This window comes from Saccostrea cucullata, unplaced genomic scaffold, assembly GCF_032062105.1.
Source record: "Saccostrea cucullata isolate Sc308-1 unplaced genomic scaffold, CSIRO_AGI_Scuc_v1 ctg3581, whole genome shotgun sequence".
Lineage (NCBI taxonomy): Eukaryota > Metazoa > Mollusca > Bivalvia > Ostreida > Ostreidae > Saccostrea > Saccostrea cuccullata.
The window spans coordinates 1-53,461 of NW_026932531.1; the positions used below are offsets into that span (position 1 = coordinate 1).

Here is a 53,461-nt window from a genome sequence, read left to right on the forward strand (position 1 = left end):
AAAAAGTTTATGTATACCTTATAGTAAGGGCATGCAGTGCTGTCGGATAAACGAAATAGAGCAGTCTGCCTGTCTATTAATGAATCATTGGGAGGAATGGGCGATCGCCACTCCGAGTTGATTCCGTCTCAAATGGAAATCAATTTCCTAATTGTACGGAAAGCATACACCACTCTGTAATCTTCCAGGTAAAGCATTTCAATCCAAGAGTACCGGAATTTACTCACGCGAACTCGGTGTAAAATATGCATACATTTGTGGACTCTTTACATAGTTTCTAGTCGCCGGTCAAATAAGCAGGAATCCACGACCATCGAGGAAATTACATTATGCAAGTTCAGGTTTGGTCATGGAAACAAATACTCAAGCAGTCAAATTATCCAGAAACGCCGACCTTTTTTCCTTCAAAAAAATAAGTCAATTTCTCACGCTTAATATTCGATTAGGATAGACTATTTCTTTTCTAATACGTTAAGCTATCAAATTGTTCTTGTAAATGGGAAAAACGCACCTGCTCCTTTTGGGAGGGTGGCGGAGAAGAGTCGTAAAGTCCCGAAATATATGACTTTGTTCATAGAAAGTTGTCGGTCTATCAAAAATATCTCATCAAACATCAATTGAAAGCAGTCCAACTTATCTTTTATGTCAATGGAGTTCTTTTTTGGATTGTATTTCCTATTTCAGAAACGATATCGACATAGGGGCTTTCCAGTAGTTTGGTTTGTTTATGTCTTGCTGTTAATTGACAAGCTATATTAAGTGTCTAGCACAATGATCAATATATGTCAATTTTGATAAGAATGTGATTCCTTGAAAAAATACCAAAATATTAATGTCGTGTCTGGAAAGCATTATATCCCAAGATATGTAACTTACATGTATTTTTTTTCTTTTTGGATATACTATAAGAGAAAATTGCATTTTTAAACCTTTAATCATAATCAGTAGTACTAACAAACAAATGCATATATATGAATATTAATGCAGAAAAGAAACAAAATCAGAAAACACTATTCACGTTTTTCCCACTTATATTTTAGCTATTGGATCATTATGAAAAATTCTTTGTTATCAACTTAACAATCACCTGAAATGCATTTTGATGTAAAGAAAAAAACTGTAACATTTCTTTCATCTTTATGTTATGCTTTTTTTTTATCAATGAATAATATTGCCTACAACCTTTGAAATGCAAGCAACATTTTGATTCAGGTTACCTTTTTGTATTAAATGTAATTTTTTTCTTCATGGGCCAAAAATAATTATTTATTTAAAGGATTTCTATTACCATCGACTTGCCTTAATTCCAAGAGGTCTACATATTTAATGGTTTATGACGCCTCTCACAGAACAGAAAACACATCGTAAATATCGACAGACCTTTCCCTAAAAAAGGATTTATTTTTAAATATATTGTAAGAATGAATTAGGCCAATTTTTTGTGAAGAACAAAAGTCCCCCACTCTCAGAAGACAATTTCAAATTTTAAAAAATTGTGATTTCATAACTAAAAATTCATGTCATTGTTATGAAAATTTTCTTGACTATAGACCATACATGTATGTGTAACTATATTATCTTTCAGGGAAGTAAATTTATTGTGTTTTTACAATATAAAGATAGGGGTTTTTAAGTTTGTTGAAAGCATTTCTGTAAAAGTTGAAGTAAAGAGATGAAATGCTACTAGGTGAAGAAAACAAACATTGATTAATCTCAATGACACTTGCAAAAAATACTTATCCGATAATAAGGTAAACAACAAAAACTTATAGAATTGCAAGATCAGATCAGGTGCCTAGGATGTACTTAACAGGTATAAGAACACGGAATTATCCTGACTCAAATGACTATGAAACAAAGGCTTAAAAAATTTGGTATTGAATGCCAGTCAAAAATCAGTGATGTAACGTATATTTGCTTAGAAGGTCATTATAAAGACCATAGGATATACAAAATGCTGACTTTAAATGAGCTTGTTGGAATTTTTTTTTATCATTTGTCAGAATCCTTCTTCGCTTTAAAAATTGATCTTACATAGAGCATGCTCTTGAGTATTGAATAAGTTCTGAGATAAAAGCACCTAATTCAGATGATTGTGGAATGGAATCACAGAGCAGTTGACAATATAAAAACTAAAGACATTTCGTTTATTGAACAGATGTTATTTTGTCCTAAAGTTAACATCTAAATATGAAAGAGATGTTGTACACTCTGTTAGTATTAGCGAGTTCGTTTAGATATATGGAATCGACATGTATGATTATAAAATTAATGCTTTTGAAATTTTTACGGATTGTTTTAGAGTGGTTGATGCTCACTGTAATTGTTTAGGTCGTCTAAGGAAGACGTTTTTGAATAAATTCTTCATATAAATGCTAGAAGAGATAAATAATTTTTTTTCGTTGTTTACTTGCTAAAAATACTCATAGATCACGTGACTAGGTAACTATAAATACATTCGGTCATACCCATTCTTTATCGACTCTCGCTATAACCTCGATACACGTTAAATCGAGAATCACGAGCATGGAAACGGACCGACTTGAAGAAGAAAAATTGTTACAGGAAAATATGGACGAAACAGATATGTCTACAGCAGATGCCGTTTCACTATTTAACTCGTCATTAAATAAAGCTCTTGAACGCCAAAAAGCTGAAACACTAGGAGAATTACGAAAAGGCACGGAATCTTCAGCAAGTACTAATGTGAGTATTCAGTTCCAAAAAATGGTTCAAATGTTGATACACGAGCTTGCCAACCTTCAAAATTTGAATTTAAACAAGAAGGAACTAGAATTCAATTTAACTTTAATTCTGACCGCATTGTTGCTTTACAAAAAATTGAACTTTTGTTGAAGTCTGAGAATAAAGAAGATATTGAATCTGTTATTAAATCTGAGATTGCTACCATTAATCAGCGCAATAAGATATTCAAAATAGCAGACCGCCATGGCTGGGATACAGTCCAGGAGTATTTGGACGACCCCTTAGCTGACAACGGTGAGGATGCTACAAAATTGCGTTCAGCGGTCATAAGGGCATCCAGAAAGAGGACTCATTTTAACAAGCCTTACAGCAGAGGAGCTACGAGAGGAGGATTCAATCCCAGGGCCTTTTTTCGTGGCTTCAGCCAGAACTTTGGACAGAGAACCGACATGTACACTCAAAACACAGCGCAGAACGCCACGCAGTACAACGACGGGTTGTGTTTCTATTGCAAGAGACCAGGGCACATCGCAAAATTCTGTCCATTTAAACCCATTCTCTCAAAAGGAAAACCGAACACTCCGGCAACAGCCACCAGTACCAGTGCAGAATAGCAACATAGAGACAGAACAAGTTGAGTATTTGGGAAAAAATTATGAATTCATGAATAAAGATAAAGTTGTAAAGAATAGATTGAAAAATAATGCTCAATTTTGGGAAAATACATTAAATCCATCAGAGTTAGTTTTAAGTACAGTAAAGTATGGTTATGTTATTCCTTTTATACAAGATCCTACCTCCGTATGTCTTAAGAATAACAAATCAGCCTTTGACAACTCAGAATTTGTAGAAAAAGCTATAAGAGAACTACTTGACAGCAAGTGTATTTCAGAGGTTTCAGAAAAGCCATATGTTATCAACCCACTGACAGTATCGGTAAGTGATTCTAGAAAACAAAGACTTGTTTTAGATCTAAGGCATGTGAATGAATATGTCTTAAAACAGAGAATAAAATTTGAGGGCGTTAAGGAAGCGAAACAATATGCTAAGAAGGGTTATCATATGTTCAAATTTGATTTACGTTCAGGATATCATCATGTTAACATACATTCAGAACATCAAAAATTTCTTGGTTTTTCATGGTATATGGACGGTGCCCACAGATATTTTTTTTTTTTTTACAGTTTTACCCTTCGGTTTATCTTCGGCCGGGCATATTTTCACAAAAATTGTACGAACATTAGTGAATTATTGGAGAGCTCAGAGTTTTCCGATTATTATGTATCTAGACGATGGGTGGGCGTGTGATACAAAAGAAAAATGCATACTTATGGCAGAATCTGTACATTCTACACTATTGCAAGCAGGTTTTCTTCCAAATTATGAAAAATCTGTTTTTTCTCCATCTCAGATATTGGACTGGTTAGGTTTTACATGGAATTTAGAATCTGGTGTTATCCAGGTGCCAACAAGTAAGATAGAAAAAATAGTAAGATAAATGCAGTTTTAGTTCTGAAGCGTACGACAGCACGAAATCTTGCATCCATTCTAGGTAAGATCATATCACTTATGCCAGCATTAGGGAATATCTGTCAATTGATGTCGAGAAAAATGTGTATGATGATTTGTCATAGGAGAACTTGGGATGCATTTTTTGAAATTTCTAACGATGTAAATTCAGAATTAGAATTTTGGTATGAAAATTGTAAGACGTTGCCAAATTTAGTTTTGAATTCTGTACAGAAGACACCAGAGCGCATATTTTCTGACGCAAGTACATATGCAAGCGCAGGTTTTATAGAGGGAAATATTTTAGATATAGTGCATGATATGTTCACAGAGTTAGAAAGATGTAAGAGTTCCACATGGAGAGAATTAAAATCAGTAGAATTTATACTGGACAGTTTGAAAAAGCAACTAAGCGGTAAGTTGGTGAAAATTTATACTGACAATCAGAATGTGGTACATATATGTCAAGTAGGTAGCATGAACGAAGAGTTGCAAAATCTTGCCATGAATATTTATCAAATATGTATAAATAATTGCATCGTAATTGAGCCGGAATGGATACCGAGAGCTTTAAATATACAAGCAGACTATCTGAGTAGAATTTTTGATTTTGACGACTGGTCAGTTTCAGACTGTATCTTTGAGTTGTGTGACAAGAAATGGGGACCGATAACATTCGACAGATTTGCAAATAATAAAAACAAAAAGTTGGATAAGTTTAATTCCAGATTTTGGGTTCCAGGAACGCACGGAGTAGATGCTTTTGCATTTGATTGGTCAAATGAAAATAACTGGGTTGTGCCTCCTGTATATTTGATTCCCAGAGTATTAAATCATATGTACATTTGTAGAGCAAAGGGTATTTTGATTGCACCAAAATGGAAATCGGCATTATTTTGGCCAATGGTTTGGGATTTTTGTGAACAGAAATATAACGAATTTGTGAAAGATGTAATAGAATTTAAACATCCAAGCAAGTTTTTCGTGAGCGGTTCTGATAAAGAAAGTGTTTTTGCTCAGTCACCATTCATAAGTAATGTGTTAATATTAAGCATTGATTATTCGGATTATAGTTGAAAGAAGCAGATAAGTTGTTAGCAGAGTTTTGTTCCAGCAGTTCCAGTTAATGGTTCCAGTGGTTCCAGAATGTTTAAGAGAATAAGTGATGATGTGTATGATAATGTGTAAAAAATACAAGAAAATGAATACGTATTTGTCAGAGAGCAGTGCAGCACGAGCAGAAAAATTAATTTATACGGTGTTGAGGTGATACATGTATATTAAGACACATATAATTATGTAATCTAAGATATTTGTAGAAAAAGTGGAAATGTAGTTTAATTAAGGACATTAAAAAAAAAAGTTAATTAAAAGATTTGCTTTTCTCATTTTAGAAAGGTACTTCTTGGACTGATGTTCATCAATTTGCAGAACTGAATAAAACGTTCAAAGGCAGCAGTCAGCATATCCTGAATATCGTTAAAAGTAGCAAATCTACATCTACAAATAAGAAGTATGAAGTGTATTTTAAAAAGTTCAGAGAATGGTGTATTAAAAATAAGTGTTCTTATCTTCCAGCATCAGTGCCTTCCGTAGCAGTTTATTTAAGTGGTTTTGTTCAACAAAGTGGGTCTTTTTCTGTATTTTGTGCACATCTCTAAAGCATCAAGTGGTTCCATGAGTTTAATTTAAAGAAAAATCCGTGTGATGATAAATTAATTCATATGATGACAGAAGGAGCAAAGAGAATACTTGGAAAACCAACTACGAAAAAAGAGCCTATAACAGTAGAGCATTTACAGCAGATTGTGAAAAAATTTGGTGCAGATCTTTCAAATCTATTCAATGTCAGGATTTGTGCAATGGTGCTATTGTGTTTTGCGGGTTTTCTGCGGTACAGTGAGCTTGCTAATTTAAGAATGTCAAATCTAAAATTTAACGATACATATATCAGTTTGAATATTGAATGTGGAAAGACAGACGTTTACAGAAGAGGCAACAACGTTATTGTTTCAAAGACAGGTTCGTCAACTTGTCCAGTGAAATGGCTTTTAAACTATATTGACTTGGCAAGTTTGAGTTTTGATTCTGATGAATACGTTTTTAGATCTGTCAGATATTTTAAATCACAAGGAAAGTACAAGTTAGTTTCACAAAATCGTCCATTGTCGTATACCAGAGCCAGGGAAATTTTTCTAGAAGCATTATCACAGATTGGCGTGGACAGTAAAACATTTTGTCTACACAGTTTGAGGAGTGGGGGCGCCACTGCGGCATCTAACAATTGTGTGTCCGACAGGTTGATTAAAGAGCACGGCCGATGGCGTACAGATTTTGCGAAAGACGGATATATCAAGGATAATGTTAAAGCACAAACTTCTGTTTCTCTAAATTTGGGAATATAAGAAAACAGACTTAATAATGTATTTAGTGTAAATGTATATTACAAAATAAATAAATAATCATAAACTTCATAAAACATGATCTGCCCTTTGTCTCGAGGTTATAGCGAGTAGCACTCCTAAAATGGTCTTTCTTGTTATTATACTTAGAATAGAATTAATTTATATTCGGACGAACAAAGTGAGGGAGAATATAAATAAATTTTTTTTCGTTGTTTACTTGCTAAAAATACTCATATCGTATATTTCTGGGTATATTCATATTATGCAATGCCTGGTTTGTCTTATAATGAGAATTTTAAATTTATGATGTTCATTTATCATTTTGTGATGCGCTTTAATCGATATATGTATGGAAGGATATGGAAATAACGAACAGTATTCAATCTCAAAGTCAATAAAACAATAAAAAATAGGAGCAAACACAGACCTCCGAAACATCAGAGGTGGGATCAGGTGCCATGGAGGAGTGAGCATCCCCTGTTGACCGGTCACATCCGCCGTGTGCTCCTTGTCATGATCGGGAAATAACGGGTATATGATGCGCATTTGTTATTACCGGTATGTGATGTCCTTTTGTGATGTGATGTACATTTGTTATTATGTGATGTGCTTTTGTCTTTATGTGGTGTGCTTTAACCATTATATAATGTGCTTTTTTCATTTTGTCGTGTGCATTTGTCAATATGTGGTGTGACTGGTGTCCATATTTCAATAGATCACGTAAAGATGTTTAGACCACACATAAACACTTTTAAAAACGACGTAGTGGCTTTTGAAAGTACATGTATGGTTTAACGAAATATGCACATCACATAATGACAAATGCACTCCACATAATAAAAATTCTTTTCATGAAATGAGAAATACACACCACATAATGACAAATGCTCATTACAAAATAACAAATGCACTTCACAAAATGAGAGATGCACAACACATATAATGGCAAATGTCTATCACATTATGACAGAAGCACATTACATAATGGAAAAAAGTACAACACATAATGATAATACCACATTACCTAACGATAAAAGTACATCACATAATGACCTATGTACATCACAATATGATAAAAGCATATCACATACTAGTGATGACAAAAGGACATCATAGAAAGATAAATGCAGATTATGAATTTAATTTATTCAGGATAAGACAATCCATGAGTTCCACAAATACTTTCTGCCCTGTCCTTCTGTCTGTTGAATGTTTGTTCGTTTGTCTGTTTGTCCGCAAAACCTCTAAATTTAGCTACAAGAAAGTAGTCATCAATTGTCGCCCGAGAAAGACATAAAGTAGGCCTAAACAATGGAAATGAGTCTTGATCATCAAACTGCCTCGATATTTGTCGTGATAAAGACATGCGTCTGAATGAAAAATTTGAAAAGCTTCCTTGTCAGATCAAAATCGAAGAAAAACGATACCCTTTTAAATTTTATAAATTCCTCAAGTAATTGCAGTCTGCAAAAATATGAATTTTAATCAGACTCATGCATTATCTATTTATAAAGTTTATACGGTCTCAACCGAAGGATCGGTCTCCACGTCACACAGTGGGATTCGAACCCGCAACGTAATTTAGATCATCTCCTTACTTTGTGACTCTAGAGCAGACGCTCTAACCACTGCGCCACGTGAGTTACACCCTTGAGTTAGGCCCGTTTTAAAAAATCTTAACCTTGACCATGACTTTTGAACCGTGAATTCTATGGTTTTCATATTTTACAAACGCGTGACAAGACCTCCATTTTGATACCAATAGTTTTGCCCTATTCATGACTATTGCCATATCTAATTTGACGAAGGGCAAAAGGTAAGTTATCTAAGGGCAAATTGACCTACACACTGTTTGTCTATTAATTTTAGACACTCAAAATCTTACTTTTCCCAAAAGCAGTCTTGCTTAAATATTTTCTGGGTCCATGCAATAATGTATCAGTAATATATAATTATTTCCTGTCGCTATAAGCTGTCATACGGGGCTTCAGTGTTTCACAAACACATTTTGTTCTTTTTAATATCGAGTTTGATGCCTTTCATACATTTGGAAATTTCCACTATCTACCATTTTTTTTAAAATTCAAAATATGTTTATGAAAACGAAAGTAGACTTTAAAGATTTACAACTTTTACTATGCGAAAACATTCTAAATATATCTTCAGACACATGCTTTTGATCTTTGTCTGTAACCTTCTTTTCAGAACAGGTCAATGCACCGATAAATTGCATATCTGTAACATTTCAGAGGCAAGTCTATGTTATCAACATGTGTACTGTAATTTCGGAATACTGAAGTTAAATTTAAATGCTGTTAAAAATACATCGGGATCAGTTTAACAAATGTATCAAGTGTAATGATACTTGAAGTAACAAAAGAAAGAAATCTTTTTTTAAATGATACATGTAGTTGTTTTAAAAATTACATAATTATTTAAAATACTAGTAATTGTATCCGATTTCATCAATCTTTTGCATTGAAGTATAGGGAATCATATTTACATTTAATTGTCAATTTTTTATCAATCATAAAATATCAAACATAAACTTTATGAATTCATTTTCATTTTGAGATTTTCTTTAACTACAGACAGCGGTTAGCAGGTAAACAAAATAAGTTTGTGAAACACTGATGCCACCGTATGGCAGCTTATGCTGTGTGTGTCTCAAGTGCAAGTCAAACTCCGATGGTCAAGATCAAAAGATTGAAATAGTTTGTATACAAAGGAAGGTTTTGTCACAAGGAATAAACATGTGAAAAAAGCCCTATTGCTAAATGTTCAAAGATTATGACAAAGATTAAAGTTTTTAAAACTGGTTCAAACTTTAAGGTCAATGTCATAAGGTCAAAAATATTTATATTCATTGAAAGATCTTGTCACATTTAATACAAGTGTGAAGTGAGAAAGCCCTAACTGCATGTTCAAAAGTTAAATTGTGGAATTTATTTTGATAAAAGTGGGTCAATCTCCAAGGTCAAGAGGTCAAATTTGGTGGTGCATTTAGAAAACTCCTGTCACAAGGGATACACCTGTGAAATATGAAAACTATTACCCCACCTACTCAAAAGTCACGTGTAAGGTTAACATATTTTTGGAGAAACAGACAGCTAGACAGACGGAGGGACAGGACGAAAAGTATATACCAAGAAAACTTTGATTAAGGCTGTTTAAAATTAAAACTATGTTTAACGTCACCCGCGCGCGTAGGTTTATGAGAAATTCGTCTTTGAAAAAAACAAACAATTCGGAATTCCGTATGTCCGTTCCGGTTTGGTTCTACAATTAGCGACTGAATTCTGCTTCCCGTAGTGACAGAAAATGTGCTTTGATAGGTGCAGCAAAGGCAGTTGGTGTCTTACTAAAGAAAACTAGTGAATTAAAGAGCTTGGGACCATAAATGTAAGTAAAAAATAGACGATTTTATGATTGAAGTTAATGACAAAGTCTAGTTTGTTGATTTTTTGTCAGTCTTCGAATAACATGTACAGACTGACAGACTCTCAGTTCGTGATTCTATTGGCTGAACTTTTCATTGTATTTTGGAGAGAATCGAAAAACTTTTTGACTGAGTGGAAAGTGTGTCAAAAACCAAGATTTATATACAGTGAAAAGCATCATTTAAATCTTATTTAATATGTTTCATATTAAAAAATATTTCTGTAAAAATCGAAAGGAACAGTAATGATTAAGATAATTTATTTCTTCATAATTCATGTACCAGTACAAATAGCTACAATTTTTGGAAAAGATAATACTTGTCTTAACCATTTGAGCAGGGAGAAGCTTTACCGAAGATATGGCCTTTCAAGTGAGGGAGAGTAAGGAAAGTGGTTGGGGTATTCCAAGACGTGAAAAATCCTGTCTTTTGTGTGGAATTCAAGGTATTAAAGATAATCTAACAGCTATCAGTATGGTCCAAATATTAGTATTCACACTTTCAAAACCTAATGCTAGTAGATCCAGTACTAAGAAAAGATACAACATAATTCAATTTGAGGATATTTCAACATGAACAGTTTTAAATATTGTCATCAATAATTTTAATTGTAGATATTGAGCAAATATTCCCACAAGAAGAAGCATTTGCCTCCAGGGTACCATGGACGTGTGGCAATATAAATCCAAAGGACAACTGAGGCCTAGTTAAAAGCCACTTTCCTGCACATTCAGTCTTAGACTACATTTTTTGCTAACAATAGGACTCAAATTGATTTACATACCAATGAAAAACTCTGCTAGGAAAATTAATCTTAGGTGTCATATCAATTAAATGCTCATATTACTTAATTGTAATGTTTTTAATGTACTGAATAGGTTAATTTTAATAAATTCACAATTGTTTGAAAATTTTGTTTGTTTATTTTTTTTCTCCCTCCCTCGTAGGTTTTGAATTTTAGATGTGACGTTAAACGTAGAATTAACTTTGAACAGCCTAAGGAGGATAAATATCCTAATAATATATCCTATATAAGCCGTTGCATGTTTAGGATTTAAAAGAAAACGTTGATGGTTTTAGTTATTTTAAATCATCATATTGAGAAATTCCAATGTCAGATAACGTGTTGCAGCATGTACAGTAATTTTGTTTATATACGAGATATCACTGTCTTTGGTGACGCACTTAATGTCTACTTAGGTAGCTTCCTTTCTCAGAATGCTGTTTATTTAAAGCATGTGTGTAAAATACGTGCAATTGATTTTCTTTTTGCATTGACATTTCATCGAGTCTTTTAAACTATTAAATTATTGTCCATATAGTTATTACAACCACGCGTGCCAAATTTACGGAATTTAAACCAGTTAGACAACGGTAATCTGTTATACAATATACATGGGATTAAAATCCGACAAATTTACAAAATTACAAATTTATTGGATTAAAATTTCTTATAGAAAGGTATGATTTCAGTATTTGAAATTAAATAATACTAGGCTAATATTTAAAAAAAAAACCCCAAAAAAATAAGTGTTAACAATATTTTACAATTATATATCCCCCCAACAACAGAAGCCCGTTGAGGCCAGTTCAGAGAAATAATATTTTTCTCTGCGTTTAAATGCAATAATAATTGCGTTTAATCGCAAAACTTTGCGTTTAATCGCAATAATTATTGCGTTTAAACGCAAAACTTTCTGTTTAATCGCAATAATCATTGCGTTTAAACGCAAGAAACTTTGTGTTTAATTACAAAAGATTGCGATTAAACGCAATTTTTTTAATTGCAATCTTATATGTTTAAACGCAATAATTATTGCGTTTAAACGTAATAATATTTTTGCTTTTAATTGCCATAATTTCTGCGTTTAATCGCAATAATTTTTGCGTTTAAACGCAATAATATTCGATTAAACGCAATAATTTTTGCGTTTAAACGCAATAATATTGCCATTAAACGCAATAATTATTGTGTTTAATCGCAATAATTTTTTGCGATTTATCGCAATAATTATTTGCATTTAAACGCGGTAATTTGTTGCATTTTTAAAAATGCAGTACTCTTTGCATTGTATCGCAATAATCCTTCCTTTTAAGGATTTATTTTGCATTTAAACACAATAATTCAGTGCTGTAGTTTAAAATCAAACGTCGGCTAGCCAAAAATTATTACGAATACCATGGTCTGATTATAATGTTGTAGGTGAGATTTGAAGTTTAACAATGGCATCCTAAAGTAAACAACCAGAGTCTCTTAAACCTATTAGAATCCAACACTTTTAACGCAGCTATTAATCAATTCCTTAGGTATCACAGCAAATTAAGAATGTTTCAGTGGTATTAATAGCCATATCAATTTGGTAGTACACATCGATCAATCTGTTTTCATTTGATTTATTTTTGATTTCATATGATTCCATCTCCTAAATTCTCGTATTCTCGTGTTTACTGTATGTGATCAAAGGAAAGGTTGTGAATATACATATACATAATATGTACATGTACATATACATAAGTCTAAACATTTCATCAGTCGTTTCCCTACGTCCTGTATAAAGGTATATGCTGTAAACTTTGTGACTGCAACCTCGAGTGATAGTTTTTCCATCATTATTTCTTTTCAAGTCTTTTATTTCGAAATTCCTTTAAAATTGTTTGCATAGTTCTAAAGTTAAAGAGTAGAGAAAACAATATGGGAAATATTTTTGTTTGTAAAACCCCTGTCACACCGGGGCTGCGTCCTCACGGTGACTGCACGGCGTCCTAAAAAAATGTAAAACGCCAAGGTGATCGCAGTACAGCGCCGTGACAACGCGGTGAGATCTCCACTGAACGCCGTAGGGTCGCATAGGGTCTCCTAGAACGCCAGGGGACGGCGATCACTTTGGGCATGCACAAAGCACGCGCCGTGTGATCGCGGTCTGATAAGAACGCAGTAGAAACGTAGTATGATCGCCATAGCAGCGCGATGAGATCTCCAACAACGTAGTGGGAGCTCCGTATGAACGCCGTGAAGACGCACATGATCGCGGCACGAACGCAGTGATATAGTAGACTGAGCCTCCACGGAGACATCACGGAAATGTCGCGGAGTCCTTGGAGATGTCACTGCGTTTCTATCGCGTTTTACGGCGCTTCTAATAAGATTTATCTTCTTGTGATTTTTTCGACTGCGATTACATGGCGACAACACGGAGTTGTCACTGCGATCATTGCGCTCCCATGCATGGCGTTTCTACAGCGTCCATGGCGATCACAATGCGCTTTCACGGCGTTATTAGAGCGTTGTCAGCCAGCACAAAAAAAGAGCAATGGGATCATATTTGATCAGCAATAAGTCCAACGTATTTGTTGCACTAGGAGCATTTAAGTGGGAAAAAATGGAAGAGAAAATTACACCAGAACTTGTTCTGTTGTTTCACTTGAATTTAGTAGAAAACTTTTCAATGTGTTTATTTTTTTACAGTCATAATAAAATCAAAGAAAATCTAACAACACATCTGAACCGATAAAATTGAAAAAAGGAGTTTATTCATAATACTATTAATGATTTAGGACGAAAGTATTTAAATAGAACATTTTTAATTATTACGAATATTTCTTGGCATGATTAGAAGTTTTTTCATCGTGTAACTTGATTCTTTAAACAAAAATGTTTTACATTCCTTCTGAATATATATCAATGAGTATAGAACGCATTGTGAACGTAATGTGAACGCAGCCAGCGCAGTGAGAACGCCGTGAACACGAGGTGAAAACTCCTAACGCGCCGTGAAAACTTCGTGGAAGCGCAGTCAATCGCCGAGAGATCTCGTGGGAACGCAGTAGAACGCCGTGAGATCGCCGTAGAATCGCGTCCGTCGCCGTAGGGACGCCGTGATATCTTCATATTGTAAAAATTATACAGAAATTTGTGCAATTTTTCTGCGCTTCCACGGCGATTTGAAAAATTTAACAACGCCGTAATGACTCCGTGTGAACGCAGCTTGGTGTGACGGGGCCTTAAGCAACTGACCAAAACTTTAACAGGAATATAGGCATCTATACATGCTAAAGCTTTGTTTCTTTCTAAGGTTTTCCATCAAGCCTAAACTACTTCCATTCACTATTTAAAAAGAGTTGTTAAGAAGAACCTAATCTACATTGTAGCTATTGTAGATCTATATAAATTTGGACATGACTTCATTTAATCTTTGGAATTTCACGAATCTAATACACAGGAAAACTGATTACGGCCGATCAGATCTAAAAATAAATTAGAAATTATGTATTATAATTACTTACTTTTAATTTTTTATTCATTCATACATTTATGCAAAGATGAGGTTTATTTGATAATATATTGAATTATTTATCGAATGTGATGCTTCACTAACAATTTACAATGAATGCGTTATGAAACTCGTTTTGAATCGTATTGACATTATTCTAAACAGGTTTTTAAAATGATTTTTGCATCGGCTTTTCAATTATTGAAAAACTTTGCACATCTGTGTTAAAGTTTCAACAGAGTATATTATCTTTAAATGTTTAAGATTTATTGATGGCCACTTTGCAGGTGGAATAAAAAGATATTTTTCGAAAATGTTCAATAATTAACGTGTAATTTTGATATCTGATGTTTCTTCTTATGAGGGCATGTTGGAAAAACTGGATTAGACTTATGTAGCTCTGACAACGGTCAGCTCCAATACTACATGTATTGTATGATTCAGTCTGCCAAAAATATGCATCAATGATTAAAGTATGCACTCTGATTATTCATTCAATATATGCATGCTTCTTGAACTAATTCTGTTCATGTTTATTCAAGGTTTTTTTTTCAATTTTTTTTTTCTTTTTTGTTGTATTTCCAACTTTTTGTTTTGCAGGTAGAATGACTTTTAAAGTTGGGGCGTTAGAAGTTGAATTGCTAATTGGAAAAATACAGGAAGTTCGGGTAAACATAGTGACTTTCTTTACAAAAAAAAATTCAAGTTTATTCACCTGCATATTATCTGCAGATAATCTCTGACAAAAATATAGCAAAAGATTAGACAGAAATTCAATATTTTTTTATTCAAATAAAAAATAAAAATGAAAGAATAATATTGATATTTTGGTGGCGTATGTCTCCCTATCCCCTATATGCATTATAAATTATTTTATGTCGACATGTGTTGACATGCAAGAAAAGTATACGTCAATATATACAAGGTAATGTATGTGACGAATCTTCTTAGAGAATCTGATTTTTATACACACAATACATACAAGATACTACACATACAGAAGCGTAAAGAGCTCTATACTTGTTATGTTATAACTTTGTATATAGTTTTACATTTTTTCTACGTATCGACATGTGAAGTGTAATAAACCCTTATTTATACATATATTTTGCATTGTATAAAGATGTTTTTATATGATTAAAGGCAACTTCTTTTGTACAATAGATTTTATTGGTTAAAATTAATTGACTTAAATATTATGTTGATTTTCAGATATCAATCGTAAAAAGATATTTTTTTAATCATATCAATAAATATAAAAATTTGTTGTACCCTCTAATCGTACTCGATAGCAAATACACGGTAACTACGCTTTCTCTAAATCTCGAGTGAAGTGAAGTTTTTTTAGAATGTTGATAGGACGATAAAATATAAGACCATATACAAAGATATAACACAAGTATAGCATCCTTTACTCCGCCGTAAGCTGCAACATAATTCTGTTGGCGTGCGGCTTATTTAAGTCAACAAGTGAGTAAGGTATGCTCACATGCAAAATATTAATATCAATATGCGAGATAATTGTACGTGTGTTAACAAGGAACTTGAAAAAAACTAAAATCAGTAATTGTAATCGGTTATCTTGAGAAAAATAAGTTGTCTACATGATTTTCCTACATGACAACAAAATCATCACGCATGTTGACATGATAAATATCTTACTGTCATTAAATGTCACAAGTTGACATAAGCAAATGACGTAAATATAATTAATTATTAGATGCGATGTTGGCATAAATATTCATTTATTGGTACATATTGACATATATCTTGCATTTAAACATATTTAATTCGCCTGTCTACAATTTTATATCGCATGTCTACATAATTGTATTGCATGTCAACGTAATTATATTGTTATGTATCTTTCATGTCAGTACATGGCATAAATAAGTGAACTCTCCTTTATCTAAATTAAATTCTCTAGATTTCTAAATTACTAGCATTTCACGATAATTAATTTGCATTTAGACAATCTTGTATGTTGTCATACTTTTCCTGCATGTTTACATAACTCATCTTGCATGTAGGGGTAGAAATATACTTTATTATAATTATGTCTTCTTAAGAACATGATACGGAACTTGGATTTCATTCTACAAGTGGTAATTCAAATTATACTCATAGTTTTTTCTAAGGATAAAATTCTTCAAAATCAAATCACATTTCAGTTTTGAATAGTTTTAATATTCCAAACAACCAAAATGAATCAGAATTTTCAAAATAATGTATATTGGATTCCGAAACTTTGGGTTTGGAGATCAGGTCTTCTTACAATCTACTGGAATTCCCATGGATACCAATTGTGCCCCGTTATTAACAGACCTGTTTTTGTATTCATATGAAGCAGAATATGTTAAATTGTTTTATGTGAAAAGAAGAATTCGAAGCAATTGCTGTAGATTTCAACTCGACATTTAGATATATTGTCAATTTACAATAGTTATTTCCATTCTTATGTCGATGCGATATTTCCAGGTGAGTCTAAAATTAAAGATACTACAAATTCTCTATCTGTTTCATATTTGGATATTTTAGTAGGAAAAGACATCAATGATTATCTAACAATAAAGCTTTATGATAAAAAGTGATGACTGAACTTTTCAATCGTCATCTTCCCTTACTTAATAAGCAGCAATGTACTTTCATCATCTGCATACGGAGTTTATATATCTCAGAGAATATGTTCTATGTATAAGAAATTTCTAAAACGTGGTAAATTATTAACAAACAAGTTGATGAAGCAAATATATCAGCAGTCTCGTCTAAATTTATCATTTTGAAAGTTCTATGTTAGATACAATTGCCGTGTCAGCAAATACAATTTATCATTAAGTCAAATACTGACTTGCTTTTTCATACTGATTGTTAGGCCACTATTAACACACCGAGTTGACCATGGATTTTTTCCTGTTATTTCCCGATCATGACAAGAAGCACACGGGGAGTGTGAGCGGTCGGAGGGGGTGCTCAATCCTCCGTGGCACCTGATCCCACCTCTGATGTTTTGGAGGTCGGTGTATGCTCCGCTCCTACTCTGTAATGTTTAATGAACTTTTGAGTTCGAATACTTCGTTATCTCCACAGATTTCATACACAGTATGTTAAACATAATAAACGATATTCTGAAAATGTCAGTCAAATACATGGGATTGCTTGATCAAATAATGGAAAACAATAACGGATTATGTCCATATGTCAATATTAAACAAATGCTAGATTAAATAACCAAAGTTTAGCAATACAATCCCTTAATGGAGAATGTATGCTAGCATCAGAATTTGAAAGTAAACGCCATCCCCCCAACCCCCATCCCACCCTCGGAATAAATGAAACCACAGTGACTGTAGAATTGAGAAAAGTGCATTGTATGCTGATATTTATATACTTTGTTAAATATAAAAAATATTAATATTAAAACATATAAATGATTTACGTAGTAAATAGCCGAAAGACGGTGAATGAAAAATATTGATAACGAAAACTTTTATAGCTCAGAGGTCATATAGACAGTACAAATCAGGAGCAGAGCAAACATACATGTAGACCTCTAAAACATAAGAAGTGGTATCAGAATGAGCATCCCTTGACGACCAGTGCTATCTGCCGAGTGCTTCATGTCATGATCGAGAAAAACGGAAAATGTCTCCAGATATTCATTGTATAAATACTCGTCTAACAATTAGAATGATACTTGTGATAATGATGATAATCAGAATATTTGACCTAAATGTAGATTGTATTTGCTGACAAGGTCATTGGTTCGAGCATAAAATGTGAAAATCGATGCCTGTAAATGAGTCTGTTGATATTCTTGTTTCATCGACTTGTTTTCAATAGTTTGCCTCATTTTAGAAACTATTCTAGGTAGAACATACACCCGCTCATATAGAGAGACCCACAAATTCTCCAAGAATTCTCATTGAATTTGAAATTTCTAAAACATAAAATCTCATGCTGTCTTAAACACAATTTGAAATCTAGAGTTTTCCCCAACTTACCACAAACGTAATGGTTGATCAATCAAGAACATCTTTTTTACATCAAAGGCAGACATCATCGTATCGAATGGACCAGCTGATTTGCTTCTCAGAAACGGCGTCATTTCAAAGCATATAGTCAACGCAGCAGGGGAAGAGTTGCAAGAAGAACTAAACCGAAAGTATGGCAAGGGAATTAAAACTGGAGAAATAGCGGTGTCTGAGGGATACAATCTTTGTTGTGAATTTGTTTTTCACATAACTCTTCCTAAATGGAGAACCTCATCACATAATCCGAAAAAGGTAACCTAAAGAATATTCAAACTTGTTTAAAACTTTAAACGATTTTTTAAAACATTTTAACAGAAACATTCAATTAAAAATTCTAATATAATAATAAGACAGGTTACTTTATGCCATTTAAACTGTATTAAATTGAAGAAATATAGGATATGAAAAAAATTATACAGCATATTTTTTTGAAATATCAGAACATGATTCAGCGCATAGTTAATCTTAAATGTATATTTTAAAATATGTAATATGTGTTCAAGACTGGCATCTTCTTCGACAGAATTGATTTTGTGTAACAAAATATGCATGGACTAGGAACGTCGGACAGATGTTAGCACGGTTATTGATTAAACTTTCCAATGCCATATTTTTAAAATAATAATTACATGTATCAATTATTTAGATTTTAAAATAAAAGTACTCGACACTCAATCCTGAAAAGGTCAAAGAAAGTCAAAGTATATTTTGAACATCAAAGGTTGCATATAAATCTGAAGCGAGTTTCAAAAGTATACGTACATGTAGTTTACTAAGTGTTAATAATTACTTTTTGTTATTCGACATATATATTTTGCCTTTGTTTTTTTTTTAAATAATTACCTTAAACAATATGTTTTAAAAATTTTCAGATATTGGAAAATTATGTGATGAAGTGCTTGGAAAAGGCTTCAGAGATGCAGGCCAGCACAATTGCATTTCCTGTGCTCGGCACTGGTTCTCTTGGATATCCAAGTTCTGATTCTACAGCAGCTATTGTCCAGAACATCATTGACTTTGCAGCCAAGAATCCTAGGTCCACTTTGGAAAAAGTCATCATTGTCATTTTTGACGGAAACTCAAGTTCTTCAAAATTAGAATCAGTAAGTTATACTCAAATTGTTCAGAAGAAGTATCCAAGATTCCAAGTGCCATGTTTAATTTATTGAAGAAAAAAAAAATGATTATAACCATTCATTTTTATTTCGAATTTGAAATGAAACATATGGAGATAACGAACAGTATTCAAGATAAAAAAAATCCATAAAACAATACAAATTAGGAGAAGAGCAAACACGGACCTTCAAAACATCAGAGGTGGGATCAGGTGGCATGAACAAGTGAACATCTGGTGGCATGAAGGAGTGAGCATTTCCTGCCGACCTGTCACATCCGCCGTGTGCTTCTTGTCATGATCGGGAAATAACGGAAAAATCCGTTGTCAATTCAAATAATTTAAATAATGGACTAACAATTAGCATGAAAAATGTCATTCAGCATTTTACTCGATGATAAATTGAAAAATTTAAGATAACGAATAGTGGTTGATCATAGATTAAACATTAATTGGTTACACGGATCTTGTCCCGAGTATTTGGCTACCTAACTTCGTAATTCATAACAATAGAAATGCAATATAAAATAATCATTACATATTTAATATATTCTCTTTCACTTAGTGATTAAAATCTCAATTTCATATAATCCCAAACCCTACGGAAAGGAAAAAAATGTATATGTCGTTATCCTCATTTAGCATGAAAAGGTCAAATCTAATATAACCTTAGTTAGTGCAGCTATCTAGAAGGCTGGAGAAGGTGCTTATCACTTGTAGAGCAAAGCAAATTAAAATGTGGGATCAGATGCAATATCTTATTCATCATCTTAATAAAGTAAGTAATTCCTTCAATTTTTGTTTTCTATGAAATTTGGCAATTTTGGTTCTGCTTTTCTTTAGATAGCATTGACTCTCATAATCAAATATGAAATATTGTAAAAAAGACTTTCACATTCACAGATATCATTCATCATCATATTAAGGTCAGTCAATCGATTGTGGTGTTTATTTGATCAGAAGTATTAAAAATAAAGAATGCAAAAATTATGTATTGCTTTTCTAATAAAAATATGTCCTTACAAAATCTAAAAGGGTGTACAAACTCCAAGTTTTTCCCATCCGTATGATTACCCCAAAAAAAAAAAAAAAAAAAAAAAAAAGAAAGAAAAAAAAAACTGTGCTTGGCTACGATCCCACTCTGAAGATAAATATTGCCTGGTCTCTAGGCAATTATGCACATGTAAAAATATTTAATTACATTTCCTAAAAAATAGATTCAATTGTTTAATTTATCCTGAATTTGTATTTCATTGTAACAATTTATATGATAAACACTATTTTTTTCTCTTAACATCTGTTTTAATTTTTCAAAATATGCTTATATGGAAATGTAAAAAAAAATATTTTTGTCCTTAATGATGTAAGAGCATGCGACACGTGTTTCATATACAGATTTTGTTTTGCTGTGACCTCAAATGTGTAGGTATACCGTGTTATAGATATTGAAGCTTATATCTGACAATTTTTTATTATTTTTTTAACAGGAATTAGAACAATTGTTACAGCAAGAACAAGGTACATTTTAACTCATATTTTTCCAATTGCCATTCAGAGTAATTCAAAAACAAATGATTTGACAATAAAATTTATTTACTGTATGAACATTACGGCAGGTATTGTTAGGAAAAAGACCAATATATGATGTATTTTATAGCATATCTCTTTTGAAAACATTGATGTTGAAATTATGTCATGTCTGATTATATTGTTACGAATCAATAACCCCATTGTAGATTATTTTCCGAAATGGTATGGAGACTTTGATGTACATATCGTTACTGGAAATCTTTCAGAAGTAAAAGTAAGCAAAATAATGCATTTCAAAATATTGCTTAAAGGCAGAGATTTTCAAAAATACCTGGTTTGGGTAGCTCTGTCAATCAAGTGCGTAAAAGTCCATCATTGGATGCTGGAACTTGATTGACACTTACTTACTGGTCCCTGTGTATACCCTGTACACCTTGATTGGGACTCGCGGTGACCTTCTAATTAACTTTTGATCCTTTGATGTTTACTGAACATGGTATACAGAAAACTGCATAATTACTATGGAAATTTTATATTGATAATATATGAATTAGATATACCTTTAGTATTTGAAAGTATGATAATATAATATACATTTTGAAAAAAAATAACCTTTCGCACATAAAACTTTTTTTTTTCAAATGAAATTTTGATATTAATTTTAATATGCTAAATGGTAAACCTAAAGTGGAGATGGTATTGACAAAGTTCAGAGCAGCACTGTGTGAAGTAATTGAATTTAAAAATGTTTCATGGGTCATGGGTTTTCCTTTTTTATTTAGTTAAGAATTTACAAGCAATCTTATTTAGCATGTTTCATGGTGACGAAATCTTATTGAGGTTAGGATAAACCTAGATATTTTTTCTTATTGAAATGTAGTTAACTCAACTCTCTGTTCATTTTATTAATAGATGGGATCCTGGGGAGGAATGAATTTTTAAAAGTCTAATCTGGTTGTTACAGGAGTTTTTTTTTCTTAAAATAATCACATACACTAACATCTAAAGCAATCTTTACTTTATAGTATGATAAAATAATATTTTTTTTTAAATGGGTAGGGGTATTTTCAAAGAGTAAAAAAATAATCAATAAAAAAATAATCAAAACTAGATGAAACTCGTTGCGAGCAACGAGAGGTCTTCCGTCCGATTCCGGAAAGAAAACGTAAAATCGATTTGAAAAGTAAAAAAAAAAAGATTTGCACACAAGGGGGATTGAACCAAAGTCGCCACATGAAATTCCAAAACACTAAATATTACGCTATCGGGACCTCTACTCTAAATCTACTTGTATATATCAATGATACAGTGCTTCTCTCTTAAAATTATGAAAGGCGGGTCACTATTCAAATTGTAGCGCCAAACGCCATGAGTTAATCTTCGCCCCTTTTCTTTGGAATGTTCTATTAAATAGGAGTGATAGCTTTAATGAAATTAAAAGAAAAGAACGTTCTTATAGCCTAAGAATCGAAGTTTAGAAAGTATGTTTAACACATTTTACAAATTCCATATTGTACATATGCATGTAACACTAAAGCGGTGAAACGGTTATGAATTTTTTTCAATTTCCTGTTTATCCTCAAAGTGAACTATCCCGAATAGTTAATCGAAAAAGGTTGAAAAGTTTCGCCGGAAAACATGGCTCGCCCTACGACTGTCAGGAATCCGATATCGTTTATGCTCAATAACTTGAATCAGGTCTTTGAGACAAGAATGCTAAAATAAACTCCATGAAGCGATCTTTAAAAAAAACGTTTTCTTATTTTTGTCTAATTTATTAATTTAATATGACACAAGTGTGCATAAGAAAAACAGTGGTTTATATTTATATTGACAAAATTAATTGATATTCTTTTTTGAGAAAGCATTACTTATAAGTATGATTTAAGATCTGTTTTTCGGCGATGCACAAGAGATATAAGGTATCGAATTTCATTTGCACATTTAGTCTTTTCTTTTTCTAGTTTGAAAACCAGCCAAAACCAATTATAGAAGACGTTAGTTTGACACAGAACTGCAACATAAATACGACGTGACAATCCAAGTATTCCTTTGCCTTTCATTTATTCTTATGTTACTTTCGTTCAAACAAACGCTCGGCTGCCTCCGTAAACACCTATTGCGAAATGTCGGCGTTGACAGAGACAGCCGCCATTTTGGACCCGCTTCAGATTTTTGAATGCTAATATCTAGAGTTTAGACTTATCACCATTCAAACAAATTATATAGTAAGCATTATTAGAAGGGTTTCTTTCAACAAGCCGAAAATAAATGAAAAATACTGAAAAACAAAAAAGTTAGAAAATACGATTTTTTTAAATTTGCATCTCGTAACGACCGGAAGTACTGACGACGCACGAAAAGGGATTCTGCAAACCACAAAGTCATGATCTATCATCTCCAAGAAGTCTCCAGTTCATATCCTAAACCGTTTTCGATAAAAAGGGGCGACAAAATTGCATTTTAAAATCAGGAAATTGTCCATAACTTGGCACCAGAAGCGAATTTTCCAAATTTTGCATCGGAAGTAACAACTTCATATTATAACTCATATTTTGTGAAAGTTTCATGAAAAACCGCTGAATAGTTTTCGAGAAATCGCCTGCACAAAATTTTGTCAAAAAAAGAATAAGAATAATAAGAAACAATACAATCACTATAAGGTCTTCCGTTGGAGACGGAAGACCTTAATAAAATTGAAAAAACTCTTAATAATACTAATTTCACAATTGTCTCAAAATCCCCAACACAGGTAAATCTGGGTATTTCACTGTGTATTAAATCACTTCCTGTGTATAGGGATTAGGAGACAGATGGCCATAGGTAGACTGCTAGCCTCTAAGGCATTCACACCTGTACAAAATAAACCCCTCCCTCACCTGGAATTTACCACCCGGTAAAAAATCTCTGCCTTTAATGATCTAATTACATTAGCAAAGGATATAATTTGCAATCTGTTTTAACGAGAAATAAAGGAAAAACTATTCAATCTTACTTACTTAGGCCTCTTTATGTCAGGTGGTACATAGGGCAGCCACACAGTCCTTCCACTCAGTCCTATCTTTTGTTTGTGTTTCTATTGCCTTCCAAGTCAGCCCTATCTCTTTCAGTGCTTTGCCATTTTGTTTTTGGCCTGTCCCCTTTCATCTTGCCATATTCTCTCCTTGGTGATATATACTGCTGGTCTCTTGAGTGAAAAGTTTCTATACTAAAGCTACTAGTATTCAGTGCGCTGTATATTTATCTATATCAGCTTTATTATAATTTATCATACATATTCAATTGTACCAATTGTACCAAAAAAGAGAACAAAAAAATAAAGAAATAAAAACAGCACAAAAACTGTTTTGTACAGCCTTTTCTGTCGTTTTGTTTCTAGAAATCAATGAAAATTGAATACAATTTTAATACAATGCCGATTGTTGATTCTGTCAAAAGAATAAATTAGGTAAATAAACAGAGAACTATTATTGCAACGAAAACGGAAAATGCCATTTCCACTTAGCTGACCCTTCTAAAGAAATTCAACCATTTTAAAAAATGAAAACCACTTCTTCTGGAAGCTATTAAAATAGTCTATACATTCATAATTTTACAACCCACTATATATCCACAGTTCAATTCTCAGAAATACATTGTACTTTTGGCATATTGTTAGAACCATTCAATGTTATACCTTGCAAGATTTAGAGCTTAATCAAGTTCCACGTAACCGTGATGTAACCTTGATTCTTAGTATATTTTACGAATTATCTTAATGTTCAAGATCTCTGAAATTTTCTCTTTATTTCAATACTCACTTGAATATATTTTTGATGTGTGCTCTTACTCTTTGATGGTTTTAGCCAGTGATCCTTGATTTATATCTCGGAAAAAAGTCCTTTTACTTAGTAACTCTGGTTGTAGAAAAAAAGCGTTTTGATGTCTTTAACCATTATTTGAATTCATCGTCTTTGAAAATGAATATAATAATTCATACTATTTCAAGGCTGATGTTCTAGTATGTAATGGATCAAATGATTTGAGATTACAAAATGGAGGGTTGGCAGAGGCCATGATGAAGGCTGCTGGAAAGGAAATCCAGGACGAATGTGAGGATAAATACCCGAACGGAATTCAGGATGGCGAAGTGGCGGTAACAGAAGGATATAGACTTCCATGTAGATGGGTGTTTCACACTACTCTACCGAAATGGGGTGAACCTTCTCAAAACCCAATTAACGTATGCTCAAGTCTTCTTGTTCCCTCTAAAAAAACGTTTCAATTTACATCATACTAAATTTGATCAAATTATTTCATCAACTTATTTTTCCTGCTCTCAGCTAAATTAACACTACTTTCATAAAAAAAAAAAAATATCTGACTTTTTTCGACAAGAGGAAACATCTATTCAGAGGTAGAAATATAGAAAGTGAAGATAGTAAGTCTGCTTACATAATGTTGAATTTAATTTTGTTTTTTGTCTTGGTACTAATACTAGTGTTTCTATTGCCATCAACTGAACATTATATTTGTATTATATTGAGACATGATATATTAAAGATTATCGCTTAGGTAGTAGATTTGTAGTTTTTCCATTAATGAATATTTTCCTATGGTTTATTAAGGTCAAGATCCATCTTCGTTAAAAGAAATGCAGCAATTTTCCTACACTCTCAGAAAACAGTTTTTCATTTTTTCCAAACATCTATTCCAAAATGATAATAAATTGAATATAGATATCGGGGTTACTTCTGACATCATTTCAAATTGAATACAGTAGAAATGCTTCATTTCTACATAATTTCTAAACAACTGAAAAGTACGGGAAAATTAAACTTTAATCAATCATGACGACATAATCTAGGGTAGCACCAAAAAGACAGTCTAAAATCATTAACTATATCTTGACCTTAAATAAAGGCCTCTCCATATGAGTGAAAAATTCTCGAGAGGGACGTTATACAACATCAATCAGTCATAATGATATATACTTTTTCCTTAACAAAGCAGGTTTAAAGAATAGTTCAAAATATACTTGAAGTTTTCATCTTTAAGATCTTGAAGACAACAATTTGGAACTGCTTAAAAGTGGCGCGTGAAAAGAGAGCAAACTCTATTGCATTCCCCACTTTGGGCATTGGAAATCTTAACTATCCTATTGAAAAAGTTATACAATCCACAGTGTATTATCTAAGAAAATGGGCAACAAGTAAATATTCACATTCAACTATAAAGAAAATAATTGTCGTCATATACAGAGGGCATAGCCAATGCAAGGAGACTCGAGCGGTAATAAGTATTAAGTATAATTGTTCTTTTCTAGATCGTTCCTAGTATACTATATAAATAGTTTTTTTTTTATCATTTTACTTCAGAAACTGCTAAAGGAGCTAAATTGCCACCAAGGTATGTAAAATACCAATATAAAGAAATAAAAAGTTAAGAAAAAAAATCTGGGAATCTATGGCATTTTCCTAACAAATCATTTTGATACTATTAAAGGTACATCAGCTAGTGTCTTCACTGAGCGTATATGTAGCCTTTCAGTTGAGATCATAGTGGGAAACCTTCTGGAACAACAGGTAAGAATGCGAAAAATATAACTAAATTAGCTACATACAGAATGTCCAATACTATATATACAGGGTTCTCCACATTTGAAAATTTAACCATGGAGGAAGCTGCGTGAAGACAAAATGTGACTGAAAACACGAATGCGCGTTAGACTTCCTAATCTTCATTAATCAATGACTGGTTTTACAATTTGTAAACTTTACCATTGCAACACAAAACAATGGAATAACTAACTCTGTTTAAAGTTTAAAAAAAATAAGAATTAAAATTGAAAAGGATTTATCCTGTATTTTACCTCATAAATGTACCAGAATTTGACCAAAACTGTAGTAATCTTCCGAGGGAATTAAAAAAAATTGTTGATACATTAACCATGGCAATATTATTCAGAAATTAATAATTGTAAGAATTGTTGTAGCCTGTTGTATGAAACGTTTTGTTTAAATATGACTAAAACTGATGAATGGGTAGTATTTTTTTAAGCAAACACACAAAGGAACAATTGGATAAGTGTCCTTTTTTCTAAGCATTCTATTTTTCTAGATAATGCGTTTTTCACCAAGTTTTGTTTACTTCTCCACGTGCCCCAGTGCTAAAAATAGCGCCACGCGACGTCTCATAACAACGGGAAGTAACTCTAAAAATAAAACGGCGATTGACACTTAGGTCCTATGCACAAACGATAATAAAGTTAAAGCTTAAAAACATAGCATGGGGAATTGATTAAATACAGAGGAATATGAATTTTTTACAGAGTGTTTTTGGGCTAATATTATCAAGATTGTCGACGTTAAAAAAACTATTTAGTTTCGACTGCCCTGGCTCGGATGCGTGTCTACTACCTACGAGACATCGTTACTATGTCTTTGAATTCTTGTAAATCGTTTAATTATTATGTAGTGAACTGAACACAGTTACAATTCAACAAAATAACGTGTAATACAAAAATACAGAGCCCCGTTAACAGTAGTTTATATCGTAGGTAATTACTCATACTGTTAAAACAGCTGGCCGACCGACCTTCAACTCATGAATTCTCACGCTTCACGGCACATTCGCAGCTGATCGACCGTGGGTAATTAGAACTATTACCTGTCCCCATGCGCTTGGGGGGCTTCACACCACGTTGTATAAACACAATTAACTACTCAGATAGTATATTGCAGGTGCCATCTCTGAAAATGCAAGTTTAAAATTCTAAAATTTAATCGTGGCGGGCGCGGATTTTAACCATGGCGCAGTAAATTTAACCATGGCGCACACAAATTTAACCATGGCGCACCTCCATGGTAAAACCCTTTGTGGAGAACCCTGGATATATATATATATACAATACCTTTATGTAGTTTGTGAAATTGAGTCTTCCAACTATCTGTTGGAACCCATATGGATGCTACAGCGACACAAGAGTAGCAGGGATATTTTTATATTCATATGAAGTATATTTAAAAGAAGAAATATATTGATTTAGCCTTCAATTCACCAATTACCGATCACGGTAGCCTAGTGGTAGAGCGTTCACTTCGTGATCTGGAGGCCCGGGTTCGATTCTCGTTCGCGGCGCCGCGTCAAACATAAGACGTAAACATAGATAGTGACTGTTCCTTCGCCGAGCGCTTGGCACTAGCAGTGAAAGTCACGTGTCTTTCGGATATGACCTTAAAAACGTAGGTCCTATGTCATGGTAGGTGTTGACACGTTAAAGAACCCTCTCCGCTCAATGGCCCTGACTGCCGAGTATAGGTCTAAAATTGAAGTCGCAATACGGTGACGTCTCCATATGATTGAAAAATTCTTAAGAGGGACGTTAAACAATATACAATCAATCAATTTACAATCAATTCATCAATTAGATATCGTTGACAATTCATAATTCAATTATGTTCATGATCATTCACAGTTTGGTTAAATAAATTCTTTGATCCAAAATAATACTACAGAGTCTGACACAAAACTGTTTGAAATTAAGATATTTTATTAAATGACGTTAATGATAAAAAATCTAATCACAGAACTTTATGATCAACATGATTTCAACTTTTATATGTCAACTACCCCTTTGCAATATACCATTATATTCTTATTAACTCCATATAGAATTAATGTCCCTCAAACGTGCATACGCCAGATCATGCTTTACGGATGAGCAATTTCTAAAACTATAATAACAATAAAGTTGATAATGTCTCCCTTAAAAACCAACACTTCACAAATTCTAAAAACTGACCTTGGAAGCAAATTTAATCTATCATTGAATCAAATGCTGACAACCGTAGATATTGTAGGTTCATTACATGTATTTTCACGATACATTTTGACTTCTGATTTTTCTGTAAACATGGTAAAGACCGGTCGACAGGGGACACCACCTCTTCCGTGGCACTTGATCCCACCTTCGATATTTTACCGGTCCGAGTTTGCTCTGCTCCAAGTTGGTATTGTTTCAATGGATGGTTGAGCTTGATCACGATTTGTTTTCTTCATAAACATAAATAATTTCAGGTCGATGTGCTCGTGAACACATCCACAAGTAATCTGAAACCAACTGCAAATACAGCTGTAGCATCTGCTATTTTGAAAGCAGCTGGCGAAGGAATGGCAACAGAAATTTCAAATAAGCTTACGACAGAATTAAATTATGGTGATTGTGTTATTACTGGTGGACATCAATTGAAGTGTAAACAAGTATATCATGGTTACCTTCCCGGCTGGTATTCCAGGTTGAATCAAAGTCAAACTCCAAGCAATGTTAGTATTTGATGCTGGTTTTGTGTTGAGACATTTAAAAGAATTTCATATCTAGATATTCTAATAGATATTGTTTCAAAAACGTACAAGTATTCATTTTACGTCATTATACCAAAACATGTTTCGAAAGCAGTGATTGTAGGTAAAATTTATTTTATTTTTCTTTTTATTAAAGGTGTTGGAAAATTTTGTATACAACTGTCTTAAACATGCACACGAAACAAAAACCATACTTTCCATTGCACTTCCTGCAATTGGAACAGGTTCGGTGAAATTCCCAATCAAAGAAGCAGTTGAAAGCATTGTTTATGGGATTGACGCATTTGCAAAGAAATTTAGGGACTCCAATCTGAAAAAGATTTTGGTTGTTCTAGACTCTAAAAATAAAGACTTGCTAACATTGAAGAATGTAAGTATCCCTTAAGTTATTTTTGCTTTCTTCCATCTGAGAAACTTAAACATGTAATGTTACTACAATTACAATCTTATCAGAAAAAAAAAAATATATATATAAGTGACTGAGCTTCTTACACTCTTTATTATACAATTTAGTCATTGAGTTAAATGCTGACTGACGTTTTTATGCCCCCGTAAACGAAGTTTCGGGGGTATATAGTTTTTGTCGTGTCTGTCTGTCTCTCTGTCAGTCTGTCTGTCTCTCTGTCTCTCTGTTTGTCTGTTTGTCCGCAAAAACTTTAACCTTGCCCATAACTTTTGATTTAGTGGAGCTATGACTTTCATATTCCATATGTGTATTTCTTGTGACAAGACCTTTCTTTGGGTACCACCAAATTTGACCTTCTGACCTTGACCTTGGAGTTTGACCCACTTTTACGTGAAAATTTTAAAATTTTACTTTGGCCATATCTTTTGAACAGTAGACAACAGGACATTTATACTTCACATTTGTAATATTTGTTAAAAGACCTTAAGCTTTCACTGGATACCAACAACCTTGACCCTTTGACCTTGACCTTGTAGATTTCCATACTTGTGAAAAAACTTTAACCTTGGCCATAACTTTTGATGGATAAGGGATAGGGCTTTCATACTTCATATATGTTATCCTTGTGAGAAGACCCTTCATTGGATACCAAGAACTTTGACCCTTTGACCTTGACCTTTGAGATTGACCTACTTTAAAAAAGCAAACCTTGACCATAACTTTTAAAGAGTTAGGGCTAGTGCTTTCATACTTTACATATTTGATCCTTATGACAAGACCTTTCATTTGATAACAATAACATTGGCCCTTTGACCTTGACCTTGGAGTTTGACCTACTTTTTAAGAAATTGAACGTTGACCATAACTTCTGAACGGTTAGGGCAAGGGCATTCATGCTCTACATAAGTATTTTATGTGGCTAATTAAATTGACCGTTTGACCTTGACCTTGGAGATTTTCGTACTTATTAAAACACTTTAACATTAGCTTACTTTCAAATGTCACAATCGTTTTCCAATGAGAATACCCTACTTTAGGTACCAATTAATTAAATTTGCATTTAAGAAAAGCTTAATCTTTGCAATGTTGCCATACGGGGGCATCAGTGTTTTACAAACACATCTTGTTCATACTTATTATTAGTCCATTATTTATACACTAAATTGACGACGGATTTTCCCTTATTTCCCGATCATGACAAAGAGCACTCGGCGGGTGTGAACTTTAGGTAGTGGGTGGTCACTCTTCCATGGCACCTGATCTCACCTCTGATGTTTGGAGGTCCAAATTATTATGTATGCAGGTGGTGGTTAGCCAGCAGATAAAGAGTTGGATTTTTTAGTATATTGTTAATGCATCAAATTCGGATTTTCTGTCTTTTGAACTTTTGAAACGTTCTAATTTTCATCGTTTGCCAGATTTTATTTTAAGTGTGCTTCTAGATAAAGCATCTTTATATTCTACATTTTATAAGTTATGTCATTGACTCATTTTAGCAATAATAACGTTATTAATTTACAATTATTCACTATTTTTGAATTAAGATTCAAGGAAGAAACGGTAGCGCTAATAATAGCAACAATAATTTTGCCAAACAGTTATGCATCTTGTATTCTTCTCTCCTAGACATCTTAGTGAATGTTTTTGACTTTTCATTTTGGGTTACAAAGCTATCTATACAGAAACTGAATTTTCTCTGTATATTTCTTTGGTAAACTTGAATCTTTTATAGAGCGTAATAAAAAATAATTCTAAACATTATACCAGAATGCTTGCTTATCAAGTCGGCTACTTGTATGGAAGGGGATTACCGCCAAAAGTCTATGTATCTTGCTTTTATTCTTATTCTTCCCACTTCTTTATGCTTTGTTATTGTTGTAATTATATGTCGCTTTATTGTTTTCATATTCGTCTTTATTACATTTCACTTTGACTTTTATCCTTCTTCATTTTGCCCTTACTTCTATGTTGCTTTATTCTTGTAAGTTCATTTTACTTTCTTTTAAATTGATTCAGTTTCTTAAATGATTATCTCTATTACGAACGTGAATTCAATCACACAAAGAATGAAGCATATTCAATGAAGACGAATACAAGTTGTCAAAATTTAGTGCCGCATTATAACGCTAGGTGGCAGGGGTGTTCGCTACGAGTGTTGGTAAAACTAGGTAAACAAACCCGGGCCGGGGTTATTCGAGATTTTTCAATTTTCTGCCTTAATACTTTATCAATCGAACTTAAATTTTCAAATGATGTTTGTTATAAGCTCAGGTATGTACCCGATAGTGCCACTCCCTCGGAAGATGGAAATATTTCCCCTGGAAGACTGTCTACATAGTGATGCTTCCTTCGGAAGATTATACAGTGAGACTTCCCCCGGGGAAGTTTCAATATATAGCTAGTCTTCCGTGGGAAATCTCGCTGTATATAGCAATTCGTCCCCCTTTATAGCAACCCCTCCCCCGAATAGTTTTTTTTAAATCGTAAAACAATGTTTATATACTAACGTTTTCAGTTTTTGAAGAAAAGTTATCCGTCCTATATGAATAAATTTTTTAATGATATCATTTTAATAGTGGTTAATAATTAAATCATTTTAACCATTTAGTTAAACATAGATAATTTTCACGAGTATTAATGGATAATGACTCCCCCCCCCCTGGACGCAGCCCCCACCCCACCCGGGTGCAGTCGCCTGCGTGGCACTATGGTTACGGCGTCTGCTCTAGAGTCACGAAACACAGTAGTAAGGAGTCGATCAATACGTCGTGGGTTCGAATCATAGTCCCACTATTGGACGTGGAGTTCGGTCCTTCGGATGAGATCTAGACCGTATTATCCGAGGTCCCGTATCGCAGTAGGTGCTGGCCCGAAAAAAGATCCCTCACTGCTCAACGCTATAAGTGCCGGGTATATAGGACAAATTTGCAGCTCTCCATCGGCAAGAGGTGGCTTCTCCATTTGAGTTAAAAATTCTCCAATTTAAAGGGAAGTTATACAATGTACAATCACACCCCCAAGTCTCAATATATATACTGACTTCCGTCTGAACGACCTCCTATGGGGTAAGTTTCACCACATGCGCGGATCTAGAGGGGGGTCGGGGGTCAGCCCTCCCCCTGGAATTTACAAGTTTAAGAAATGTATATACTAAAGCAAGAAAAAAATTACCTTGGAATCCCCCCCGGTAAACATAAACATGAATATGTGTGAAATGGGTATGAAAAGTGAGGGATTTGAGGCAATAGAAGTCATAGACTACAACCCCCCTCCCCCCCCCCCCCCCCCCCCCCCCAACGAAATAGGATTTTTTTTTGCTTGGGGGGTTTTTTGGTTTTTTTGTTTTTTTTTTTTTTTTTTTTTTTTTTTTTTTTTTTTTTTGCTTGTCAAGAAATTTCTGGGATTGGGTGTTTTTTTTTTGACAGGGGTGGACCCCCCCTAGAAAAAAATTTCTGGATCCGCGCCAGCACCGGTAGAGGGGAGGGTGGCCACGAAACATTTTCCTAAACGTAACAGACTTTTTACTACTGGCAAAGTTCAGCGAAAGGCTTGTTGCCCCCATCCCTTACACTTTTTGTTGCAGCACTAATAGTCAATTTATATTTTAAAAGTCATGTACTTAGTGAGTAATATTTGGTACTGAAAAAAGTTGACGAAATCCCCCCCCCCTCCCCTTCACCTCCACTAAATAGAATTTTCAAGTTTTAAGATTTTTTTTTAGCTCTCCTGGCTGATTTAAAATACGGTGCGTACTAAAGATGTTTCTTTTCTTTATTGAAAAGTACTATTTCAACATAAAATATTATAGCAGAAAAGAAAACCGGGGAGTTTCTAGTATGCCTGGGGTGTAGCCTGGTTCCGACTTCGCATACCCATAACGCTCCTCACTCCTTTGCAAAGCCCCGTCCCTAGAATCACACGCATGAGCAGTTACTATTTGTCGTGAAATAAAGTTCAGTTCAGTGGAAGGTCCTGAAAAACAAATCAATTTATAAGGGGTAACTAGTATCAAAATATTTAACATTTTTATGTCAATTAAACTGGAATTCAATTATCCAACAAATAACTTTAATAGAGTTATATTTTTTTCAATCGAGAGAACAGTGACGTAGCATCGTTTTTAAAAATTCAAGCTAACTGGCGGAAAACAACTTGACAAGCAAAAGAAGAAAAAAAAAAACAAAACAAAAAAAAAAACAAGGAAATTGTCCAAACTTGAAAATACATAGTCTATCTTTCCAAAGATAGACTTAGAACAGACATTGAACATTGCTGCGTAGGTTTAGCCCCCCCCACTTTCCATGGACACGATGCAGTATAGGTTTAAAATGGGGAAAGTGGTGGTGTTTTGAAAAAAAATATTGGCACTGAGGTTCAACCCCCCCTCCACGAAAAAGGATTTTTGTGTTTGGACAGTGGACATTTCCTTTTTTTTTTTGGCTTGTCAAGTTTTTTTTTTGAAGTTCTAAAAAATATTTCTTACACTATGCCCCCCCCCCCCCGGGCCCCAACTTTCACTTTGTCCGACGCCACTGAAATCCTATTTCGGGGCGTGGTGGGTTTTGGGTTAGATTCAACTTCTTCTATAGTATCAAATTCAATTTTTTCCCTACTATACTACATTAACCTTATTTGACCCTTACCCTTACAAAGAGTGGGTCGGCCCTTCAATGAACATATTCAGCAAATTATATAAAGTTATGTCTGAAAAAAGAGGCCGCTATTCCTGTGTGCCCAGAGAAAATAAATATGGAGTTTCCATCATTGGATCAGTTCAGAAGTTCAATTGATAAAGTATTAAGGCAGAAAATTGAAAAATCTCGAATAACCCCGGCCCGGGTTTGCTTACCTAGTTTTACCAACACTCGTAGCGAACACTGCTTCATTTATGATTACATATGAATGTTTTCTAATGGTGCATTTTTCTAACTAATTTGAACGGCCAGTTGGTTTGGGAGAAGAAGTAAAAATGTGAGGAATAAACTGACAAAAGGACAAACAACGGAAAAAGACTTTTCTCAGGAAAGCAAAGCGAGCACTCGTCTGTAGTAACAAAAGAAAAAACTGCAGGGCATAATGATAATCTGCCAGTCATAACAAACTGACAATTGTTAAAATTATTTGTTTGTATTAAAAGTAAGAGTCAATCTAATTAAAATCAGACTTCTTAGATCCGCGCCGTATACACTCTGCGTAAGAGTATCCACCCGTGCAAGTACAAGGTAAGTTGTATTTAGTTCTTCTATTTACTTTATTGGTCGAGACCACTAGATTTCCTGACGTCAGCAATACATTTGCATGTAAAATAGCTATCTGTTTACTTTTCCCACTGATGAATGAGTCGCAATGCATTGCGGGCTTCTACAAGTACTTGTTGTGTTGAAAATAAAGGCCAACTTGAATTGTCCCTTAGAAACATAAAATGAAAAATGTTGCATGAAAAGATTTTAGTTTTAAGCATATTTTAATAAATGGTTATCTTAAAGGTTATCATTAATGGTTGGGGAGAGGATATCCTTTAATTAACAAGATTCATTTTGAAACACTATGCTCCCGTCGGCAACAAAGTTCGCAAAAAGCTATAATTTTTAGCATATAGGTCACAGTCAAGGTCACAAGATCATTGACCTTTGTGTCATTTGAAAGAATTTGATTATTGGAGTATGGATACCATATATGACGTCTCTATCTCATATGGTTCAAAAAGTTATGGCAAAAGAACGAACAAGCTATTTCTAGCGTACAAGTCAGAGTCAAGGTCACAGTCATTGACCTTGGTGTCATTTGAAAAATTAGTAGAGTGCGCATACCAAATATGAAGTATCTATCTTTCATGGTTCAAAAGTTATGGCAAAGTTAAAGTTTGCAGACAAAGAGATAAACAGACAAACAGGACAAAAAAAGAGAGAAGTATAATGAACGAAAGCTTGTATCATGCTGTAAATTTTGAATTTACAGGGTGGCAGTAAATACAAAATTTACAACATGACCCCTTGTAAATTTTGTATTTACTGCCACCCGGTAGATTCAACATTTACAACATGACACTTGGGTGAAAATGAAAATATTTTTTAACCATGTCTTACTGGAAGAATTCAAGCTTTGTTGAAAGTTGATTTTTTTTAAAGTTTATGCAGGGATAGTTTTACTTTTTATGACATATTCTGATATGAAAACTCACAAATATTATTTGTTGAACAAAAATTAAGTGAAATTTACCTTTTTAAAGCAGAAGAACGTCCAGAAACACCATTCCCATTAAGAAACCAAAGCCTATCTGTGATGCCAAAAAGGGGAACACCTAAATATGTGGAGTATATGTTTCGAAATCCACCACGTTCCCCACCTTACTGGACAAAATACACAAATAAATGCTGCCTTAAGGATTGGGCCGAGCCAACATGTTACGAAGTAGATGTAGACAAAAAGACATTCGGTTGCATCGAAAATGCATTCTTGAAAACAATGGGTGGAAAAAATTGTAAGATAGAGAAGATTTGTAGATTGGAGAATGCCAATCTGTATTTTCAATATGCACACGAGCGCGTTCGTCAATTTCGGAAGGTACACATGGAAGGAATATTTACACCATTGGAACGATTGTTAGACTCAAATCTTGTCTTGATGCAAGCGTTGGGATTTTTGAAAGATGATCTACATTCAGAAGTAAACGAATACTATTTCTTTCACGGTACAGCAACTGACTGCTTGGAAAATATAAAGATTCAAGGACTAGTTCCAAAGCTTCCAAAAGCACACGGTGGTCTCCTTGGTAATGGAATCTATGGTGCTGAAATGGCTTCAAAATCTGATGGATATACAGGTTTAATTTATTTTTTATCCCGTAAAAGCGGGACATTTTTAATGTACATAGTACAACTTTTTAAATTTTAGCTGCAGATCTGTAGCTCTCCGAAAAAGAAATATTGATAGACCGGAGAGCTACAGTGCCACCCATTGAAAAAACTGTATATTTATTGCGCACAAAAAAGTGCGCTCGGTTGTTCTCGGTTTTTTTCTCCATGTTTTTAAACTGTAATCTCAAAATATTACTAACGGCGTGTTTCTAACATATTCTATGACTCTTTCCACAACAAAACATTCCTCATTATTGTCGTTAATAGTCCTCCTGGCCTGATATTGTAATCATCGAACATTTCGCTTATTTATACTGCCATTTTGGTTTGAAAGATAATTTGGTCCAATATGCTTCGTTCAGATGTCAACAGCGAAAGTACTTGATAGAGGAGAGAGGATGTTTTTGAAATCCTCCATTTTATGCAATTAAGGTAAGAATTTGGAAGAATTATTCAACAATCGAGCGCACTTTTTTGTGCGCAATAAATATACAGTTTTTTTCAATGGGTGGCACTGTAGCTCTCCGGTCTATCAATATTTTTTTCGGAGAGCTACAGATCTGCAGCTAGTCAAATTTCTGAGCTGCACTTAATGTGTGTTTTTGTTGCTTTTGATGACGTAATTTACAATTTACTTTTTTCCCTTAATTTGTCTGTTATTTTAAAGACTCTATTTTTTCTATATCATAGAAACAACATTAGATTAATTGATTGGTTATTATTGTTTAACGTCGATTTGGAAATATCTCAGCCGTATTTCGGCGAATAGAATAATCCGTTCTTTTTATTTCTTTTCCGCTGTTTAAACTTCCAGACAATGTTTCACTTGCCGATGGATGGAAAATTTAGAACCTTTACTTGCACTTAGGGCCATTGAGCACTGCCAATACTGCAAATCTAACTGCCTAATAAATTTGAAGTCCTTCATCGCAAGTAAAGCATCTGAATACTTGTCGAAACATTTTTAAAGTGACGTGAAACAAACAAACAATCAAAAATTTCAATGTGGTATCTGTTACAATACATTAAAACTTAATAAAACTTTTTGAAAATGAGAAATAATACTAAATAATTTAATTTTATTTGTAACACGTCATTTGATTGGATAAAAGATTTTATTCATTTTTTATAACATAACTTGCCTACGTCACCATAAGTTACGTCAAAAAAACGTATTACTCCGCTTGACGTTATGTTTAAAATTTAATCAATGTGAAGCCTTATTGTCCCATTGTCTGCACTAAAATTAAATCATAAGGAACGAAGCTTATTTCAACTAATATTATACGATATAACAAAACTTGGGGCAGTTTACGCTTTTTTATAAACCGCTTCGCGGTTTATAAAGCGTAAACTGTCCCAAGTTATGTTATATCGTATAATATAAGTTGATATAAGCTTCATTCCTTAAATATACGTAATTAAAAAAATCCTATTATTCTTTAAGTCACAGCAGAATATAATTTATTCATTATAGCCGGCTTTGCTGAAATCAAAGTCCTGCTATATGCATCACGATCGACTGTCTTACTATAAATAGCACAGTAAACAAAAAACCAAACAGCGTCAAAGCAGACGCTTCCGCTAAACAAAATAGTCATATTGCGAGACGATATACAAACAAATATTTTTAACATCCCAATTGTTAAAAAAGTTAATCAATATTTTTGCTTGAGAATTAAACTGAAAGAAAAAAAAAATATTTGCTTTATTGGGATAATCGTGATATAACAATTTGTGCACATACGTTGCTGAATTCATTTCAATAGCGCGGGCTTTTCGGAATGTTGAAATTGTTGAAGAGTTTCATGTTTAATATCTTATTCGTCGATGTTATGATAGTGGTTATATTCTGTTATGATTTTAAGCAAATTAATAGTGTTGTGAATTGGAATTTTGAGAAATAACATGCGTGAAGTCGCTTGACAATGTACATGTATGTGTTTCTACATATTTTGTTGGCGATAAAAGTACTGTTTGTTTGAAACTAAAAGAATGTCTATAAAATACACATGTGCATTATTTTAACTATTCCAAGACTGAATTTTTAAATTATGAGAAAAAAGTGCTTATTGAATACAAAATTTGCGACAATTTCTTGGAAATATATATATATATTTTAAATCATTATATATCTTTGGATCTGGACTGTTAATTTTAATTACTGGTACATGTATATGGGAAATTGTTTTAAATCATAATCATACAAACTCTACGTGTTAAAAATCAATGGCCAAAGGGAAAAAAATTAAATATGTAATAATTTCTGATCAGACAACACACTCCAGCAATTAAAGCCCAGCTTTCAGTTCTTTCAATACTTTGATTTCTGCTGTTCTAGGAACAAATGATAATGTAAGAGCCATGCTGCTGCTGAGAATGTGTTTAGGGGACGTATTCATTACCAGATCACAGGGCAAATTCTTCAGACCTCCATGTAGGAAATGCAACGATCTGTTCTGTAAGAAACACCAGGAACTCTACGATAGTGTTGTAGCCGAAACAGGCGGATACTTCAGAGACAGGGAGTTTGTCGTTTATGAGAAAAATCAAGTTTATCCAGAATACCTTATCTTGTATAAATAAGCCATCAGTATTTTGCATGTATCTGGCATTCCAATTTCCAAAAACCTAATTTTATAACATCATTCCAATTATGTATGTTTTAAATCCCAGTCACATTTCCAAAAACGACCAACGGCCGACGGGTTTTGAAGCAAAAATGGGATTCTTCGGGTGACAGTCGTCAGTTCATCGGCCGTTGTCTTGCCCGATTTTGACCTCTTTTTTGTCGGCCGACCAATTTTGTGTCTATCGGTCCAAGTTATAATTTTTTATGCGTCGGTGGCCGATTCCTTCAATTGAAAATATCCGTCGACCAACCTTCGATCATCGTCCGACCATCGGTGGTCAGTTTATTAAGTCGGTCGTCCGTCGTTGGACAATAAGGGTGTTTAAAATTTCGGCCGACGCTTAAAATCAAACTGTATCTCAGAGCTCGATGATCGGACGACGATTGGCCGACTTGTGAATATTTAACCTAGTAAGGATACATAACAGAAACAAATTTTGATGCATGGATTGATATAAATTTGTTGAACGGAAATAACATGAACAATCAATCCGTAAGATATAAAGAAATCTTAAGTATTCTTTGCTGCTTAGATATGCACCATTTGTCGTTTTATGCAATTCCATACAAAATTTTGCACACATTTTCAACATTGAGTCACAATTTTATAAGATTATGCCACTTTTCCTTGCAAACATTACTCACGTCACCTATCTGAATATAGATCTATGAAAAAATATTGCTGAATTCTAAAGAAAAAAGATTTTTTGTGTTATTTATCCAAGTAATCGGTGTCTCTACGAATTAATGTGACTGCTCTGTGTCGCCCGATACTGTATCGGCCGATCATGTACTTTCAGCCGACAAGACCAGAAAAATTAGTCGCCCGACCATCGGCTTAAATGTGACCTAGGCATTAATCGCAATTTGATATCTGTTTCGAAAATTTCTTTGATATGAATAATTTTGACGTATTATACATGTTTTTTTCCCAAACTTTTCCAATGGATGATATTACATACATTTATACAGGAGGTCTGGAAACAATTGCTTTAAAAATTATTATCAGTTAAAATCAGTTTATTAGTGATTTCAAGAAATACCCAACCATTCTTATATATGTTATAATTGTTACATCATAATAAGCATCATCATCACAATTTTTGTTAATCCTTAATAAAGGGGAGTGTAAGCATATGTTTGTTGCAAAGGAATACTAGTATGCATTTGTTTGGTTATTCATCCATCATCACAATGCGCCTGAACTCATCGGATAAAAAATTTTGAAAATTAAGTTTTGAGTTATTGAAAGAACTGAAAACAATATTTGCAATCTATCGGGCATAATGCATGTACTTCACCTCAGTGTATATCACCTGAAACAGTTTTAGTTTGAATTAAACAGACATGCAATTGAGTTTTATTTTGGAAAGATATACGTACATATATGTGATAAAATTGAAGCTTCTAGACACTTACGTTTTTATTGTGAACGTATTCAGATATTTTGGAATATTGATATTGGAAAATCTCAGCTCTTTGTAACATTTTTATGTACAGTGGAAATATTCAATCCTAGAGTTCTATTCTGAATGGCAACATTTTTAATACATTTGTTTTTCGTAGCATATTAGATATTTTAAAAATGTTTTGAAGATGTCAGAACAAAACTTGATTATGCAAAAAATAATATTAAAAACAATATGGATGTTTTATTGAAGTGAACGAAAACTCGTATGTTAAAAAATAAGACTTAGATGTATTATCGTCACAAAATATTACTCAATCATTTGTAGAAAATGTTGTAATCAATATTTGTAACTTTTTAATTTTTTTTATTTACTAACTAAATGTATCTTGACCGGGATAGTTAGAAATTTGAAAGGGTTTTGCTTTATGGTTAATAAATTATTTTCAAAAAATGACATTATATTGAAATATTCTTCCATAGTTTTAATTGAAATGAAATAAAGAAAACAAATTAATGTGTAATTGATTACTTTTAAATGCATAAGAGATCAGAAGACAACTAAAGATATGGTAAATGTAGCTATACCCATTGAATATTTTAAGATGAATATTTGTAAGGAGAGTGAATTGTAGCGTGTTGTTAAATGCATAATTAATTTTGAAGACGAATAACAACTTCATATAACAGGTCTATGCAACGTTTTTCAAGGGGGAAGGGCTAAAAAAATTAATTGGTGTATTAAAATCACATATCAGATTTAAATGTTTTTACTTTTCTAAGCGACCAAAATTTATTCATAAATATCCTTTCAAACAACAGCATAGCGGGTTCCAGTTATAATAATATTCTACAGTGCTTCATTATGAAGGAGAAAATTCAGGAGCACTGTGCAACAATTTATTCGAGAAGTGGTGTAAATTAGATGTGGATGCTTAAAAATTTCAAAATACTCTTTGGTAAATTTAAAATCGCAAAAATTTACCAAAATCAACATCATAAAAACTTAACGACTTTATAATTGTAAATACAACAATTCATAACGCTGAATTAAAGTCAAGGCTTTTTGACATGATGTAAATAATAAACGTGGTAGCATTAACAACAAAATGATTGCTTCCAATTGCATATAAAGTCAAATTCCAGAAGAAGAAACATATATGACATTTGTTTTCAAAAGGGATCGTCAAAACGAAAACAAGATAGCCTTCTTACTGCTTTTCAGTTGTAAACTTAAACTTTACAATATGATTTTTGTTTCACAGTAAATTCATTATTTACATAATTATTATGAAAAGGACCCTCTTATTATGCCCCCGTAAACGAAGTTTCGGGGGTATGTAGTTTTTGTCGTGTCCGTCTGTCTCTCTGTCTCTGTTTGTCCGCAAAAACTTTAACCTTGCCCATAACTTTTGATTTAGTGGAGCTATGGTTTTCATATTTCAGATGTGTAATCCTTGTGACAAGACCTTTCTTTGGGTACCACCAAATTTGACCTTTTGACCTTGACCTTGGGGTTTGACCTACTTTTACACAAAAATTTTGAACTTTTACTTTGGGTATATCTTTTGAACAATAAACACCAGGACATTTATATTTGACATATGTATTTTTTGTGGAAAGAGCTTTCGTTGGATACCAACAACCTTGACCCTTTAAACTTGACCTTGTAGATTTCCGTACTTGTGAAAAAAACTTTAACCTGGCAACTGTCCTTGGCCATAACTTTTGAACGGTACAAAATAGGGCTTTCATACTTCATATATGTAATCCTTGTGAAAAGACCCTTCATTGGATAGCAAGAACTTTGACCCTTTGACCTTGACCTTTGAGATTGACCTACTTTAAAAAAAGCAAACCTTGACCATAACTTTTGAAGAGTTAGGGCTAGTGCTTTCATGATTTACATATTTGATCCTTATGACAAGATCTTTCATTTGGTAACAATAACGTTGACCCTTTGACCTTGGAGTTTGACCTACTTTTTAAGGAACTGAACGTTGACCATAACTTCTGAACGGTTAGGGCTAGGGCTTTCATGCTCTACATAAGTATTTTATGTAGCAAGACCTTTCATTTGATACTAATTACATTGACCTTTTGACCTTGACCTAGGAGATTTTTGTACTTATTAAAAAACTTAAACATTAGCTTACTTTCAATTTTCACAATTGTTTTCCAGTGAGAATACCCTACTTTTTGTACCAATTAATTAAATTTGCATTGAAGAAAAGCTTAATCTTTGCTATGTTGCCATACGGGGGCATCAGTGTTTTACAAACACATCTTGTTTCTTATGAAATATTTTAACTTGCATCACTATCAGTTATACATAATAATATGACCTCGATCCTATGATCTTTCCATTTTTTTAAGGAAGTTAAAATAGCAGGGTCCCCATTTATATTTTTTGTGGTGTTAAACAGGATTTTTTTCTCTCTCCTTTCTTAATGCTCCATATTTCTTACAGATTTAATGATATTAATCATCGTTCGTTCATTTTTCTTTCCTAATCCTTGGAATCCTGTGTATTTCATATAAATAAGCATGCAGTTGTCGAGGATATTTTTGTGTTTCGAATTGATGATAATTGTGAAATTAATATACTGTAAGTATAAATCTACCGTTAAATTATGTAGTATAAGTACAAAATGCAGAACGAGGAATGGTTGAATATTGTAAATTTTTTAAAATTTGGAAAAAAGTATTTTGTTTTCAATTAGAGATCTGTTAGAAAAAAGCAGTGAAGATAAATATTTATTATAGGAAATAAATTAAAGCAATGATCATTTGGAATACGAAGGTCATATCAGTTTTACAAAATCTTAAAAGATTTCCAGTCTCAATAATGTACATTAATTATACGTCAGAAATAGCTACAATATTTGAGTTAACGTTGTTTGTTTTTTCCTCATTCGTTGAACTTTGAGCTCAATCTATTTTTAAGGGAGAAAAAAAAAACATCCAGGAATTTTATTATAACTCATTTCTTTAAAAATACAGGAGAAAAACAAAACGAATATCACTATATTGTAACCAATGAATGATCAAAGTTTCAAAAATTCTAAGGAAAATTTGACCTAATGGATCTATTTCGTATTATCTTCAAGGCAAAATCTCTATATGATACAAAAATTCAAATAATAAAGATAAAATTCCTGTGGTGTAAAATGAAAAATAATTTTAGTAAAACACTTTTGTCAGAGTTGGGGCAACATGTAGGTATATATTTTGAATTCTACTTGAAATAAGTCTAAAATTGGAATTTTTAGACACCAAAAAAAAATCTCTCCTTCAGACATTTTCATAGGCAAACCTCTTTAGAATTAACCTTTTTAAGTGCTTTTGTACAGTTTTTTGTGCCACAGGGCAACAATTTGTATGAGTACACATGCATTTAACCGTCAACTTCGTCACAGCTCAATGTATTGACGGAGAATATGAAAACCATTGTCAAGACCATGTAAGTTCAAGCTGTACTGCATCAAGGGATGGAGTGGAAGTACACGCAACGGTTGTCAAAGAGGCAATGTTTTTTTTTAAACCTACTTGATCTAATAAAATCTAATGTAAACCACATCATCTTTTATAAACAGGAAATAAATTAGTTTATACAAGTATATAATCTTAGGCTTTCAGAAAAAAACGTCTTTCCTCTCGCAATAAAAGAGGACCATCATCATGATAAAGATATATAGTTAATTTAAACTTTTGTGAATTTCTGCAAAAATATTTACAACTTTTGTTGTTTTTTAAAACAGAAAATGTTGCTCTAAACAAGAATGTAACACTCTCGTCGACTGCAAAAGATACGAGCGGTGTAAAGCTGGCTAGATATGCTGTGGACGGAGATACATATACTGAGGCCAAGACAATGGCTGACAACAACCCAACACTGATAATTAACTTAGAAGAAACAACTACAATCAAATACATGGAGATTCATTTACTTTTAGGTGAAACCCTGGATATTTCTTAAAACATATACATATAAGCATATTTGAGATTACTTAACCTGGGAATGGGTATGGATATCTATCTTTGGCTCCAGTTTTGAAATACCAACAATATCTAAACAACAGAAAAAGGATTACCATTTTCATAGAGAGTATAAGATATTTTGAAGAAATATCATGCAGCATATATAGACCAAATATCAGCGTACACTGGTAATGACAAAGTATCAGTAAATAATGAAGAAGAATTAGCATAGTATGATTTATGATCGTCACAACATGCATATTACTAATATAGACATTTAAAGCGTTCCCTTGACTTTTAAAATGAAATCTGCGTGTCGGTCCGAATTACATAAGCCGTCGGCGGGGATGCTCACTGCTCCATGGCGCCAGCTCCCATTCCTAATGTATTGTTTTATTGACTTCTGAGGTTGGATATTCTTCGCTATCTCAATATATCTTATAAACTTTAGCAGTTTGCAAGAATTTTATTTTTGGTACTAATGTAGATGCCTTTTTTTCATACCCCGCCCGTCGAAAGTACACATTATTTTGGTAAAATTGAGTATAATTGCTTTCTTTGATGTAAATAAGTGCGAAATGTTAAAATTTGTTCATGTATCTAATTGTTAGAAGAATCGAGTTCGTCCAACGTCTTTGTGGTCAATGCATCTAGACGAGAGTGCACACGAAACACCCAACATTGCAAACCCCCCAACAATGTACCATATTTGGAAAATCGCATATACTAGAAATCGTTCCCTGGCCATCATTGAAAGACAGACAGAAAAGGGGACGTTATCCATTTTCGAAGTTTTTTTTATATTTCGTAAGCTACATGTAAATATCGATTATTTTCAAAATTAAATTAACATCAATATTTAAATTATATTTACTCCTTGCTTTAAGTTATTTCAACATATTGCTGTGTAGTGACAATTTGATTTCTTCTTAGTGGTTCTTAACCTTAGCTTCAATTTTTAAACACAGGTTGTAGCAAAGGAACGTACAGTTACCTATGTGATCAAATGTGCAGTTCACTGTTTCGACTAATAATGCGAAGGATACTTGGGAGTTTGTGGAGTTTTTGAAAAAGGATGCGTGGATGGTTGGTATTGACATGGAGTGCAGAAAAACTGGGAAATGTTCTAATAATTGTAGTTCTATAAAATATGGCTTAAAGTCTGCTCTGTATTGCGCAAACTATAAAAATTGTGATAAATGTATCGAACATCTCAACTGCACACTCTGTAAAATCTTGATTATCATGGAAGATATTGCATGGGAAAATGTTTTGCAGAATGTTACAACTTCCCAGGTAGCACAAAACATTTTCAAAACATTTTATTGGTGTTGTAAAAAGGTTTTTTCGAAACATTTCAGCCTAATCATTTTAAAAACATTTTAAAAACATTTCCTCTTCTCTTTATAACATTTTAAAAACATTTTAAAAATGTTTTCAAGAAGCTTATGATTAAATCCTTTTGGAACATTTTTCTAAAATATTTTTGAAACGTTTTAAAAATGTTTCAAAAGGTATGTTTAGCTTTCAAATATCAAAGATTTTTATATTACGTTTTAAAAGCGTTCTAAAAACATAAAATGAAACATTCCTTTTCCATAAATCTGAAACATTGCATGAATACGTTTCTGAAACATTTAGAAGGAACGTTGTCAAAATGTTTTTGAAACATTCTTAATTCATTTAAAGAACATTTTTCTTAAAATTAATCTAAGGGTATGTATAGCTTCCAAATATTAAAGATCTTATAAAACGTTTTAAAAACGTTCTTAAAACATGAAATGAAACGTTCTTAACACATTTTTAAAACACTTACATTCTTAATATCGCTGTTAGTTATAAACATTAAATTCCGGATATTTTTCGGCCTAGGCAGTGAAAATGTTTATTTAAAACATTAACTAAAATAATTATTTTTACTACAATTGAAACATTTTAATTATAGTTTTTGTAACATTTTTTGGAAACATTTTCAAAATGTTTCTGAAACATTTATGTAATTGTGGCACAATTTAATTCATTTATTAACTTTAAGAGTATGTTGTGGAATTAATTTTAGAACATTCAATTTAATGTGTTTTCCTTTTTTAAAGACTTCATTTTTCATTGCTGCAACATTTTAAAAATGTTATTTTCAAAATGTTCTTAAAACATTCAAATAATGTATGATTGCGATTTTCCTAAAATTTAGTTTATGAAAAAAAAAGAAAATATATAGAAAGAATAGTGTTGAAATGAGGAATTGTAGTAAGTTTTTAATTGAAAGATTTTTTCCGGTTTTTATAATGATTTCTAGTTAATTGGCTTATTGATTAAACAGACATATATAAAGTCCTTTATTTAAAACAAAATCAAAAAATCAATAAATGAAAGGATAGACAAACACAAAGTTTAAAATATAAATAAATGTATAAAATCATAAGCATTTGATAAAACTCTTAATGTCTTTTTAAAAAAAATTGTTCTTCATCTGTGATCCACTCCCGGGATTTTACTCTGAGGCATTAGATAGGGATTGGCACACTGGTCAGTTTCAGTGTCATGATAACCTATTATGCAATTTTCCTGCTGGGCAGCGCGTTACAGAGTATAGTGGTTTGCAGCTTATCTAGGCCAAATTTTGAATTCTGGTAAACAAGATGTGCGCGCTTACTCCGTGCCGATTTGAATGAGAAGACTTTGCACCATAAAACCACAGTAATAATCTCGGGATTTATTAACTTTGAATGGTAAGAATTATTCCTTTATCATAGAATTTAAAAGATCATTTAAAAATGACTTTTATACTACCAGTGCATGATCAATAACTTTGTACAAATGTATGTAGCATTAAGCAATGACAAAGCGTTACAGGTTATACGCATGTATTTGATTTGAATATTTCATTCTTAATTAAGGCAACACAATTATATCCTTGATTTAAGTATTCGTTGTCTTAGTGAAATGTTTTAAAATCATTAAACAATATGTTGATTTAAAAATGAAATTTCTTTACAGCATGGTGTTGATTGCATCATCCGTATTTTCAAATTCCTACATTCAAAAGACCCGCCTTTGGTGAACATGGTGAAGGCAAAGGTGTACGTAAATACTATTACTCTTCAATAATATTGTCATAGTAATTATTTTTCTTCTTTTTTCAATGCAATTGAGGAAAGAACTTAAATTTGATATAATTATTTAAAATAGTTTTTGTACATTTTCATTGATCATCTTAAGATACATTAGATGTAGAACGCTGATACAAACACACTTTTCCTTATCCTTACAGGTTGTGATATTCTTTCCGAGGGGCAGATTCCTTATCAGCCTTTTCAGTGTATGTGATTCTAACTAAGTCTTATAGATCCGCCACTCTGTTCGACCTATACTGTGAACATAGGATTTCTGTGATTCTGTTCTTTTAAAATTCAGTGAATGGATTAGACGCCGTTTTCACCCTTTAAAAACCTGGTGACTTGAAAGAAAATAAATTAAAACTTGTACCGAGAATGGAATTTAAATGTGATTAACATATTGAATATGGGTTTGTATTAAAGGTTCAAAAATTAAATATGATTTGTGTTTATTTCTTTTAAAATATAAATATATCATTTATATTTAATGAGAAAAGTAAAATTTCAGTAAAAATACTTTTATAACCTCGACGAGAATGTTTTGAAAACGTTTTAAAAACCAAACAAATTAAACGTGAAAAAATATTTTTGAAAATGTTTTTGTTACATTTTAAATCAATGTTATGATAACATTTGTTGAAATATTTTGTAAAATGTTTTAAAAACATTTAAAAAACCATACAAAATCACGTGATTACAACATTGTTCAAAAATGTTTTTGTAACATTTTAAGAAAATGTTCTAGAAACATTTGCTGAAATATTTCACTAAAATGTTTTAAAAACGTTTAAAAAACCATACAAATTCACGTGATTAAAACATTATTGAAAATGTTTTTGCAACATTTTGAGAAAATGTTCTGACAACATTTTGCTGAAATATTTCACTAAAATGTTTTAAAAACGTTTAAAAAACCATACAAAATCACGTGATTAAAACATTTTTAAAAAATGTTTTCGCAACATTTTGAAAATGTTTTAAAAACATTTTTAAAATGTTTTTGTGTTAGCTGGGTTCACATCGCAGTATGAGTGTTTAACATACAGGGTTGGTCAAAAGGGGCATAAAAATTAATTCAACAATTAGGTTCATACCTTGGCATCAATTATTAATAAATTCTTAACAATAAAATATTCAAAGTATGTGTCACTCAAAAAGGTGTCATTTTTCAACGGGATCACTTAGATTAGGACCCACATATAAGAAATGACACTTATGGCTCTTTTTCTACATTTATTCTTCGAAAAATGATTCAATATATAGAGGTAATTTTTCGTCTTTTCACAAGGTATTACGGGACTACATACTGCAAAAAAGGGTGTCAAAAAACTGTTATCGATGCACTGATTATAGTGACTTAACTATTATATAGGCAGCCGGTATCTTTGAACAATCGTGCCAAAGTGTCCGCATTAAACCATGGCTTACTTGTGAAGGCATTGTTAATTGTACTTCTTGTCTATCAGGTTGGTCTGGTCTTTCGTGTCATTGTAACCCCAGATGTAAAGATGGATGCGGAGTAGATGGGGAGTCAAACCGGATGTGCATTGGGCTGGTTCGTCAACTATTGTGCCGAGCCTTGTCTCCAGGAGAACTGTCAAGAATGCGACCAGGTGACCGGAAATTGCACACAATGTACCTCGGGCAAATATGGACAAACCTGTGAAAAATCTTGCCAAGAATTTTGTGTTGGATCTATTTGTAATAAAAGACTGAGGCTTATGTATTCTTGGTTGCAAAAAAGGATTCTTTGGAACCTTTTGTCAAAGTCCAAATGCAGGTTCTATAAAACATTTGTTTAGATTAAAGAAAATTATTATCATAATTATATTAGTGTTTCACACTTTCAACTAAATGTACGCTCTATGTTACTTATTATGTTCCCCAAACGAAGTTGGGGAACATATTGTTTTTACTCTGTTTCTTATTATTAAGGTCTTCCGTCTTCAGCGGAAGACCTTATTGTTATTCTTAGGTTTCTTTTTCACTTTTATTATTATTATTATTATTCTTTTTTTTCTTACCGATTTTGTGCACGCGATTTCTCGGAAACGGCTCGATGGATTTCCATGAAACTTTCAGGACTTATGTAACATAACTTGAACCTTATGCATTTTTTTTCGATTTGATGACGTCACTTCCGGTTTGGAGATATTGTCGATTTTGCGATTTTTAAAGGGTCAGGTTGTCCGCGAACGTTCTCAGAAATGGCTATAGATAGAAACGTGAAATTTTCCGGTATGATAGTCCTAAGTCTATAGATATGGGAAAATGATTTCATTTTTTTCGGAAGTGCCGCACGTCGGCGCTGGCTATGGCCCGAAAATTGTCCTTTCGCGAATTTCAAAATTTTTGACACCTTTTCTACGAAATCTTTTTACCTGGAAATATTTTGTTAAAACATATAGAACAAAAGAAGTGTAGAATCCCAAGATCTTTCAAATGATATCTCGAAAAAAGGGCTGGCCCTTAAAATTAAGGGCCTAGAGGGGTCAAACGCTTTTCCTTTATATCTCAAAAAGCATTGAGAATTTGTAATACATCAAAGAAGCAAAGTTGTTCGTAATGTCAACCTCAATTTACTGAGGGAGTCAAAATACGTCCGGCGTCGTCACTTCCGGCCAAACCGGAAGTAGTCATAAAACACGTTTTTTTGCCGTTCTTGACAAGTTTTTGGGTCACATATGTCTCTGGGAGCATAAAAAGTATTTTTCCGTCCGTCGTCGTCACTTCCGGTCAAACCGGAAGTAGCAAAAATGGCTTATTTTTAAGGTTTTGATGCAAAATTGAAATTATAAAGTTACTGGAGACTACTTATCTCATTGCTTTCTTTTGTTCCGTCAATTCCGGCACTTCCGGTCAAAACCGGACGGAAGACCTACTCGTTGCTTTGCAACGAGCTCGGCTCTAGTTATTATTATTATTTTTCTTCTCGGGAAAATTTTGTCCGCGAATGATCTTGTAAACTACACATCCGATTTAGGTGAAATGTTTTTAGGGTCAGTAGACATGTTATGTAGATTTGCGGAATCAAGGTCATTTTGCGCGCACATGCTTGCAAGAGCGCGCACGTGCAAAACTTTAAATGACCAATATATAATGGAAAAAACCGTAACTTTTCTATTTTTTGACAAAATGTTTTGAAACTCATAATGTAAGGATATATTTGTAGTATGCACAAGATGACATGGTCAAAATAGCAAGATCGCACGCGCATGCACGTGCGTTTTGCTCTGATTGGCTGAAACTAAAGTCTCAATATCTTTCTTGTTTTTTGATAAAATCAATTGAAATTTTGAACATAGTCATACATTAGGGAGATCTACAGCCTGTATTATAAGAATTATCATGAAAGCATGTGCATGCACGTGTGCTTGCAAGAGCTCGCACGTGCAACATGAGAAATGTCCAACATAATTGATACAGACGTAACTATTTAAATTATTGATGAAATGCTTTGAAACTCATATTATAGGTATATATTAGAAGCATAGACAAGATGACATGGTCAAAATAGCAAGATCTCACGCGCATGCACGTGCGCTTTGCTCTGATTGGCTGAAACTAAAGTCTCAATATCTTTCTTGTTTTTTGACGAAATCCTTTGAAATTTTAAACATAGGCATGTATTAGGTTATCCTTCAATATGATGTATAGCAATTATCATGAAAATGCGTGCATGCACATGCGCTGCAGTCTGATTGGCTTATGCTTTAAATAGCTATAACTCCCTTGGTTTTCAACCAAACAGGATGGGATTTGGAACATAGATAGATATAATAGACTTCTACAAGATGTATGGTCATCATGCACATGCATACACGTGCGTGTACGTGCACTGCAATCTGATTGGCTGAAACTTTAAACAGCTATAACTCCCTTGGTTTTCAACCAAACGGGGTGGGATTTAGAACATAGATAGAGGTAATGGACTTCTACAAGAAGGTATGGTCATCATGCTCATGTATGCACGTGCTTCCATGTGAAATGAGTAAAATCAAAAATACATTTTAATGAGCGTATTGTTTTAATACTTTTGGATTAAATACTTTAATATTTAGTATATTAAAATATATAGATTGTATAGACAAGATGATATGGTCTTTACGCACAAGCATTCACATACGCACGCGAGGAATTCTAAAATTTGAATGAACTTGGTACATTCTGGGTAAATGTTGTTAAAGCCTCAAATGCATAGAGTTTGTCTTATTTAATGAAGCTTACAGGGAATGTGGCACCAAAATGAAGTTGGGGAGCGTTTGGGGAACATCTGTAACGGTCCCCGTTACAATTAGCACTAGTTTCGTATAATTTTCAGACACTGGTTCTTTTGGTAAACCCATTATTTACATCATCGCTTTGGGAGTATTGTTGTTGGGACTTCTCATCACTACTGGAATTATGATCCAAAGGAAAAGGTTTAAAAAATCTCCTTTTTGTATATTTTTATTTTATATAGCCAAATGTTTGTGTTTAAAATTATGTTTTTGTAAAATATCAATGCATAGTCGAGTTTGTTTCAACGAAACTCCAAGTGACTTTAAGTAGAATTACCATATTACATCATGATTTTTTTGTTGATGACACTTGTCTTTACATGTAAATATGCAGTTAATTGATATTACATTATTTTCTGGTTATTTTCCAATTTTTAGAAGACAAGAAGCAGCATCTCAAAATATCAATGAATCTGCGAGCATTTCGCCTCATCAAGAAAACGCAGAATATGACAGAATTCAACTAGAACCTGTTTATCATTCTATTGATTGTAAACGTCAGATATAGATTCTGTGCATAGTATTGCTTTAATTGAGGACTCACCTTATACAAACAATATGACTGTTTGGTCTCGTGGAACATAAAAGTTGATTTTGAAATTTGCATTCATTTTGATGGTATGTTCCCACTCTTTGACCTAATATTTATTAAACTTTAAATATAATTTATGATAGACAATTGTTTTAAACAAGGACAAGAGTAAATCCTATTTGTTGTGATATATATATATATATATATATATAGAGAGAGAGAGAGAGAGAGAGAGAGAGAGAGAGAGAGAGAGAGAGAGAGAGAGAGAGAGAGAGAAAATGTTCTCAAAATGCACAATGTAACCGATGCATAGAAGTTATTAACACCAGCTTTTCAAAGGAGTTGTAGTTCTATTTTTAAAAATATTGTATCTATGTCAAGTGGAAGTAAATAAGTAACAATTCTGACTAGCTAATTATTCAAGTTCTTTACTAATCCATTTTGTATATATCTTTCTCATTGGATTGTACAAATGGTAAACTTCTTAACTTCGAGTAGTGTTTTAAGTGTTCATCTTTCAACCTAATTGAAAATATTTCTGTTTATATAAAATATGAAAGATTTCGAGAATAATTAGGACAGAAGGTTAATTATGTTAATTATCCTCTAAACACATTTGTAAAAAAAAAATTTTTGAACTTTGAGAAAATCATATAGCATAAAAGTGGATGTTTTGATACTAACACTGTCATTTTAAATGCCGACAGCGTGCCTTTTTTATACCCAGGAAATTCTTCCAAAACTATGAAGTAATAATGATAAAGCAAAAATTGCTTCTGCTTACTAAAATAGAGAAAATACATGCAAATAAAGTTTTCAAATACACCATCTTGGTCTAAGATAATGTTTACAATACATGGATTCATTTTTAAGTTATGCCATACAGAGCAGATTTCAAATT

The 53,461-nt window shown here is 33.0% G+C and overlaps 2 protein-coding genes and 2 long non-coding RNA genes across 4 annotated transcripts; all 4 read left to right on the forward strand.

Moving 5' to 3' along the window:
* The first annotated feature begins 10,415 nt into the window (after window positions 1–10,415).
* On the forward strand, window positions 10,416–10,970 carry LOC134235347 (uncharacterized). Its single transcript, XR_009985389.1, has 2 exons — window positions 10,416–10,504; window positions 10,674–10,970. It is a non-coding gene; the product is annotated as an uncharacterized LOC134235347 (long non-coding RNA).
* Window positions 10,971–14,935: 3,965 nt separating this feature from the next.
* On the forward strand, window positions 14,936–29,733 carry LOC134235346 (protein mono-ADP-ribosyltransferase PARP14-like). Its single transcript, XM_062717478.1, has 11 exons — window positions 14,936–14,998; window positions 18,380–18,613; window positions 19,234–19,464; window positions 20,963–20,993; window positions 21,212–21,279; window positions 24,994–25,227; window positions 26,043–26,276; window positions 26,363–26,393; window positions 26,490–26,569; window positions 29,064–29,309; window positions 29,485–29,733. The coding sequence occupies exons 1-11, from the start codon at window positions 14,936–14,938 to the stop codon at window positions 29,731–29,733; spliced, it is 1,701 nt and encodes a 566-aa protein (XP_062573462.1).
* Window positions 29,734–35,990: 6,257 nt separating this feature from the next.
* On the forward strand, window positions 35,991–39,231 carry LOC134235348 (protein mono-ADP-ribosyltransferase PARP12-like). Its single transcript, XM_062717479.1, has 2 exons — window positions 35,991–36,577; window positions 38,953–39,231. The coding sequence occupies exons 1-2, from the start codon at window positions 36,037–36,039 to the stop codon at window positions 39,195–39,197; spliced, it is 786 nt and encodes a 261-aa protein (XP_062573463.1). The 5' UTR covers window positions 35,991–36,036; the 3' UTR covers window positions 39,198–39,231.
* A 7,887-nt stretch (window positions 39,232–47,118) lies between these two features.
* On the forward strand, window positions 47,119–48,184 carry LOC134235349 (uncharacterized). Its single transcript, XR_009985390.1, has 3 exons — window positions 47,119–47,361; window positions 47,630–47,712; window positions 47,904–48,184. It is a non-coding gene; the product is annotated as an uncharacterized LOC134235349 (long non-coding RNA).
* The last annotated feature ends 5,277 nt before the right edge of the window (window positions 48,185–53,461 follow it).

Excerpts from the sequence above, each read along its gene's own strand:
- LOC134235346 (XM_062717478.1), top strand. The coding sequence starts at position 14,936 with ATGACTTTTAAAGTTGGGGCGTTAGAAGTTGAATTGCTAATTGGAAAA. Across the intron at positions 14,999-18,379 it reads GAAAAATACAGGAAGTTCGG|GCAGACATCATCGTATCGAA; the intron begins GTAAACATAGTG and ends TTTACATCAAAG. Across the intron at positions 25,228-26,042 it reads CTTCTCAAAACCCAATTAAC|ATCTTGAAGACAACAATTTG; the intron begins GTATGCTCAAGT and ends TTCATCTTTAAG.
- LOC134235348 (XM_062717479.1), top strand. The coding sequence starts at position 36,037 with ATGCCAAAAAGGGGAACACCTAAATATGTGGAGTATATGTTTCGAAAT. Across the intron at positions 36,578-38,952 it reads AAAATCTGATGGATATACAG|GAACAAATGATAATGTAAGA; the intron begins GTTTAATTTATT and ends CTGCTGTTCTAG.